Source organism: Poromitra crassiceps (genome assembly GCF_964638095.1).
Source record: "Poromitra crassiceps genome assembly, chromosome: 25".
In the NCBI taxonomy this organism is placed as follows: domain Eukaryota; kingdom Metazoa; phylum Chordata; class Actinopteri; order Beryciformes; family Melamphaidae; genus Poromitra; species Poromitra crassiceps.
Genome location: NC_139649.1, coordinates 5,116,830 through 5,188,918, shown reverse-complemented (window position 1 = coordinate 5,188,918; position 72,089 = coordinate 5,116,830). Strand labels below are relative to the sequence as shown.

General features: G+C 43.6%; 3 protein-coding genes and 1 pseudogene across 6 annotated transcripts in view; 2 read left to right on the top strand and 2 right to left on the bottom strand.

Annotated features, from left to right (window-relative positions):
* LOC310798070 (myosin heavy chain, fast skeletal muscle-like) overlaps positions 1 to 123 on the bottom strand; it is an 8,129-nt pseudogene extending 8,006 nt beyond the window's left edge. Inside the window, exon 1 of the transcript in view lies at positions 1 to 123. This exon is cut by the window's left edge and continues 84 nt beyond it. The product of the transcript in view is annotated as a myosin heavy chain, fast skeletal muscle-like (transcript).
* A 12,503-nt stretch (positions 124 to 12,626) lies between these two features.
* LOC310798068 (myosin heavy chain, fast skeletal muscle-like) lies at positions 12,627 to 22,872 on the top strand (the record flags this gene model as incomplete). Of its 3 annotated transcripts, none has more annotated exons than XM_083660555.1 (39): positions 12,627 to 12,833; positions 12,923 to 13,063; positions 13,156 to 13,312; positions 13,420 to 13,447; positions 13,540 to 13,636; positions 13,735 to 13,827; positions 13,919 to 13,982; positions 14,414 to 14,512; positions 14,605 to 14,708; positions 14,826 to 14,964; positions 15,050 to 15,168; positions 15,563 to 15,712; positions 15,798 to 15,968; positions 16,061 to 16,364; positions 16,499 to 16,563; positions 16,678 to 16,765; positions 16,882 to 16,999; positions 17,079 to 17,202; positions 17,285 to 17,421; positions 17,504 to 17,759; positions 17,856 to 18,098; positions 18,183 to 18,359; positions 18,438 to 18,583; positions 18,668 to 18,758; positions 18,867 to 19,256; positions 19,357 to 19,483; positions 19,642 to 19,760; positions 19,844 to 20,040; positions 20,136 to 20,319; positions 20,424 to 20,589; positions 20,711 to 20,835; positions 20,982 to 21,290; positions 21,423 to 21,626; positions 21,726 to 21,851; positions 21,956 to 22,126; positions 22,212 to 22,316; positions 22,421 to 22,516; positions 22,617 to 22,748; positions 22,852 to 22,872. In XM_083660555.1, the coding sequence occupies 39 exons, from the start codon at positions 12,627 to 12,629 to the stop codon at positions 22,870 to 22,872; spliced, it is 5,790 nt and encodes a 1,929-aa protein (XP_083516681.1). The 3 variants fall into 3 exon arrangements, with proteins under 3 accessions (XP_083516681.1, XP_083516680.1, XP_083516679.1); XM_083660554.1 differs by having other exon boundaries at positions 12,920 to 13,063; XM_083660553.1 differs by having other exon boundaries at positions 12,920 to 13,063; positions 16,061 to 16,369; positions 16,501 to 16,563.
* A 3,074-nt stretch (positions 22,873 to 25,946) lies between these two features.
* On the top strand, positions 25,947 to 62,905 carry ccdc66 (coiled-coil domain containing 66; the record flags this gene model as incomplete). The annotated part of the gene is made up of 19 exons (XM_083661005.1): positions 25,947 to 25,957; positions 27,034 to 27,092; positions 30,390 to 30,578; positions 34,040 to 34,225; positions 35,513 to 35,588; positions 36,973 to 37,118; positions 37,382 to 37,434; positions 39,042 to 39,158; positions 40,639 to 40,901; positions 41,835 to 41,919; positions 43,126 to 43,287; positions 44,158 to 44,308; positions 52,399 to 52,497; positions 52,677 to 52,926; positions 53,355 to 53,547; positions 54,447 to 54,493; positions 56,252 to 56,436; positions 58,168 to 58,262; positions 62,775 to 62,905. 19 exons carry the CDS (start codon positions 25,947 to 25,949, stop codon positions 62,835 to 62,837), a joined length of 2,430 nt encoding a protein of 809 aa, XP_083517131.1. The 3' UTR covers positions 62,838 to 62,905.
* A 7,361-nt stretch (positions 62,906 to 70,266) lies between these two features.
* The window catches only part of LOC310798460 (protein TASOR-like), a 57,666-nt gene continuing 55,843 nt past the window's right edge, over positions 70,267 to 72,089 (bottom strand). The window contains exon 28 of the mRNA XM_083661004.1: positions 70,267 to 71,821. Within this exon, the coding sequence (XP_083517130.1) occupies positions 71,155 to 71,821 (667 nt within the window). The 3' untranslated portion in view covers positions 70,267 to 71,154. The remainder of the gene's footprint in view (positions 71,822 to 72,089) is intronic.

Below are 72,089 nucleotides of genomic sequence, written 5' to 3'. Positions count from 1 at the left end.
AGCCACATAGCCAGCGGTTTTGGCATCAAACGGTGCAGCTTGAGCCTCAAGCCTCTCCCTCTCTGGCTTACGGAGATAAATGGAGGCCTTGCCATAAATGGCCATCTCCGCGTCTGTACTCATGTTGGCGGCTTTCTGTAGATTGACGGGGGGAAATCCTTATATCTGATGTGCATTGTTTGCTTTGGAGACTGGACACTGTATGATACGAGGATTCTTAATATTCTGCAGTTTAAATAGAGAAATGGTAACTCACCTTTTTCTACCACCCAATCGCAGTGGAACTTCTCACAACCCCTAAATGATGAGATTTTTTAAAAAACGTTTCTGAGTTATTCTTTTCAAGTTCAAGTTTCAAGTGATACAGGTAGTATAGAGATTACACATTAGTATACATGTATTATCACCAAATCCAGATTAGTATAATATTCCTCAATTACATTTGCTACATCTAAATTAGTCACACAACCAGATTCTTATCCTTGACTCATAGCTTACTTATATGGAATATTTTGTATTCATATTGAAGAGCTTTGCCCACCTCACATGATCATGCCACTAATAAATATTAAACTGGTTATTAATTGAACAAGTGTCAAGCACTAATCATCCCTAATACAACTTCTTTGCCAATAATGACAGCATTTGAAATATTTTGTATACTTATTAAAGAGCTTTCCCCATCTCACATGATCGTACCACTACTAAACATTGAACTGGTTATTAATTAATTAAACACGTGTCAAGCACCAAGCATGCCAAGAATCACAGCCAAGCGTGACAGCTGAAACTTCTCTCTCACTTACCAGCAGTATCTGAAATCCTCTGCAGCCTGTACATCTCATCTTGAGCCTCCTTATATTAATGCCATTCTGCAGGCCAAGCAGAAACTAAATATGGGGATGTCTTCTATAGGCTGTATTGCATATCATTTGCATGTGAGTCTTCATTGGCCCCCATGTTGAAGTGCAAATTGTCCATCTGTCTCATGTAATACAAGATGAGAAGTCAAATACCCCTACATGTATATTACATGTAATATAAGTTAACTCTTAACTGACGGTAATACAGTGTATGTGAATCAGTTATCATGCCTAAAATCTAACAGATTCAACATTTAAACAGTTACATCAAATCTGACCATACTACTTCATTTGTAATTTGTTTCCATACATACTGTGGTATTAATTTGTTGACAAATTAAAAAAACATATCTATAAATAAATCAGGTCTTAACACTTGTGCTCGCAACATTGCAACCATAACTGGCAAGCCTTTTCTGTCATGTGTTAGTGCTTGCAAACTTTAACGATGTTGCAGCAACTGTACAGTGGGTGTTGTATTGCATGTATTTATCATTTGTTTTGAATACTTTTCCCATGTTTGGATTTTACCTGCCTATTTTATGTTGTAATGAAACTCATTTTATTTTCACTCATCCTTAACAAGGGTAAGCTTTATTAAGTTTTGCAAAAAATTCACAACATATACAATAGACTATAATATAATTCAATACAATACAAGAATGATACATACTCACACCCACATACATACATACATACATACAGACAATACAATACATAATAATACACGCACTTGTGCCTACAACACACACACACACACACACACACACACACACTAGAAGTGGTATTTCATCAGATTCAATCCTGTTCATGTCATTGCAATTAAAATTCCTGCTCCAGGAAATGAACTGGAATTGACCGTGCATTCTGAATTCAATTCATGAATGCAGTGGCGCTGGAAGTACTTTTAGGTAGGGGGTGCTGCAAGGCCGTAGCCACCGATTCAACATTGGGGGGGACGGCTGCCGAAAATTTGGCATTAAGATTAAACTGTTGTGTCATTATTCAGTCACCTTTTCTCACTCCCCTCCATGTCACCACTTGCTCCCACTGCTGTGTTGGAATCCTCATTCTCTCTCCCACCCTTTTTGGACTTTTAGCCATATTTAGAGGAATATTTAATTTTAAATTAACATTAGGATTATACTGTTGTGATGTCATTATTCAGTGTCTTCTCCTCTTCTCTGCAGCATTACTCAATTTACCCTCAGGAATCAGGGACAGTGATAGCCTACCTGCTATTCCTCCCATATATCCAGGGCCAGATTAATAGTACCATGGGCCCCTGGGGCTATTCATTTTCTAAGCTATTCATTTAGCCTTTTGGTCATAAAGATTATATCTTCCAGACTGAAATGTTATAACAGAAGTGGAGTATTGGCCAGAATTACATGAACATTTGGACACTTATTCAGCGGGTATTTTGCATGTTGCGTTCAGGTGCACTGTAAAAATAAAAATAAAAAACTTTTTTTTTTTTTTACATCTCTTGCCACCAGGGGGTGCTGCAGCGCCCACCGCACCGTGCTTCCAGCGCCGTTGCACACACACACACACACACCCACACACACACACACACACACACACACCAATGTGATTGCAAGAGATCATATGTACAGAGGAAGGTGAAAAGCGAAAACAAGTATTTTTTTATAATAATTCCAGTGGTCGCAATAATCATAATAAAAATAATAATATAATTATTAGATAAATAATTATTTGTCAGTGTAATGAGGTACTGGGTCACGACCAGTCCAACCGGGCACAAGGCCCGCACACCCGGTGTGGCGGAGCAACAGGCACAGACGCACCCGTGGCCCACCCCACTACCCTTGACAGCAGAGCACAGCGTATTGATTATGTTGGGATACCTTGTGTGTGCACATATGCATATACAATTAAGCGGCACAAGAACATCCTAACATCCCCTCAGTCCTCCATGACCTTTTCGTCCCCCACACTATGCCACTATTGTATTATTTGTATTAAGGGGTCCAAGCACATAGCCACATGTTGTGCAGTGTTGCTTTACCGTAAGGACTGCTTTTTTTCTGATTTCCCCCCGATTTCCTCCCCAATTTTACTTGGCCAATTTCTCCTGTTGCCCCAGTCGCTGCTCCACCCCCTCTGCCGATCTGGGGAGAGCCGTAGACTAGCACCATGCTTCCTCCGACACATGCGCCAGCCACTTCTTTTCACCTGACAGTGGGGAGCTTCACTGGCAGGACGTAGCATGTGGGAGGATCACGCTATTCCCACCAGTTCCCTTCCACCCCAAACAGGCGCCCCGACTGACCAGAGGAGGCACTATTGCAGCGACCAGGACATATCATATCTCCTTAATCTGGCTTTCCACCTGCAGACATAGCCAATTCGCCAGTACGTGGTGCTGTGTCGAATTTCACAGAATTTGGCACTGCACTACGTCAGGTTCCCAGCAGCACACTCCCCAAGTTTGAAGTCGATCGGAAGAACGTTTCTTGAGATAAACCGCTTTTTGTTTTGCCAGTAGGTGGCGCTATAACTATGCAAGTGCCCGAATTGCATGAAATTCAGTACTGTACTCCGTCAGGTCCCCAGCCACACACTCCCCATAATAACCCGTTTTTTGTCTTGCCACTCGGTGGCGCTATGCTGAATTGCATGAAATTCGGCACTCTGCACTCTGCCGGGTCCCTCTAAGCGCACTTCCAAATTTTTAAGTCACATTCCCCAATTTTGAAGTCGATCAGACGAACGGTTCTCGAGATAAACTGCTGTTTGTGTTGCCAGTAGGTGGCGCTATGCACGAAATTTGGCACTCTGTCTGGTCCCCCTAAGCACACTCCCCGGGTTTGAAGTTGATTTGACCAACGGTTCTCGATACGCGAAGGACAGCCATCCAGACAGACAGACACTGCTGGCATGGCCGTATCTACCATTGAGCACACCGAGGTCATGGCCTCTGTATTTTCCCCAAGAAAACTGACTGGAACCCTCTCAAGGACGGCGACAACGACAACAACAACAAATTTTTATTTGAATTACTTTGGCAGGAGAGACAAGTAAGGAGTCACAGAGAAAGGGACAGGCAGTGAATATGGTGAGAAAGAACAAACAGAAGATGACAGAGAGAGAAATTAACAGACTGAATTTGAAGGCAGAGAAACAAGATATTAGAAAGAGGGAGCAGGTTATGGAAAGCAGAGAGACACAGAAAAGGATGCTGAGAGAAGGAGCACGTACAGGAGGAGACAAACATGGAAAAGATCATATGAATCTAATGTGAATCTAATGTGATGTGTGTCGTTATTTATAGATCTAGCCTCTTAATTGTGCTCTCAAAGTGCACCAGATTAAAGCATTTGACTTAAAATGTACACATTTTTCATCACCACTTCACTAAAATGACCTCGATATTTACAAAACCCTGCATATGGTATGAGTTGGTGGATAGCTTTTTGCTATCTTGGAGACATGCTGAATGTGGATGGAGGGGTGACCCTGGTGGTGACGGCAAGGGTGCGGAGTGGATGGAAGAAGTTTATGCAACTCATGCTTTTCCTAACATCCAAGGCCCCTTCCCTGAAGAAGCCTGTGTGAGAAGCTGTATGATCTAAGTGAGACGTGGGCCCTGAGGGTGGAGCATGGGGAGAAGCTGGACAGAGGGAGAGAAAGACAAGTGCAGAACTGAGAGAGGATGGGAGTGGAGGCGATAGCGGATGTGGTGATGGGAGGCAGACTATGAGATGGCATGGGCATGTTTGGAAGGGGGTCATCCCTATGTTCCCCGGGTCCTATGTTCCCCGCTTTTCCCAAATAGGGTCCTATGTTCCCCGCTATGTTGCCTGGGAGAGGTTAGGTTTTGGGTTAGGGTCTGGGGGAGGTTAGGTTTAGGCGTGGGGGGTGGGAAAGGTTAGGTTTTGGGTTAGGGTCTGGGGGAGGTTAGGTTTAGGGTTAGTGAAAAACGGGGAATATAGAACCCGGGGAACATAGAACCTGGGGAACATAGACATGATCCCTTTGGAAGGAAGCAAATGACTGGGTGAAGAAAGTAACGTCAGTGAACTTAGAGGGGAGAAGACCCATCGGCCAGCCAAACAAGAACCTGGCAGATGACCGTGTCGGCTGACATGAAAGCGCTCAGCATCAACCAAGAGGTGGCCATGGAGCGTCCCCCCGGTGGACGAAAGCCATAGCGAGGATTCAGTCCAACCCAGCGGAGCCTGGAAGGAGGACTCTAAACAGATGATGATGTAACACCCAAAATGTTGTGCATGATGATGGATGAACAGACAGGGACTGATGTACGTTTGGTCGTAGCTTCATCTGTATACATTTAAATGTGCAGTCTACATTAGAGGAAGACTGCACACAGGAATGAGGAAATGCCATTTCCTCATTTAACAGTGCTTGTCATCTAGCAAAGCCTTCTGCAGGCTCACCGAAATGAGTTTTGAAATGGACAATAAAATGTCCCCCCACCGACATGATTGCGAGTTCTTGGTAAACAACACGATAGCATCATATGTAATGGACATGAGTGTACCACACAAGCCACCTAGTGTTTCGGATGTGTGCCGCAGCCAACGCGCCGAGTTACGTTCGCGTATGCACAGTCTCGCTGTCGCCGCTAGTCGGCGGCAAGGCTCCAAGTCGAGGCTGCGCACAGTGGTACGCAACCTTGCCCTACTCAGGAGCCACATTGACAAAAACATCTTTGCAAGAGCCACAATCCAAAAAGTCCATTTCCTCCCTTTATCTTTTGAAAAATGAATGAATGAATTTATTTTAAGTGGGACTTAAAAGAGCCACAGACCACCCATAAAGGAGTCGCATGTGGCTCTAGAGCCTCGGGTTGAGTATCACTGCTCTATAATGACAATAAGTCGGACTCAATTAGCCCCTTTCCACCTTGTAAAACATGACTGCCATGTGAAACCTTCCTTTGTGAGTGACCCCTAAATTACATTGCATGCTAACAGCATGGGTGTAGCATCTCTCAGAGTGTTAGCCTAATTGCATTACATACTTTGCTGTGGTGTTTTTGGCTTGATGGAACTGTGCTTCTCTGGCGGTACGCCTGCATTTTTTTGATCAGTCTATAACGGACACTCCAGAGGAATGAAGAATGAAGGCGCACCGCCAATGAAACAAAGTCTCGTCAAGCCAGAGTAAATAGTCAAGTAGCGCATCCAACTCAGAAGCAATCCAGCCTGGATCAACACGTTCTTTTTGTGGTGGTGCCAACTGGGCCACCAGCTGGCACAAGGACGGACCACAACCATTGATAAAAAAGCAATGACGCACAAGGAGATGTGGAGGAGAAAAGGAAAGAGCACATGCAGTACAGCACTACACAGCACTTTACTTAAGTAGAAGTACAGTTACTTGTGTAAAGAAAAAAGACTGGTAGAAGTACTGATTCAACTTGTTTACTCAAGTAAAGGTAAAACAAGGCTAGGTGGAAACCTAGCATATGGCCAGCGTGGAAAAGCGTTGACGAGCCTGTTGGCTGTAGCAGGCAACGGCATTGTTAATGTGAAGGGCTCTCGGTGGCAAAAGCATGAAAGATATAATGGGAAATCAGTATGGTAAGAAAGCCCTAGAAAATAATGTAATTATGTACTTGAATTTAATACAACATTTTATTATAATTCATTCATACACAATAACTTTGTGAGGTGTGTGTGTGTGTGTGTGTGTGTGTGTGTGTGTGTGTGTGTGTGTGTGTGTGTGTGTGTGTGTGTGTGTGTTCTACAGCCTATGTGGCCTATGTTCATGATTTAAAGGGATAGTTCTTTTTTTTAAAGTCTAGCCCTATTTGCTACTTACCAATGATAATGTTGATTGATTGATTGATAGATAGAGTTGTTTCTCAGCACAATATATGCTGATCCTCATAGCTCTGGAAAGTTGGGCAAAAACAAATGTATGTATGTATGTATGTATGTATGTACAAGCTGACTGAAGCTCACTGAAATGTACTTTGTGTCACTGTGTGTGTGTGTGTGTGTGTGTGTGTGTGTGTGTGGATTCGAATTATCTGTGTATTTGTCACATTAAAAGGACCTCCCCCCCTTGGCCTATGGGCAGCAATCAGTTCAGATCCATGGTTAATGTGCATGTGTGCGCTCTTGCGTGCAATGGCATAGAGGAGAGGAAGACCTGCAACCCCGCACGGCTGGTCTTCGAGAAGAGAGAAAAGAGAACCCCCCCCCCTCCCCCGTTTGTATTTTTTGTGTGTCTTTCAGATCACGGTGAGCTAGATAATAAACATCAATGAGTTCAAGCAATCATGGTCAGAGTGAAGCCCCCCTCCTCCCCAGCTGTAGAGGAGTAGGCCTATACTGCATCTAACAATGTTGATGTCTGAAGATTGGAATGACATTTGTCAGTCAGTGAACCTAGCCTCTGACACATGCTTTGTTCTGCCCCATATCTAATGAGGTGGAGGGCTGTGTCGGCTGAGGAGGAAATAGCAACTGAGGACAAGCAGGTGGGCATAGCAGCTGCAACATGATCTTAACGTTTGTGGGTGTTAGCTAGGCCAAGGGGGGTGTTGCCTGTCTCTGTGTGCCTGTGAAGAGAACAGCGAATGAAAAAGCTACTTTCTCAAACGAATATGAGCCACAGGGGCTGGAATGACGTGGCCAGTGGGATTTGGATATGCTTCAAGCGGAGCAGTGGGGACAGCATACGTGGGAATCCAGTATCCTGCCAGACTGCTTCTTGCAGTGTTGGGCTGTGGAGCACTTTTTAATGGCAGGGGACACGCTGGGGTGTCATATAACCTTCCCCATGTTAAATTACGTGGGCCAATTAAGTAACCTGTGGTCGAGCCAATAGTAGCTATATTTAAAACCCAGTGACCTTTGTCAGAAAGAGCAGGAAGCAAATGTGTGTTTCACAATGAAACGATGCCAGACTTAAAGGGATAGCTCACTTTTTTTTCTTTTTTTTTAAAGTCTAGCCCTGTTTGTTACCAACAGTGTTGGGGGTAACTCATTACAAAAGTAACATATTACATGTAATATATTACTTTTAGCAGTAACTCAGTAATATAACTTATTACTAATAGGATTTCAGTAATATTATACCAGTTACTTTATCAAGTAACTCAAGTTACAAATGTAGTTACATTTTATTAAATCAAAGCACATATTTAAAAAAAGATACAATCATTTCCTAATCAAACTGTTTGTTTTTATGCAAATAACCACTATAGATGACAATAACAAAGGAAAAGAATAACATTTAGAATTTTGGATTGTTTACACTGACTTCAAGGTGGTTGAAATACTTTTTCGGGATGGTTCCGGCCGGGGCAGCGATGTCATTCTGCTGCTGCTGTTGTTTTGGTAAAAGTAATGCAAAAGTAGTGTAATAAGTAACGAGTTACTCTACACAGAAAGTAATATTGTAAAGTAACTTATTACTTTCAAATGAAAGTAACTAGTAATATGTAGTATATTACATTTTGAAAGTAACTTGCCCAACACTGCTTACCAATGGTGATGATTGGTAGAGTTCTTTCTCCGCAAAATCCATCCTGTTCCTCATGGTAGCTCTAGAAAGTTGGGAAAAAATGAATGCGAGGTCAATGGGGTCACGCTCCTGTATGTATAAGCTGACTGAGGCTCACTGAGTTGTCATCGACAGTGCACACACACACACACACACACACACACACACACGCACGCACGCACGCACGCACGCACACACACACACACACACACACACAGTGACACAAAGTACATTTCAGTGAGCTTCAGTCAGCTTGTACATACAGGAGCGTGACACCATTGACCTTGCACAACTGATTGCTGCTCATAGGCCAAGGGGGGGAGGTCCTTTTAATGTGACAAATACACAGATAATTCGAATCCACACACACACACACACACACACACACACACACACAGTGACACAAAGTACATTTCAGTCAGCTTGTACATACATACATACATTTGTTTTTGCCCAACTTTCCAGAGCTACTATGAGGACCAGCATAGATTGTGCTGAGAAAGAACTCTACCAATCAATCAATCAATCAATCAATCAATCAACATTATCATTGGTAAGTAGCAAATAGGGCTAGGATAGGAAGATTCAAGGGGTAGGTAGAGGGAGTGACTAGGGGGGTATGGGGTGGGGTGGGGTGTTACTGGGTAGGGTTAAAGTCTTTGCACACAGAGTAAATTTTTTGTCCGAAATTGACGCACGGGGGGGAAAAAAAGAATACAACCTCATTTGTGTCAATCATCATTGACACACCGAGTCCGACAATTGCGTCCGTCATTTAGGTTTTCGGACGAGGTTCGATTTTCTGCATTTTTCGCATCAGTCCAATAGCTTTTTGCGAGCTGGGACCCGTCTGTGTTTTCAGATGACGGATTAAGAAAATGCATACGAAGAACAAGCGAACTGTGTGCCAGAATAGGCCAGAATGGGCGTTTCGGCCTTAAATACCGGCCTAATGCTATCTCCCCCCCTGGTGTTAATTTAGCATTTAGCGCTTTTCAAAACCAGGCCTTATTCAGTGCGCCGAAGATATTACTGTGCGTAATTGCGCGCACCTCTCCTCTGCCATCTCACTCTCCCCCTCTCTCTCTCTCTCACTCCCTCTCTCTCGCATGTCAAACAGGCATAATGACGGATGAAAAAAAAGTTGTTATACCGTAGTTTTGAGCCCCTGTCATTCAGAGGCTGTTGCATCATCCTACCTGTGCAGTGGGAGAGAAGAAAAGGTAGTGAGAGAAAACGATATCATTCTGCCCAAACTTTCACTAATCTAATCTCATCATGACATCCAGGGATAGGCTATATTTTTTCTAGCCGATGCGTTTAGAACATTCTTTTCACTTTGATCTTGCTATTAGTGTAGCATATTTACATGCTTGCTGTATTTAAACTGCAGTGAGATTTGTTTGAGAAGCATAATAATGTGGAATAATATATATGAAGACAGACGGGGATGAAAGAGGGAGGGGGGGAGCTCAGAGCGCTTTGGTCTGGCTTTTCTCACCGGATTGGATCGCTCCGTGGAATGGAACATGAAAGGGACATTGTGATTTGTTTACTGCACTTATCCAATGAGCACGGTGTGAATAATTCTACGCTTAAAAGGCGTGGTTATAATGCTTAAGGCCGCATGTAGCGCCGACACGAGAATAGGCAGTGCCCCGGTCCATGCCCACTAAATATGCGCTGCAGAGCCCTTAGTGTCAGGGGATGTGGGCAAAATGGGGGGGGGGGGGGGGGTTGGGATGACTCTGTGAGGTGTGTGTATGCATGCCACACACACCTCTCTGCCATGCTGCTCTTCCAGTCCCATTTAAGCTCAGGGGCCAATTAACTCCAGGTGCCTGCATAGGTGATTTGCAAAAGGGAGGAGGTGAGAGGGAGAGGGGGAGAGAGATGGGGAAGGAAGGAACTAGGCTGGTCACATGACAGGAGCAAGGAGGAGGCACGTACACCACTGTGCTGTGGGCTCAAAGGTTTGTGCTTGTTTATGTGCCAAATAGCAAGCATTGCCTGGGTTACCATAAATAGGCATACCTTCCCTTGGGATGAATTCCTCCCCTATCGGGTGCCTTGCGAGGTGATGTGAAATGTGACCCTGTATTTCCCCGTTGTTTTTGGTGTATGTAATTACTTACTGCATTTAGACCTCACAGAGACAGCTCAGCATTTCGCGTCCACTCAGTTGGAAAGCATCATGGGGCTCATATAATTAATTAATGTATTAATTAATGTATTTATTTATTATTTACTTAATTATTTGCATTTTCCCACCCATTTTTTCCCTTCAAAATCCAAAACATTTAGTTGCCTAGATTGGACCAATATTTCTGCGATTCACATGAGTCGTCTTTCTGAGATAATATTAAAAAGATGGAAAAGTGTACTTTAAAAAACAGTGTTCAAACTGTGTCCAAAATGCACCAATTTTGAGGAATGACTCACAAGGATTTAAATTTTAAATGCTTGTGAGTCATTCCTCAAAATGATGACTTAAACTTTTTAAATCATGATGGTGTGTCTAAGTGAAGAAATCAGTTGAGACAATCTACAGATACACATGAAATACCTCATTATGCAGGCTCTTTTGTTTACAGCATTAACTTAAACTGCAGCACAACAGGTGGAACTTTATCTATTTTAAAACACGCTTGTTATGATGGGTGAAAATAAAATGAGTTTCATTAGAACATAAAAGAGGTTGATGAAATCAAAACATGTAGAAATGGAAAAGTATTCCAAACAAATTATAAATGCAAGCAACACAACACCCACTGTTGCTGCTACTGTACTGTGTACTCTATGGACTCATAAAAGATTTTAAACTTACACATGCCAAAAAAGGCTTGCCAGCTATGGTTGCAATGTTGGAAGCACAAGCTTGACCTGATTTATTTATAGACGTGTCTTTTTTTAATTGGTCAAATCAAATGAATACCACAGTATGTATGGAAACAACTATATAGTATTGTCAAATGTAACTGTTTAATGTTTAATCTGTTAGATAGACATGATAACCGATTCACATATAGCCTATTACAGTCAGTTAAGAGTTAACTTATATTACATGAAATCTACATGTATGGGGAGACATGACTTCTCATCTTGTATTACATGAGACAGATGGAAAGTTAATTTCCACTTAAAGACGGGGGGCAATAAAGAGTCAAATGCAAATGTATAGGGCCTTTTTAAGAGATCCCCATATTTAGTTTCTGCTTGGCCTGCAGAATGACATTAATATAAGGAGGCTCAAGATGAGATGGACAGGCTGCAGGGGATTTCAGATACTGTTGGTAAGTGAGAGAGATGTTTCAGCTGTCACGCTTGGCTGTGATTCTTGGAATGCTTGGTGCTTGACACGTGTTTAATTAATAACCAGTTGAATGTTTAGTAGTGGTATGATGATGTGAGATGGGGAAAGCTCTTTAATGAGTATACAAAATATTTCAAATGCTGTCATTATTGGCAAAGAAGTTGTATTAGGGATGATTAGTGCTTGACACTTGTTCAATTAATAACCAGTTTATTTATATTTATTAGTGGCATGATCATGTGAGGTGGGCAAAGCTCTTCAATATCAATACAAAATATTCCATATAAGTAAGCTATGAGTCAAGGATAAGAATCTGGTTGTGTGACTAATTTAGATGTAGCAAATGTAATTGAGTAAATCGAAAAATAGAAAAAATGAGCTTCTTGATGCTTATAGAAGAATTTAATAACAAAGTAATGTACAGGTATACTTATTCAGTTAATACACTGATAAGTTAATAACTGAATAAGTATTAACTGAATAAGTATACTTGTACATTACTTTTAAACTCTTACTTATAAATTCTTCTATAAGCATCAAGAAGCTCCTTTTTTCTATTTACTGTTTATATTGGCCTGCTGAGCTATCTTGTCGCCACTTTTTTTACTTTTCCTCACAAATGAAATTGAGGAATATTATACTAATCTGGATTTGGTGATAATACATGTATACTAATGTGTAATCTCTATACTACCTGTATCACTTGAAACTTGAACTTGAAAAGAATAAGTCAGAAACGTTTATTTTTATTTTTATCTCATCATTTAGGGGTTGTGAGAAGTTCCACTGGGATTGGGTGGTAGAAAAAGGTGAGTTACCATTTCTCTATTTAAACTGCAGAATATTAAGAATCCTCATATCATACAGTGTCCAGTCTCCAAAGCAAACAATGCACATCAGATATAAGGATTTCCCCCCCTGTCAATCTACAGAAAGCCGCCAACATGAGTACAGACGCGGAGATGGCCATTTATGGCAAGGCCTCCATTTATCTCCGTAAGCCAGAGAGGGAGAGGCTTGAGGCTCAAGCTGCACCGTTTGATGCCAAAACCGCTGGCTATGTGGCTGATGCTAAGGAGCTGTACCTTAAATGTACAATCCTGAAGAGGGACGGTGCCCAAGTCACTGTCAAAGTCCTTACCACCCAGGAGGTAGGTTGAAGCTTCATGAAACTCACAGCAGTATAACTTACCGTTGGAATTTCAACACAAGCTGAAAGTGTGTTTCAATATTTCAGGAGAGGACAGTTAAGGAGGATGATGTCTACCCTATGAACCCTCCCAAGTATGACAAAATTGAGGACATGGCCATGATGACCCATCTCAATGAAGCCTCTGTGCTGTATAACCTCGCAGAGCGTTATGCAGCATGGATGATCTACGTAAGCTCTTCTGCCTATGGAGTAAAGTGTAATATTGCACATGGACTCATACAACATACTGTGAGTGGTCACATCTCTCTCATCCCCTTCAGACCTACTCTGGGCTGTTCTGTGCAACTGTGAATCCCTACAAGTGGCTCCCAGTGTACGATATGGAGGTTGTAAATGCTTACAGAGGCAAAAAGCGTATGGAGGCTCCACCCCACATCTTCTCTGTCTCTGACAATGCCTTCCAGTTCATGCTTGTTGGTACGTTCTTGTAAATAAAATGTATAAACTATCAATAAACTACATAACTCATGTTACATATAAGAAATACAGATAAGAAATATATGAATTCATGTTTCCTTTTGCAGATAGGGAGAACCAGTCTGTCTTGATCACGTAAGTTTTACATCTATAGCACCTACCTCTGTAAGACCAATAGCATCAAATGAATTGAGTTAATTTCTCTGAATCTACATATCCATCCCCAGTGGAGAATCTGGTGCTGGAAAGACTGTGAACACCAAGCGTGTCATCCAGTACTTTGCAACAATCTCAGTGGGTGGGCCACAGCAGGATTCAAAGAAGGTATTTTTCAAAAAACATTGGAGTTGTTGTTGTTGTTTGTTTTTGTTTTTGTATACGACTGTACGACTGAAATTAATATATAAAAACACATATTATAGGGCTCACTGGAGGACCAGATTATTGCAGCCAATCCCTTGCTGGAAGCCTATGGTAATGCCAAGACTGTGAGGAATGACAACTCCTCTCGTTTTGTAAGTATGGAGAGAATTTCAACTGTGAGAAATATCTTCAATAATATATTGCATATGCAGAGGAATGTTGACCATGTACTATTCAAAACAGGGTAAATTCATCAGAATCCACTTTGGCGCAACTGGTAAACTGGCTAGTGCTGATGTTGAGACATGTAAGTATCACATTCACATATTAAATAGAATGACTAACATTATCAGTGGTGTAGATTTTGAGTTATGAACAATACGGGGGATCAGCCGAGCAGCATTTTGGTAAACAAACCGCATCACTGGGTGGCAACGGCAATGGAACCCTATAGAGCCCAAGTGGCGCGAGGCTTGTGTGTCTGAGTCTAGCCGGCTAACTCTATTTACATTATAAAAACTGCGACAGTTCACACAACTTTAACACGACATACATGTATTATACATCAAACTCTTGGGCTAATTCCGCTCTCACTCAGAATGTCAAAATATAAGCGATGTGATGTTTAGTTTTTGAGATATTAACGTTTGTCTGGCACAACTCATACTATTAACTGCCGCGGGGTTCCGCATTGCTGGGTGGCAAGTGCCGTCACGCTGATTCATTCTATACTTATAGATCTGCTGGAGAAGTCTAGAGTGACATATCAGCTTGAGCAGGAGAGAGGCTACCACATCTTCTTCCAGATGATGACCAACCACATACCTGAGATCATTGGTGAGCTAAACATTGTGATATAATGTTAAAACAACCCATGTTCTTCACATGGTCCATAACAGTCATTACTTTAAACCTTTTATGATCTCCAGAAATGTCGCTCATCAGCAGCAACCCCTATGACTTCCCCATGTGCAGCATGGGTCAGATCACTGTGGCCAGCATTGATGACAAAGAAGAGTTGATGGCCACTGATGTCAGTGATGTTTCATTTTTCTTAATCTATTATAGATTCAACATTCCATCACAATTACTCTGTAAAATGTAATTTCCATATTGACTCACACAGTGTCAATACCTCTATTGAATACAGAATGCTATTGATATTCTGGGCTTCACCGCTGAAGAGAAGATGGCCATCTGGAAGTTTACTGGTGCTGTGCTCCACCATGGTAACATGAAGTTCAAGCAGAAGCAGCGTGAAGAGCAGGCAGAGCCAGATGGCACAGAAAGTGAGGATTAACTTTGTGGATGAGTAAAAAAGAAAACTACAAATCAGTCATATATCTAGTAAATGTATTTTTGTGACATTTTCAGATGCTGACAAGGTTTCTTACTTGCTGGGCCTGAACTCGGCTGACTTGCTGAAGGCTCTGTGCTACCCCAGAGTGAAGGTCGGAAATGAGTTTGTCACCAAAGGACAGACTGTGCCACAGGTCAGCAGATCATTCTCTTGTTTATGTCATACAATCTCATGATTAAGTCAAGGGCCAGTGCATGAATATATAATATTCCTTACCTAACCATAAGAAATTATTTATTTTGTAATGGGGGAATGTCATGAGTTACATTTAGCTGGAATAGTTTGCAACTGAATGTCCTCTGTTATCTGTCACTGCATGTGTTGAAATTGCCGTATTGTTAGTTGTGTCTCAGTTAAAATGATACTGCCATAAATAGTATTTGTCCTGTAGGCAAAACAAAAATCAAGTACTGTAATCAAATGTGTAAATTTCAGTTGAAGGATCTGTAATTGATTAAATCTGTGAGAGGACCCTCTTTGTGACACTGGATTATAATGGTATTAATTCAAATTAAACCTTTCTTCAGGTCAATAACTCAGTGAGCGCCCTGTGTAAGTCTATTTATGAAAAAATGTTCTTGTGGATGGTCATCCGCATCAACCAGCAACTGGCCACCAAGGCGCCAAGGGTATACTACATTGGTGTGCTGGACATTGCTGGTTTTGAAATCTTTGATGTAAGTATGCATTCATGATAATGTATTGAGAAGATAACTTTGTAACATTTGTGATATATTAGCTTAATCCTATTTCCACCAACAGTTCAACACCTTGGAACAGTTGTGTATCAACTTCACCAATGAGAAACTGCAACAGTTCTTCAACCACACCATGTTTGTCCTGGAGCAAGAGGAGTACAAGAAGGAGGGTATCATCTGGGAGTTCATTGACTTTGGCATGGACTTGGCTGCCTGCATTGAGCTCATTGAAAAGGTACAGTACACAATAATGTGGTGACGTTATGTTAGAATTCACGATATGCAAGAACAGTGCCTCTTCATGATTTCTTTGCACTTTTTATACAGCCCTTGGGCATCTTCTCCATCCTTGAAGAGGAGTGCATGTTCCCCAAGGCCTCAGACACTACCTTCAAGAACAAGCTGTATGACCAGCACCTTGGTAAAAACAAAGCATTTGAGAAGCCCAAGCCAGCCAAAAAAGGCAAGATTGACGCCCATTTCTCTCTGGTGCACTATGCTGGAACTGTGGACTACAATATCACTGGCTGGCTGGACAAGAACAAGGATCCCCTGAACGAATCTGTGATTCAGCTGTACCAGAAGTCTAGTGTTAAGCTGCTGCCTGTCCTGTATCCCGTTGTTGTTGAAGGTACAGTGTCACTTTATAACACTTATTAGGATTATGTGAATTAATGTTTTTGTGTTTAAAGTAAACAATATGGCTACTCAGAAAAGTCAGATGAATGATAAAGTCTTGATATTAATAAATCAACAAATCAACAGAGAAGGGCGGCAAGGGAGGCAAGAAGAAGGGTGGTTCCATGATGACTGTGTCCGCAGCGTTCAGGGTAAATTTTAAGAACAGCCTTAAATACTACATTGTAATTAAACTCAAATGCAAGTTTTTTATTCTTATGTTATGCTTTTCACAAATAATGTTTGGTTTTATCTTGTATCTACAGGAGAACTTGGGCAAGCTTATGACCAACTTGAGGAGCACTCATCCTCACTTTGTACGTTGCCTGATTCCCAATGAGTCAAAGACTCCAGGTATACTGACAGCTAAAGAATGTTCTTAATATTTTCTGTAAATGTTGCAGTTATTAGCTTAGCAGGAGTGATTCTTTTACTTTGTCATTAAAAATTCTGAAATAACTTCTTTGCAGGGCTGATGGAAAACTTCCTGGTTATCCACCAGCTGAGGTGTAATGGTGTGCTGGAGGGTATCAGAATCTGCACGAAAGGTTTCCCCAGCAGAATCATCTATGCTGACTTCAAGCAGAGGTATTACCTAATTAAACACAGACTTTTCCTAACTTTGAAAAGAATGTCCTGAATGTGACCATTAACTGTTTTGTGATAGGTACAAAGTACTGAATGCCGCTGCGTGCCCTGAAGGAACATTCATGGACAACAAGAAGGCTTCTGAGAAGCTGCTTGGGTCTATTGATGTGCCTCATGATGAGTATAAATTTGGACACACCAAGGTAACTAATTGAGTAAGAACCAACTATAATCTGTTTCATTCATGAAAATAAATGGTCCATAAGAGTTTTATATTCTTGTCAGGTGTTCTTCAAAGCTGGTCTACTGGGTGTTCTTGAGGAGATGCGAGATGAGAAGCTTGCTTCTCTGGTCACCATGACTCAGGCTCTTGCCCGTGCCTACCTCATGAGGAGGGAGTATGTGAAGATGACGGCAAGGAGGCAAGTGGACATTCTAACCATATATTTAGTCTGAATGCAGTACCAAAATGACTGTGTACATAACAGTGATTTCCTTCCATAGGGAAGCCGTTTACACCGTCCAGTACAATATCCGCTCATTCATGAATGTGAAACACTGGCCATGGATGAAGGTGTACTACAAGATTAAGCCCCTTCTGCAGAGTGCTGAAACTGAGAAGGAGCTGGCAAACATGAAGGAAAACTATGAGAAGATGACAACAGACCTCGCTGCAGCCCTGGCTAAAAAGAAGGAACTGGAGGAGAAGATGGTGTCTATTGTGCAGGAGAAGAATGATCTGCAGGCTGCATCTTTATGTGTGAGTAAATGGCAACAGAAAGCTTTGTTGATTTCTCACAACTCTTCCAGAGTAAATGTTTAAATATTTCCCCCTTCTCACATTTATTCCAACTAGGAATCAGAGAATCTGTCAGATGCTGAGGAGAGATGTGAGGGACTTATCAAGAATAAGATCCAGATGGAGGCAAAACTCAAAGAGACAACTGAGAGACTGGAGGATGAGGAGGAAATGAATGCTGAGCTAACTGCTAAGAAGAGGAAACTGGAGGATGAATGCTCTGAGCTCAAGAAGGACATTGATGACCTGGAGCTTACCTTAGCCAAAGTGGAGAAGGAGAAGCATGCCACTGAGAACAAGGTTCATGAATATTCACTCTGTCTCAAATATCATCCAAAATTTGAATAATTGCCCAATTATGACAATATGTTTTTACATATTCAGGTGAAGAACCTGACAGAAGAGATGGCCTCTCAAGATGAGAGCATTGCTAAGCTCACAAAGGAGAAGAAAGCCCTCCAAGAGGCACACCAGCAGACTCTTGATGACCTGCAGGCAGAGGAAGACAAAGTCAACACTCTGACCAAAGCCAAGACCAAGCTTGAGCAGCAAGTGGATGATGTGAGTTCATGAACATGCTATTTTCTATTCAATGAGAATATATGTCTGCTGTAATTATAAACATGTGTTATTTTGCAGCTTGAAGGTTCTCTGGAGCAAGAGAAGAAGCTCCGCATGGACCTTGAGAGATCAAAGAGGAAGCTTGAGGGTGATCTGAAACTTGCCCAGGAATCCATAATGGATCTTGAGAATGACAAACAGCAGTCTGATGAGAAAATCAAGAAGTAATGTGGACAGAATTTGAAAACCGTATGCACAAAATATGTTATTGCAACCAATATCTTATGATGATGTCATTTATTCAACAGGAAGGACTTTGAGATAAGCCAATATCTCAGTAAGATTGAAGATGAACAATCCATGGGTGCTCAGCTACAGAAGAAGATTAAAGAGCTCCAGGTGTGGAATGTTTGATTTAAAATCTATGTCAAAATTATCAGTGAGTTGTTATGCAATGTGTCAGTTGCATACTGTACATTCATTTAACAATATTTCATAACTTTCAAGGCTCGTATTGAGGAACTGGAGGAAGAGATCGAGGCTGAGCGTGCTGCTCGCGCCAAGGTTGAGAAGCAGAGAGCTGACCTCTCCAGGGAACTTGAAGAGATCAGTGAGAGGCTTGAGGAGGCTGGTGGAGCCACTGCTTCTCAGATTGAGATGAACAAGAAGCGTGAAGCTGAGTTCCAGAAGCTGCGTCGTGACCTTGAGGAGTCCACCTTACAGCATGAAGCCACTGCTGCTGCTCTCCGCAAGAAGCAGGCTGACAGTGTTGCAGAGCTGGGAGAACAGATCGACAACCTGCAGCGTGTCAAGCAGAAGCTGGAGAAGGAGAAGAGTGAATACAAGATGGAGATTGATGACCTGTCTAGTAATATGGAAGCTGTGGCAAAAGCAAAGGTACGTTATTTTATATACATATGGAGATACACACTTGAGAAAAAAACATAATGTAGTATTAGTGGGAGAATTATTGAACCTGTCTAATGTTGATGAACAGGGAAATCTTGAGAAGATGTGCCGCACCCTTGAGGACCAGTTCAGTGAACTTAAGTCGAAGAGTGACGAGAATGTTCGCCAGCTAAATGACATCAGTGCTCAGAAGGCAAGACTGTTGACAGAGAATGGCAAGTCTTACTTTTATTGATTGTCCATAAAAATGTCCAAAATGTGTACTTTTGAAATCAACCCATAATTACACTCAATCTATATATATTTTTACTTTAATGCTGGGCCAGTAAGTGTATATATTTCAACTAAAAATAAATAAATAATTTCCCTCTAGGTGAGTTTGGTCGTCAGCTTGAGGAGAAAGAAGCCCTTGTCTCCCAGCTGACCAGAGGCAAGCAAGCCTTCACACAGCAGATTGAGGAGCTGAAGAGACAAATCGAGGAGGAAGTTAAGGTGAGGCAAATTCAGAGATTTCAAGGTTTTCTTTGAGGAATGTTCATGTATTCACTGGTTTTTATCTTAATTGTCTTTTGCAGGCCAAGAATGCCCTTGCCCATGGTGTGCAATCAGCCCGCCATGACTGTGATCTTCTGAGGGAGCAGTTTGAGGAGGAGCAGGAGGCCAAGGCAGAGCTGCAACGTGGAATGTCCAAGGCCAACAGCGAAGTGGCCCAATGGAGGAGCAAGTATGAAACTGATGCTATCCAGCGCACTGAGGAGCTTGAAGAGTCAAAGTGAGTCAATAAGAATCTTTTTTCTCCTAATGGTCGCTACAAAATACTTGTTAGAAACAAGACATGGATCCTTACATTTGGCAAATGCTTAACAGGAAAAAGCTTGCCCAGCGCCTGCAGGAAGCTGAGGAACAGATTGAGGCTGTGAACTCCAAGTCTGCGTCTCTGGAGAAAACCAAACAGAGGCTCCAGGGCGAGGTGGAGGACCTCATGATTGATGTGGAGAGAGCCAATGGTTTAGCTGCCAACCTTGACAAGAAGCAGAGGAACTTTGATAAGGTGTGTTGACATGGATTACCTTGTCACAGCCACTGGAAGTGTCAAAGTAATAATCATTCCTAAATTGGTTAGGCTAACATTGCTCATTTTAAATTACTATGCAGGTTCTGGCAGAATGGAAGCAGAAATTCGAGGAGGGTCAGGCAGAGGTTGAGGGAGCTCAGAAAGAGGCTCGTTCTCTCAGCACTGAGCTGTTCAAGATGAAAAACTCTTATGAGGAAGCTCTGGATCAGCTGGAGACCCTGAAGAGGGAGAACAAGAACCTGCAACGTGAGTTCTCATCTGATACTGTTAGCAATAACTTAAAATATGTTCATGATGTGTGTGAGTTAGAATGAGACACATAGCCTGCTTTCTTTGACTTTGCAATATTAAATATAACCTTCTGCAGAGGAAATCTCAGACCTGACTGAACAGATTGGTGAGACTGGAAAAAGCGTCCATGAGCTGGAGAAGGCCAAGAAGCTGGTGGAGACAGAGAAATCAGAGATCCAGACAGCTCTTGAGGAGGCTGAGGTGAAATTTCAACTCGAAGGCTTAACATTGGAATTGCGAACGTATATGTTGTCTTTTGTCCATGAAATTTACATATCTTATTGAACAATAGAGACGTGCCCAATATTACATTCAGAAGACAACACAGGTTATGTGTTACATTTTAGGGAACTCTGGAACATGAGGAGTCCAAGATTCTGCGTGTCCAGCTGGAGCTCAACCAGATCAAAGGTGAGGTTGACAGAAAGCTGGCAGAGAAAGATGAGGAGATGGAGCAGATCAAGAGGAACAGCCAGAGGGTGACTGACTCCATGCAGGGCACCCTTGACTCTGAGGTCAGGAGCAGGAACGATGCCATGAGAATCAAGAAGAAGATGGAGGGAGATCTGAATGAGATGGAGATTCAGCTGAGTCATGCTAACCGCCAGGCTGCTGAGGCCCAGAAGCAGCTGAGGAATGTCCAGGGACAACTCAAGGTACATCACATGACAACTGTACATGCTATTCTGCTGTATGTAAATCAACAACATGACAAATGTAGGCTACATGCTATTCTATGCAACATTCTGACAGTTTTTTCTGTTTCTACAACACAATTTTAACATTAGGACGCCCAGTTGCACCTTGATGATGCTCTCAGAGCGCAGGAAGACTTCAAGGAACAAGCTGCTATGGTTGACCGTAGGAATGGTCTCATGGTGGCTGAAATTGAAGAGCTGAGGGCTGGTCTGGAACAGACAGAGAGAGGCCGTAAAGTGGCTGAGACAGAGCTGGTGGATGCTAGTGAGCGTGTTGGACTGCTGCACTCTCAGGTACACAAAATAAAAAAGTCTTCACTAATTCTATAATCAATACACACTTCATGTGCACATCATTATAGGTATTGCTAAACTGTATTTCCTTCTTCCTAGAACACAAGCCTTTTGAACACAAAGAAGAAGCTGGAGACTGACCTGATCCAAGTCCAGGGTGAAGTAGATGACACCGTTCAGGAAGCAAGAAATGCAGAGGAGAAGGCCAAGAAAGCCATTACTGATGTGGGTTCACATTTTATTTCATAGCCACCCAGATGTCATCCATACATCTCGACTGACATGACATGTATTACATTTCTATTTGACACAAATTATTCTTTTTCTAGGCTGCTATGATGGCTGAAGAGCTGAAGAAAGAACAGGACACTAGCTCTCATCTGGAGAGGATGAAGAAGAACCTGGAGGTCACAGTCAAGGACCTGCAGCACCGCCTGGATGAGGCTGAGAACTTGGCCATGAAGGGTGGCAAGAAACAGCTCCAGAAACTGGAGTCCAGGGTAAGATAACTGTTACACAGATGACAGTAAATTACATTACAAAATACGCAGAATGAGTCTCATAGTTTATAATTCATTTCTGAAGGTACATGAGCTGGAGGCAGAGGTTGAAGCTGAACAGAGACGTGGAGTAGATGCTGTTAAAGGTGTCCGTAAATATGAGAGGAGAGTGAAGGAACTCACATACCAGGTATACCAAGCTTACTTTGTGACAGTATTCCTATTCACTAAATGACAAATTTAAAAGATAATATGTCAATTATTAATGGTCATCCGTGTTCATACTTACATTAGACTGAAGAGGACAAGAAGAATGGCGCCCGGCTGCAGGATCTGGTAGACAAGCTGCAACTGAAGGTGAAGACCTACAAGAGGCAGGCTGAGGAAGCGGTAAGTTCAAATCATGTAAAAATGCTCCATCTGTTTTCAGTTTTCACTACTTTTACTCTAGTCTTGGGATTTGCAATGAGAATGTATGATGGTTTAACAGGAGGAACAGGCCAACACTCACCTGGCAAAGTCCAGGAAGATTCAGAACGAGTTGGAGGAGGCTGAAGAAAGAGCTGATATTGCCGAGTCTCAGGTCAACAAGCTGAGAGCTAAGAGCCGTGACTCTGGCAAGGTAAACACATGTCCTTCATCATTGCATTAAATTCACTGAATATTAACTTTGAAATGAAACATTTTTTGGGGGGTTTGTCTGAAAATGTGTTTATTTTTCACAGGGAAAAGAGGCAGCTGAATAAGTTCTCTCATGTAAAGCCATAAAATATGACTGTAAGTGCCATTATTAATTATCATTAAGTCATAAAATATGACACAATTGTTTAATAATTTACAATAAATATCACCACAAATATTTGTCTTGTCTTTATTAATAGTTTAATTCATTTGAACAGGAAAGCAGTCAAAGCATCTGGTAGAAGTTATGTGCTTTTCTGTTAGGGATGATAGTCGGCGCCAAAAGGCCCAGACTGTCGTCTACTCAGTCACACCCATCAAAACATCTGAAGTGTCACATTAGATAGATAGATTTTTCAAGTGTCATTTTCTATGCTTTTGTTGACCCTTTTGTTTCATGATACAATGTTGAATCAATAATGTGTAAAGTGGGGGATTTCAAGTTTACTGATCAGCATCTAGTTTGTTTGTTTGGAAGGATTAAAATGAAAATGGCTTGGCTTTTCAGAAGTTATCCAGATATATTGCGGGGTTTTAATTTTTGCATCTCATATAGGCCTAGTGTACATTTTATCAAGCCACGTCCAAAGTGTGAGATCATAATAGTTTTGATTGACGTAGCATTCAAAATATGAAAGAAATTGAAATAGAAATCTGCACATTTGCACAAGTTTGTAAACTTTCAATACAAATGTGCAATCATTTTTTGCCTGTGTGATTGTTAAGCAGCAGTCCGGGCACAGCTTAACTAGGCTTGCCTAGTCTTGTTTAGTTTAGCTTATGTCCCTTCCGATAACATGGAGGGGGCGGGATTCAAGACCCATACGCAACCAGCCACCAGGGTGCGATCAAGATGTTTTGGCTTCACTTATGAAGATCCGCCATATTTTATACAGTCTATGATCAACAATGACAAGACATTATACAGGGGCAAGTGGACCCAGTTACATCCTCCCCGACTGAATCCACTTGCACACTAAATCGACAAAAATATAAAAGCTGTAGCCTAGCCAGAGAGAGAAGATTCATAGACAGAAATGAGTACAGGCCACCAATCAAAGACGACCATACAGCAAGCTCCACCAATCAAAGACATCGTCATTGATATTACATTGTCGAATTGTGGGTAGTGTAGTAGGCCTACTTCTCCATGACATCGAATAAAACATGTTTTAAAATAAACAAGGATGATATACAGATTTGTGATAAAAAGAAACTGAGCACACAACATAACCAGTACAAATATAAAGTATACATAAATGAAATAGAAAAGCTATATAGAATAAAATAGGCTACATGAAGAAAGTAAAATAGCTAGGGGTTTCCTCTATTAATTCAAAAGCATCAATAATGTTCAATAGTGTTGTTTCTGCTTTATTTTTCACAAGTTTGAGTGATTTGTGGTACAGTATAATTCTCTCATAAAAACCAACTATAGGACGAATCAGCGTGACGTCACTGCCACCCAAAAATGGCCCCCGCGGCAGTTAACTAGTATGAGTTGTGCCAAAAAAACGTTAATATCTCAAAAAGTATAGCTAGCCTACATCACGTCGCTTATATTTTGACATTCTGAGTTTTTAAATTGTAAACACGGTCAGCCGGCTAGAGTCAGATGCTCAAACTCATGGGTTCCATTGCCGTTGCCACCCAGTGACGCGGTTTGTTTACCAAAATGCGCTCGGCTGATCCCTCATATAGGGGGGGTCTCTTAATACATTTACATTTATGGACAAAGAACTTAGCATACCTAAAATAAATAAAGTATTAAACAAAAATTATGTTATTATGATTCCAAATGTAATATCATTTCTGGCAAATGGGGAGAGAGAAGGGATTTTGGATTCTAGCCAATCTCACACCATAAAAAGTATTGCTATAAATACCAAGGAAAAACAGGTAGTTTCCACTTCTTAATCACAGAATGCACAGCAGTTATGATCAACAGTGAACCTTTTTCTGGGGAGTTCTCATGAGGGATATAGGCTATCATTAAACACTTGAAGTGAAGCTGCTTTTGGGGGTAAAGGTAAGTTTAAGAAATTAATAGGACTACATTTTTTTAGAGTAGACTGGCAAAAGGTATGAGTTCCTGTCCTGCTGAACTATAAAACATTTGAATCGCTATAGCTCTTTCAAGTGGGCACTGTTTGTTTCCATTTTTCTCCCATGACATCATCAGTGACATCATTATTGACCAAAATCATGTCATAGACATGTGACATCGTTGTGATGTCATCAGTGAGTGATTGTGCGCCAATAGGGCAGTATGTGAACTGCAGGGCCAGCTCGGCGAGCTGCAGGGCGGGCGAGAACGGGCGAGCCTATCACCTACTATAATAAATGAAAGACAGACCAAATATTCTTCTCCAATGCAGTCATTGAAAAATAAAGACTTATTTCTAAAAAGAAGGAATCAACAATTTCAGATGGGAAAGTTGTGCGGTGTGAAATTGTATTTGTAAAGGTACAGTAGTTTTCCTAATAGGACGAATCAGCGTCACCTCACTTGACACGCAGAAATGTGCAACCCCGCGGCAGAGTACGAGTTGTGCCAAACAAACGTCAATATCTCAAAAACTAAACATCACATCGCTTATATTTTGACAGTCTGAGTGAGAGCAGAAGTAGCTCAAGAGTTTGATGTATAATATATACATTGTGTTAAGGTTGTGTGAACTGTCACAGTTTTTAAAATGTAAACAGAGTTACGGCTAGTCAGACACACAAGCCTCGCGCCACTTGGGCTCCATAGGGTTCCATTGCATTTGCCACCCAGTGACGCGGTTTGTTTACCAAAATGCTGCTCGGCTGATGATCCTTCGTATAGCCTCGTACAGTCTCGCTTGCCAGACTATCTCCGTTTCGCGCTGTACGTGCAGTATCAAGTTTGTCCAAGTGGGCTGCCGTAGCTAGCTTTTCCAAGATGGCGGACCGCTCGCGCATGCGCATAACCGACTTGTATAGGCGAAGTTCTCTTTTCATTTTAGGAAGGCGAATGAATTAGCCAATCGGAGAATCTGTTATTGGTCGTTGACAGCAACCAACGTATCCAGGAAGTGGCGAGATAGCCGACAAACAAGCTTCCGTTTCTGCACTCGTCAAGGTTTGCCGCGTTCAATGAGAATATTCCGTCGACATGAATCTTGGGTGAGTCTGTCTGTCTCTTTAGTTTTCAAAATTAAAGTCGCTCGCTAAACTGCGGACCGAGGCCGTCGCTGTGTCATTGTTGGATGGGGATTACAGCCAGCGACAAAACAGGGAGCAGCGTTTTGTCATAACTGGGAAAAACAACGTGCCGTACAAACAGTACTGTAGCCTACTGCTGTGTAACTGCAATGCATCCATGTTGCAATGGCAAGCTCCGCTTTTATTGTTATTTAGATTTGATAATGAATTGACGGCACAGTGGCTCAGTGGTTAGCACTTTTGCAATCACAGAAGGTTCCGGGTTCGAAACCCCGGCCCGTCCCAGGTCCTTTATGTGTGGAGTTTGCATGTTCTCCCCGCGTTCGTGTGAGTTACCTCCGGGGGGGTCCGGTTTCCTCCCACCACCAAAATAGGTGTTAATACTCCTGTCAGGCAGCTCAGCCATAGCGCCCGGGCGCTGCACTGCGGCTGCCCACTGCTCCTAGTTCTAGGAAGGTTCCTAGTAGAGGATGGGTCAAATGCAGTGCATGAATTTCCCCATGGGGATAAATAAAGGATAACTTAATTAAAGTTATTGAGATTTGGACACCTAAAGGACTGACTGACAACCACATAGATGTGATGTGATTCTGTGACAAAATGTGTCGACTGTCGAGGGAATCACACCTGTGACCCTCCAGTCACAGGACAGTCTCTAAAGTAGAGTAGTAGGTAGGTAGGTTAGGTAGGTAGGTAGGTAGGTAGGTTAGGTAGGTACTTGTATTCAAAGGCTGCACTTCACAGATAAATGAATTAACCCCGAAGCTTGCATTTCGGGTCGTTCCGTTTGATTGACCGGTCATAAAAGCATGGTTGGCAGCACAGGGAATTTACAACAATATCAAGATTATAGGCTATAACCTGCTGTCAACAGTTTTTAACCTCAATAAACACATCTAATATTTGACCGGAATTTATTCCAATTGTCCGGGAAACTGAAATCATGCCAGACACGTTGACCGCCTGAGCGGCACCGTATTTTTCTAGCGGCGAAACGCTGATGCCAGCTCTGATGTCTCCTCTCTTTGTGTGAACAGAGACGGCTTGCTGTTTGAACTTGACAATGGAAAACCCAGGCTGATTCTACTCAGTCATGGTAAGACGCTTCAGTTTTCTCATTTTTATTTCTCCAGGGAGCTCCATGCTCTTCCTCAGCCCCACCTTCACAATCACATTCATAGTTTTTCCACACAGTCACACAGTGAGCTGCCCAGTCTGTTGCTGAGGGGGCCAATGAGCAGGCAGCTCATTAGGTGTTAAGTGCCTTGCTCAAAGGTAACTCAGACCCCATTTACACCTGGTATCTATGACCCCATTACACCTGGCATTTAAAATGTGTTTTGGGTGATCAGATTGCAATGGGATAGTGCTTGACCACATGAAAGTACAGGTGTAAATGCACCCAAGCCGCATTGAAGACGGATATTGTGATCTGATCGGCCAAACCGATGGTGGTCAGGGACACATTGTGACCACATTGGACACAAATGTAAATGCAAACGCATTCTCAATCCACATACAGTCACCACTGTTTTTCTGCTGCTCTAATCTATGGCGTTTGCCTGATCCGATCGCAATCAGATCTCAATGTGGACACTGGAGACACATATTCCAGGTGTAAATCTAATCAGGTGTATGTGGTCAAGCACTATCCGATTGCAATCTGATCACCAAAAACACATTTTAATGCCCGGTGGTGTAAATGGGGTCTCAGAATGTATTGCTCTGATTTTTTCTGTTACTGGTCTCGAGATTCTAACTGGTGACCTGCTGCTACTGGATCCAAACCAGCTCCTCTATCCTGTGGGTTACTGCTGAACTTTTGCCTTGAAATGCAGAAGGTGATAGTGATAAAAAAATGCCAAGGAAAAAAAAGTGCAGCATAATTGATTGAGCAATATGAAAAGAATGCATATAAAATAATCTTGGGTGCAAATTTGCCAGGCTTGAGTCTTATTTGGCATGCATGTCTGATGCTAAAACAATTTTCTCATAAAATTGCAGCAGGTCTTGATGTTTTAGGCCAGAGAGAGAGATATACTTACTTTTGTACTTGGTTTCGCATGCATATCCTGCATCCATTTGGAGCGTGGGTCGGCATTGTTTGTTTTATGGTAATTGCAGCAACCCATGTTAAGGGCTTGCCCAGGGGTGGATTCGAACTGCCGACCTTTGGCTTGCGGGACGGACACGCTAACCACTGCACCAAGAGAGCTAGCTCCCTTGGCGGAGCTGATTAACGTGCCTTTATACTGGGGGAGTGAGTTTAACCAACCTACTCGCTACCACTCGGGACTCACGAGGACTCACATTCATTAGGTTACATATTTATGCTACAAACAGACGCATGATACAGTAATTAAAAGTAAGTAAATCTCTCCGCCCTTGCACCTATGGCAGTAATGGTAAATATAACCCACCGCTACGTGGGCTCAAAAGTCGCCCGTCCCGATCGCGACTCTTCTCGTCCCTGCCCCCTCAATGGTGGAATGAGCTCCCCCCTTCAGTCAGAATGGCCGAATCACTGCCAATCTCTCGGCGGAGACTAAAAACTCACCTTTTCAGGCTAAACCTGGGCCCTTCTTGAACTAACATCTTTTAACACCTTGATTGCCAGCGACGAGTGTAGTCGTCAAACACAATCCAGCTGTTCACTGCCAGCGACGAGTTGACTCGTCAAAAAAATCGTTTTTTTTTTTTTGACGGTGGGATGTGCATCGAACCCTTTTACATCTCTTATATAGGTATTGGACGTGTACAACGTGTACAACCCATTCCACCGACCCACTAAGTGGTGACAGTGCTTTCCTGACTAGAGGAAGGCAAGCAAAAAGCAGTGTGACTGAAGCCATTCTCATGAAGGTGGATTGGCGAAGGCGCTTTCATTTCGCGCTGATTGCTGGCGGTGCGGGATTGCAGATTTGCATAGTGGATTGCGGGTGGGACACACTTTGAAACACGCAGCATAAATATGACCAGAATCGCAAAAGCTTCATCAAAGCCCTCAACCAAAACTCCAAGAAGCGAGCGAGTCCATGCCGACTTCCTCAAACAGCGGCCGTGCAGACAGGCACAGGACAGCAGCAAAGCACTGAGACTGTGACGGCCGCTGCAGCCAAGAAGAGGGAGGAGTTGAAGCAACTCTCGCTCTCTCCCTCTCTCTCTCTCTCTCTCTCTCGCTCTCTCTCTCTCCCTCCCTCCCTCTCTCTCTCTCTCTCTCTCTCTCCCTCTCCCCCTCTCACTAGGATTAAACCTAGTGCGTCTCCCTCCCGAGAGGGAGGGAGAGAGAGAGAGAGGGAGGGAGAGCGAGAGGGAGGGAGAGAGAGAGAGAGAGAGAGAGGGAGGGAGAGCGAGGGGAAGGGAGAGAGAGAGAGAGAGCGAGAGAGCGAGAGGGGGAGGGAGAGAGAGAGAGAGAGAGAGCCAAAAATGAATGGTTAAAGTGACAGTTCTATCGAATTTCACAAAAAGCCGTTTATCTCTGAATATTTTTTCTGACGCTAAAACCATGCTGTATTCAACTGCTAATGCTTACATAACTACTAACTCTACAAACTAACTCTTTTATACAGAGAAAGTACACATTCTATTAGTACTTTTGAGATATTGTATGTTCACAAACTCCAAGCAGAAAATAATCCTCGGCTCTTGTAAAATGAGCCACAATCCTCAAAAAACGGCTTGGCAGAAGCTACCTACAGCAAGAAAAAAACGGCTGGCAGTCAATGTGTTAATAAATAAAAAAAAAACTACTAATGCTACATGTTACTTATTCCTTCTCAAACTACTTCCTACATGGTGCTAGTCTATCAAAATATCTTGGCTGTCATTGATTGTGTTGCATAGTGGTTTTCTGTACTGTTGACAAATTGTGATATTGTAAGTCGCTTTGGACAAAAGCGTCTGCTAAATGTAATGTAATGTAATGTAATATAAGCCAGTGAGTATGTGTTTGGAACCGCTGTTCACTATTAGGTCTTTCCTCCACTACAGGCGCTGAGAGGAATCCAATTAAGGTAGGAAACATCTGCCTGACAATTTGGATCAATTATCAAATCAGATCAATTCTACACTGATATATACAGTGACCAGATTAGCCACACCTTATGTGCTTTAAAGCCTAAATATGTACTGTATATGTTAGACTGGACTAATTGGGTAATTAGTAACAGCTGCATCAATTAACTCAGCCAATCACAAAGAACAGCAGAACACATAATGACAATGGATTTACTTTCAGCAAGTCAATGGCTAGTGGCGTTCACATATGGCAATCAAGTTGTATGCTCCAGTGTCTGTCCAGTGTCAGAAATAATAGCCATTGAAAAACAGAATTGCACTGGTATTCTCCTAGTAAAGTTTCATGTGATCTAAATATATTGTAATGTGATCCCAGCTGCCCTCCAGGCCCAGAGCGGAGAGCATCCTGAGCTGCAGACAGGAGGAGCAGCCAGTCAGGCGGCAGGCAGGCAGGCGCCGGGAGCCCAGGAGCAAGGCAGCTTCCTCCGCTCTGACCTCATCCACTGCCACCACAAAGTCACCGACCAATCCCACGGCAGAGAACAGCGCCAGAGCTGCGCACAAGGTAAGTCTCAAAGTGATTATCAAATCAAAGAATCACAATCACAATTACTTTTATTGCCACAAACAATACGCAAGATTACATACGAGGAATTTGTCTTAATGTCTGGATGCAGCGTAGCGGTCATGTCAGTATTCAGAGATAAAGAAATGGGAAAAACAACAAAAAGACAATCACAACGTTGCAAGTGCAGTCCAAATATACAGTATATACACAAGTGGAGGAGTGTTCAGTAGCCATAAAATATGAATTTACAATGAATTTACATGAATTTACAGTCCGAGTTAAATAGGCGTTAAATAGGCAGTGAATTTACAGTCCGAGTTAAATAGGCATTAAATTAAATATGCGTTACAGTCTAAGTGGTGCACAATGTAGTTAGCAAGAGTCATCTAAATGGTGTAAAGTTCTGGTAGAAGAAGCAGCTATAATACTTTAAGTAACGAGTGAAGTCCAACGGCAAACTGACGTTTGGGGGGCCGGGGCTCATGAGGGGGGGCTCATGTCACTGGAGGGGATTCAGCGGAGTTCAGGAGGAGGTAGTGGGGTTTTGTGGGGGGTGTTGGTGAGGTCCTTGTTGGAAGGGGCTTACGGGCCTTGTTGGTGAGGCCGATGGCGGTTGGGAAGAAGCTGTTCTTGTGGCGAGAGGGTCTGGTCTTCACAGACCTCAATCTCTTGCCGAGGAGGGAGTGTTTTGAAGAGCTCATGGTCAGGGTGGGATGGGTCGGCCATGATTTTACGAGACTGCTTCAGTAATCTGGCTGTGTGCAGAATGCAGAGCGTTGAAGTCAATACGAGACCGATCTTCCCAAGATGTCTTGGAGAGGAGGAACAGCTTTCCAGGTTGAGATGGAGTTGAAGAGCAGAGAACATGGAGTATTGTAGGGCTGCACCCAACGACAATTTTTCTAATGATGGATTATTTTTTCGATTTATTCAAATGATTTTTTAAATTACTCAATAACAATTCATTTACACAAAATCAATTTAAAAAATGTGTCTAATTAATATTTCAATATTATATTCAATCATCTTCTCTTAAAAAAGTTCAACATAAAATCTCTCCCAAATGAATGAAAGCAAGAGCTTGTTCAGTTCTGGGCTGTGCGTGAATTTTGGGTCCTTTTGTGGAAAAAGTCCTCCACACTAATTTGCCTCATCCTGAAAGAGACACATGGAGCACGTTAGAGTAATGATAATGGCACATTTTAAAATGATATTAATATGCAGAAAGGTACAAAAGGCACGCACATCCAACGATACAAAGTTAAAACCAGGTGCAGGACCCAAGTGCAAGTAGAGATTTAAAAAAGTAATAGAATCTGCACACTGGCCAGTGGCCAACGCTGCTCCCAACTGTTTATTCAGTTGTTACCACAAGCCTTGTGACATTTCGGGGCAAAGCCCTTCCTCCATCTGAGGAAACGTCACACGCTTGTGGTAACAACTGGATAAACCTTTGGGAACAGCATTTGCCTGTGTGCGGATTTTCCTACTTTTTTTTTTAAATCTCATGATATTAATATGCCCCATTTGTCAGATGCCTGATCAGAAATATAGTGGACCTCAAACTCAAAAGGAGTGCTGACAGATTCATGTAATTATCACTGTATGAACCCTTTCCTAAACTGGATAATCAGTATTTTTTCCTGAGTACTTGACTTAAAACATAAGTAGATTTGTTTGATCACACTGGAGTAATATGCAGTTAAGATAATCACTGGTAACTGAATGTTCTCATTAGTATGGGGGCAAGGAAAGCTGATCATCAATTTAAGTGACTTAACGTTATTACTAACAAACACGCTCCACGTGTTGATAATCCTAATAGTGTCATATCATGCTTGGACAAATAGTATGTTAAACGGGACTTACCGGTAAATGTACATAAGGTTTATTTAACATTTGAACATAGCATTTCCCATAGGCTATTTATTTTTGACGTCTGCTTTGGACAGGATTGAACACATCTCTTAGCCTATTCATGTTGACTGGAGTGACACCTCTTCCCTCCCTTTAATCATCTTTGTAGTGCATGGATCAGGCAGTGGCAGGAGTTGCATGTGTGCAGTCTATATGGATTTGTTGAGGTTTCTGTTATGCCATGTCGACACTTCCTACAGATTTGCTGCCTCCTCAAATTACTCAGATGCAGGTTTTGCTTGGCAGGACAGATCTGATCTCAATGAGGACCACGAGAATGCATTAACAATACCAGGTGTAAAAGCCAAGATAGTTTATTATCCAGATAATGTGTCTGGCTAGAGATCGCATTTTAATACCAGGTGTAAATGGGGTGTCAGTTACCTAGCAGTTAATTTCCCTTCTAGTACTAATATTTGGGCAGCCTGCCCAGATAAATTAACTGCCTTCCGGTACATTATTAAAGGTAATCACAACTGCCATGGAAACTGTGGTATGATTGCTTTAAAATCATTGAAGGGGACAAGAACTTCATTGAAGGGGACAAGAACTTCTAGTTACTTGGCAAGGCTGGTGACACCAGCCTTGCCAAGTCTATTTAAAACTAACCAGTGCTGAGCCTGTGATACGATACTTTATTTACTTGATTTAAAAATAAGCAGAGATGAGAGAGGTACAAGGGGAGCTTCAGAAGCACAGCCTTCATCAAGACAAGTTCAACCAGTTCATTTTTTATTGTGTCATTCGATCAAATGCCGTCGCTTGTGGGTGAGGGAAATGCACGGCGGTTGCAGCTTGAGAGCCAATCACAGAAGAGCAGCCTCGTTACAGTGGTGAGTGTGATGATACTTATAGCATAATGAAACTAGAAGACCGCTCAGGCATCCATTCCCACCAACCACGTCAAGCTAGCTTGTCGTGGCTTGAAGCGGGCTAATAAAGGCTGTTTTATGGTTATGAGACAAGTGTCTGTCAACAGTGTCTTAAGACACATACTTAACTTATGTCTTTTTTACAGCATTTTTCTCTTAAGACACTGTCGACAGACACTTGTCTCACAACCATAAAACAGCCTTAAAGTCGAGATGAAATGAAAAATGACTTTTTATCTATTTTAGATCACATTTCCCAAGTGGTTCAGCCCCAATACATGTAGTTAAATTGCCAGGAGTCCCTTGTCGCCAAAACATTAGAGCTCTTACATTGGCAGCCCAGTAGTAGTGCCTAAACACTGGTAAGGCCAGCCGTAAATCGGCATTTTAACGGTGAATGGGGAATGACTTGCTTTTGCAGCCAGCCTCAAGTGGCCATTCAAGGAACTGCAGTTTTTGCTACTCCCGCATTGGCTTCAGCTGTCCAAACCTAAACTCCACCCTCGGCGGAAACGCAGTGAACCGGGTGATCATGCTAACCTGTGTGTGTGTGTGTGTGTGTGTGTGTGTGTGTGTGTGTGTGTGTGTGTGTGTGTGTGTTGAAGGTGAATTCAGACAGACTCAAACACACTACCTCCGTCCAGTCCTCCAGAACCAATGGAAAAGCAGGACAGCTTCAGAACACTGTGACTCGAGCCAATGGCAAGGCTGGGCTAAAGGATACGCTGGCCAATGGGGAGGCAGAGTTGAAGGAGAGCGTGGTATGTCTGACTAATGAGCAGCTACAGCAGATCCTCAACACTGTCCAGACCTCCGACAGCAGCTGGCACCCCCTCGAGGACCAGAAGACCCAGGGTAACAATACTACTACTACTACTACTATTATTACTACTACTACTACTACTACTACTACCACTATCACTGCTACTACTACTAATAATATTAATAGTGGTCGACCGATATGAGTTTTTCAATGGCCGATGCAGATATATTTAGAGAGCAGGGCGGCCACTGACCGATATAATATATAATGCGGATAGCTGTTATCTGCATTGTCTCTGTTTGCTTAAAGGGGGACGGACCCCCCCCAGATTTCTTGCAAAACGGTATTCTACTTGATTTGAAAACTCTGCAGGCAAGATGGCCGCCTATACTCCCTTCTGTACCCTGACAGAATAAACTATCATAACTTGGCCAATAAGTATGTAAGATACAAAATAAAACAAATTGTAATGTCTTTATTTGTTGTAGAATGCAGAGGACATGTAACTGTTTAGTTAAACTCGCATTCCAGGAATATTGTATTTACTGCGCTGCTCTAAAGATAACGTAGTTGGCTCGAGCCTGTTTCGTCCTGGAACCCACTCGCTTTGCACCAGAACACAATCGATTTGGGGGTGGAACACGCCAGGATTGGCCAACGCCAACGCCAGTGCCCAGAACTGTCAAATCAAATCATCGACAGAGACGCTATGGCCCGCCTCCCAGTATTTTCAGTGTATGAGAGATAGAGAACGATAAATGATAAATATAGCCACGTTATAAACAACAAACTAAAGCTGGTGATCCGTATGGAAACAGTGTTACTCGAAATGGTTAAAAGTTATATCAATTTGGTCATTCAGTGGCGTTTTACTGCCATGTAACATAACTAGCTAGCCACTAACATTAGCCACAGTAGGTGATTACCATGATGCATTGCTCTTGGGCTCGTGCCGCGTGAACTACAGTAATAATCACATGAAAAAAAAAAAATCACATGAGTGGGGCACGCGCAAATACCACCATGACATAACGATGTACCAAATCGCCCATTCATTTGAGGGCACAAAAAAAGCAGGGTTGAACCCATAGATGGCTCTTATGCTGCTGAAATGATAGGGGTTTGTAAAATTGTAACAGATTGGTCTCAAATGTGGAGATTTTGACCAGAATCCTTCACATACCACCCCAAAAGCCATATATATTGGTTAAAAGCTGAAAAAAAGTGTTTTGGGGGTAAGTTACACTTTAAAGGTCCTATTTTATTTTATGTTTTATGGCTCCTGCGTCTTTAAAACATGGTTATGAATTTTGTTGCAAAAAGAAAACTCAAATCCAGCCTCTGTGGGAGTAAATTCAGCACATTCCTCTGTCTGCTAGGAGACCACAGAGACGCTAACCCTGGCTCCTCAGTGAGCGAGGCAGGAGGAGGAACCTCACAGGATAAAGACAACAGGTGAGGACTCGGAGCTCACCTGAGGATGGATTTCTACAACAATTTTGTGCTGCATGCAAAAAAAAGTTTGGTGAATCCCATGTAGAATACTTTTTTATTTTATTCTTATTTTTTAGAATCACATTCAAATTGTTTTCCAACATTTCAGTTGGAGCAAAAATTTAAAAAATAACATAGGGAGGGGGTAAATGATTTTTGATCCCCCCCCCCCTCCATCTTTATTTTTTGTTTTTGCTCCAAGTGAAATGTTTTATGGTCACTCACGATTCAGTAGGACACGGGTTGGCTTGGTTCCAGCCTTAAAACTTTTTATATAAGGATTTTGTCGAAATGTCGACACGACAGTGGAGAAGTGTCTGTGCGCGGCTTCAATCTCCAGCTATAGGCAACCATACCTTCATCTCTCTCCCACACCTGGCACCTGCGTCTCTGCCAGGCTCCTGCACTCACTCCTCCAAGAGCGTTAAGGCTCCTATTTGGCTTTATTTGTGCTAAGCATTTTGATTCAATTCCTCATATAGCAATTTAGAGCACTTTATACCTCCTCTAAATTGACTCTACGTAGTAAGAGTCAAAGCTCTTGTCGGGTGGTTCTTCACCTCCACATTGTGCCTTAAAACCATTGAACGCACACCTACTCGATCATCCCGTTTATACCGTGGTCATTTGCAAACAATATAAACTATAATTATTTGCAAATTCTTGTTGAAAGTTTTGCACTCAAAATCAAAAGTTAGTGAAGCAAGAGCTTACCATTATGACAAGGAATGATTATAGTCCCTTTTCCAACCAACAGTATGTCCCCAAAATTAGTGTTATTTTGTTTTTGGCAGAGAGTCTCTTACTATATGAACTGACCATTCATCTCATCCTTCCAAATTCCAATCATGGAAACCCTCATTAGTGTTTTGCTTGCACCTTGCGTTTACCCTGCCTTTTCCACACACAATGGCCCCTGTGAAAAGGGTCTATTTAGAACGGCGATTAAACTCGAGCCGAACTACGTGTGCAACAGACGACTTTAACGCACACCTGCCAGCCAATCAGAAAAGAGTATTCACCCAGACCACATGGTATAATATATTTCATTGGCAAGCGTGATGACTGTAAAAAAAGATGCCTCCCAGAAATGTTTGACTGTACCCCCTTCCCCCAGTTTGGCCCTGCTAACATGGTATAAGTACATGATGGAGTACATGATACAGACCTGTCACTGGGACTGCCAGGGTGTATTAACAGTGTGTGGTACATGATGGAGTACATGATACGGACCTGTCACTGGGACTGCCAGGGTGTATTAACAGTGTGCGGGCTAAAGCTTTTCTTGGAGTTTATAGTTGTGAAGTGTGAGTTTACATTGGAGTGTCTTATCTGGCCTGAGCAGGTCGCCTGGGTGTCTGTCCAGCTGGCTGGAGGAGCCACACACAGACAGCAGGTCACCTGGGTGTCTGTCCAGCTGGCTGGAGGAGCCACACACAGACAGCAGGGCTGCCCTGGACGCCAAGAAGGCTCAGTGGAGGAGAGAGCTAGGTACACGCACGCAGACACGCACACACACACACACACACACACACACACACACGCGCGCATTTGTATAACTATATTTGTGAGGACTTTCATTAGGCATTTTCAGACAGTTCTGGGGACTCCCTGAGAGGAACTGCCCACTGGGGAACTCCCCTGAGAACGACATACCTTAATATTCATACCCATAAATGCTATTAAATGATATACAGTCCATTTTTGTGTACAAGTGATCCCAACAAGAGTGTGTGTGTGCGTGTGTGTTTCAGATGAGCAGGTAACCTTGGAGCAGCAGCAGAATTTGGCACCTGGCAGGCTCCAGGTATGGTGGATATTTGACCTTTGACCTGGGCATTTTTGCCTTTATTTAGATAGGACAGGAGGCACTAGGCTGACAGAAAAGGTGTGGAGAGAGAGGGGATGGCATGCGGCAAAGGACCTTGGGTCGGATTAGAACCCGCGTCGACCGCGCGAAGGACGGAGCCTCTGTGGTACGCGTGCTACCAGGTGAGCCACCAGGATGCACCGCCCAGTCTATTTTTGACGGAAGCTGCTTCAAGTCGCGTCAAGCAGCACAGAGCAGATCAAGCTGGCAGGAAGTCAGTCACAGGAAAGGCATAGAGAATCTGGTGAATTTTCAAAATAATAAAGCTCCTGCTACCTGGCACTGTATGTAACTAAAATACAGCCACAAATCAATTATTTTAACAATGTCATTCATACCTGGTCTTAAGTGTGCCTGTAGGCTACAGCACAACATTGTCTTCAATACATAAACTGTGGCAGTGCCACGATATGGTCACGGCCGGAAAAACAGTTAATCAATATAATCAATGTATAGAAATTTAAACTATACCTTTCTGAAACACACAACAGTAATATTTGGGCTGTGTCAATACGGCGACAATTAGCAAGACGAGCAACGGAAATACCGCGATTTACTTTCAGAATAAAGGCATTTATTTATTTTGAAAGCCATGAATCAGAAGACCTACTTTTACATTCTGGCTGACTTGACGCTTGTGCACTAAGTGTTTCTTTTTTCTTTTTTTTCTGTTTGCATATTCCGTCATTTGGCTTCCATTGGGCACAATGTAAAGACAATTTAAAGAATTTAAGGTCAGATTTCAGCCTGTGGGAACTGAAGCACTGACATCCGTTATCAAGGGTCGAAAAATAGAGTTTCCAGCAGGTGTGCTATTTATACTGTATCGCTTGCCATTCACAGCTGATCCGATAAAAAGCCATGGCGGTTGGATGGTTGTTCTATCGGCTTTTAGACCAAAATAAAAGCCGGTAGGTTGTGGATATTAGTGGTTTTTTGTGCCTATCTTAAAGGGGCTTTACTGTATGGAGTTAGTGCACCTGGCTATGCAGTATTTTCTCCTCCCTCCTGCGTCGACTCGTCTCCTCCCTCTGTCGGTCCAGCTGTAGTTGTCATAGACTGTGCTCCATAGTTGATTGCTCTATTGCTGACAAAAATGTGTTATTGTGACGGCTCGTGAAAGCCTCTTTGACGCTGCATCTTGATAGGCTGTCTTGCTCTATTTCCGCGTCTGATTGGTCCATTTCAACCTCGCACCCCCTGCCGCTGGAACCGCCCAGCGTTTCGCTGTCGCAGACTAGAGGCGGCTTGTCTCCGAGCGGCTTCACGCTCGCGGGGCGGGACTAGGGCGGGACCTTTCGTTAAAGCTACCCAATGACAGCTCTTCCTACACATTTCGTCCCCCCACCCTCCTGTGTACCTCGACCTGAAAACGTTTCTACAGGCTACAGCTCCAAGCTGGAAGCTGGTTTCCACGCCCACAAAATGCTGCGACAAGGCGGAAAAGCGATTTTGCCATTGTAGATCGCTTTGGATAAAAGCGTCTGCCAAATGATGTAATGTAATGTAACGTAACGTAATGTAGTGAATGGTGTTGTGTGCAGGAGGTGCTGAGCGTGGAGAGGAGGGAGGAGCAGAGGAGACGCTGGCTGGACGAGCTGCACCGACAGAGGGAGGAGACGGGTCGACGCAGGAGGGAGGAGAAAATACTGCATAGCCAGGTGCAGTACACACAGGAGGGAGGAGAAAATACTGCATAGCCAGGTGCAGTACACACAGGAGGGAGGAGAAAATACTGCATAGCCAGGTGCAGTACACACAGGAGGGAGGAGAAAATACTGCATAGCCAGGTGCAGTACACACAGGAGGGAGGAGAAAATACTGCATAGCCAGGTGCAGTAGACACAGGAGGGAGGAGAAAATACTGCATAGCCAGGTGCAGTACACACAGGAGAAACTAACTAAGAAACTAAGTAGCTAGCATGTCTATGTTGACATCAGTGTCTTTGCTGGCTAGTTAGCCTTCTAAAAAGGCTCAATTATGCTCAATGATAAATACGGATACGGACGGGGCCTTCTGTCTGCGTATATTCTGTGCATAATTCTGCATGTTTTCTGAAAGCTTACTGTATACGGATGAAATGGAGCAGTACCACACAGACACACACACACTCACTCACTCACTCACTCACTCACTCACTCACTCGCACTCGCACTCTCAAACACTCACACTCTCTCTCTCTCTCACACACACACACACACACACACACACACACACACACACACACACACACACACACACACACACACACACACACACACTTGACTCTACTGCCCACTAGTGGGTGCATTGCTTAACTAACATGATACCAACGTGAAAGATGCATGGAAGTATGTGGGCAGTGCCGGTTACATCGCTTGAAACGGACGTGTTCATTTTCGTATGAAAATGGAGCATAAATGAGCCATAAGGCTGCATGTCTGTACAGTGCCTTATCCTCAGTCAGTGCCAGCATGTCCTCGCTAAAAGCAACCAGATGCGTCCTCAAGGAACACAAAAGGCAGCCGCACCAGACAAGCGCTGGAGCTGGCGTTTTTTTCCCTCAGAGCGCAGAAATAGGATGTTGTATAGATAATCATTGAATTTCCGTTACTGTAACAGCGATCATAAAGGCAGTATGGATAATACCGGACATGTATTGGAAATATCTACCATCTGTTAAGCCTTGCTTGTTCTACAACACTGTATTGTTAGTGCTGCTAGAAGTGCTAACGTAAGCTAGCAGCATGCCCGGGCGTAATCACATTGTGATTTCCATCTCTTTCTCAAGTGGGCCACACACACACACACACACACACACACACACACACACACACACACACACACACACATTCACACCTTTCCATCCATCTCAACAGAATTGAGCAAACTGTTAATTTCCTTTTACGTTTTTTATTTATTTATTATTTTTTCACGGGGAACTGATCCATCCACCAGGTTTGTTCAGGTGAACTGAGCTGATTCTTCTCAAGCTATAAACCAGAGTGTTTTGGAGTAGAGAGAGACTAGGGCTAAAGACAGACACTTTTCCAGTATAGATTTGTAACATGACTGTAAAGCATACTGTGTAGGAAAGGCTTGGTGTTACAGACCAGCACTGATGTTTGTAATGAACAATCTCCCTCTCTCTCTCTCTCCAGACAGAGGACCATGAGCGCTGGGCCATGCACTTTGACTCGCTGCAAATTAAGCCTTTTGTCCAGGCTTCAACCCTGTCTGTCCTACCCCCGGCGGCTCTGTCCACCCTACCTCCAGCCCCAGCCCCAGCCCCAGCCCCAGCCGGGGGTCTGGACAGAGGGGGGGAGTGGGAGGTGGGGTCCCTGGTCTGGGAGGCCATGAGCAGCTGTGGAGGAGAGAGTGTAGGCCGAGCCAGCGTGGATACGACCACCGGATATCCAGCCAGGTAGGATGGAGCGAGGGAGGGAGGAGTGGATGAAAGGAGAGAACTTCAACTTTATCATGTCCCTGAAGGGAAATTGGTTTTGCAGCAAGAAGTACAATACATAAAAGACATAAACATACACAACAATAAGGGGGGGGGTCCTAAATACAGTGGACTAGAAGGCCAACCACTAGTCATTGGTGTCCAACCTTCACAGTGTGCAAAGTCACAACAGCAATAACAACTACACATTTACAAGACAGGTGAAATAAACAGCAGCAGAATATGACCATGTAGAATACAAGGGTAAAGTGCATGGAGACCAGACCAGAAGGAGGGGGATATGAGTGCATGGATGGAGGAATGGATAGTTGAAAGGATGCATTGGATGATCTGTTTGCTTATCTCATGATATGACTCCATACCATAGAGCAGTCATTCCCAAACACTGGGTCGGGCCCCACTGGTGGGTCGCAGGATATTTTATTTGGGTCACCCAAATAAATGAGCAAAATTTATTCCAGAGTCCATTTAAAATGAGTACCGTATATTGTTTTACTGATGAGAGAAAATAAAAACAATGAGATCACCTGTTATAAAGTACAGTATATCTAAAGGAAGGCTTTGCGGATTTTCAACCCACTTTGTATCATTACAATGTCGGTAATATATGCAAAAGGCTCTGCAGTTTACTCCAGGCACTTCTGTCTCAGAATGAGGCGAAAAGCAAATTTGTATATATTCTGCACATCCCTACTTAAGATTTTTTGATTGAACCCTATCATCCTAGTATCAATCACTTTGAATCATGTCCAACACCAAAACATGGCAAGTTTCAGTCCTTGAATTTCACCCAAACAAGTCCTTGAATGTCATTGAAAAGTCCTTTAATTTCATGTCCAAGACAGTACGTGTGGAATGTACATGAATAGATTTGTGTTTTTGTTTGTGCAGCCACCTGAGAACCATGACAGCCCTGCTGGACCCCACTCAGATAGAGGAGAGAGAGAGGAGGAGGCTCAAACAGCTGGAGCACCAGGTAAGAGGAGAGAGGAGCCGTGAAGAGGGGAGTCTGGACAGAGGGCTAAAGATGCAGTGGAACAATGCAATATGTAATAACACTGCATTATGTGTGGTGGTTATTACAAAATGTGGGAGTTGCACTTTTTTTATGATGGTTATTTTGTAATAACCACCGCAATATGCAATGATTTATTAGAAAGTGTGGGGAAATGTTGCATTCAGACTGTAGATTACAAAATGTGGGTGTTATTACATCAATCAAGTGATAATTTATGATATTTTGCTGTGTTATTACATAATGCATTGTTACATGAGGCCATATTAGCACAAACCTATGCAGAATTGATTTCACTTCAGTTCCCACAGCAGCAGTATGTTAAGCATGTTACATAAAGGATGAATAAAAACAATTGCTTCTGCTTGCGAAATGATTTCCCAGTTCACCTTCGCATGAGTGTTCATTATTGACTGATAGCTTTCTGTCCGTTGCGTTGTTTTGGATGTTCAACATGGTGGAGAGGCAGAAATACAGCAGCAGCTTCGCTCGTAACGGAGCTACTTCATTGAAACAAGTTAAATTAGCAAAATTCACTCCCAGAACAGTGTTCTGACCCAATGAAGTAGCCTAGATTTGTTTCCTCTGTCAAGAGACTTGGGGTTAGTCAAACAAACATTCCCCGCTAAAGCCCTGGAAGCCTGATGCTGATGACCGGAGCAATGCTCGACTAGCGTGGCAATGCTCGACTAGCGTGGCACGTTTATTGGTTAATGATCTATTCCACCTACGTCACATAACACAGGTAACAACGTGACCTACTGTTAAGGTCTGCAGGACAGAAGAAGATGCGGATGTCTGTAAATTGACTCTGAAAAGTGTGGCTCTGACGTGAGATCCAGTATGGCATTATCAGTGTATGAGACTGAATGTGGTATTTAACCTATAGGCAAGAAGCCATCCGTTAGTCAAAGACGCCCTCTAGAGGCCATTTAATAAAGGGACATCTCACTAAGCATTCGCTGAGTGATTGACTGAGTGCCTGATCTGAATTTGCCATGTGACAGCCTCAGCGCCCTCTCATCTCCTCTCCTCTCCTTTCTCCTCCTTGCTTCTCTTCTCTCTCTTCTCCTCTTTTTTTCCTCCCCTCCCCTCCCCTCCCCTCCCCTCCCCTCTCCCCTCCACTCCCCTCCCCTCCCCTCTCCTCCCTCCTCCCTGGGTGGGCAGCGAGCAGTAGCAGCGCAGGTGGAGGAGCGTCGTGCGCATCGGGAGCGAGCCGAGGCGAGCAGGAGAGAGGAGGAGCAGCAGGAGGAGAGGAGGCTGCAGCTGGAGAGAGAGGAGCTGCACAGACAGCACCAGCTGGAGACACTGAGGGAGACACAGAAGAAGGTCAGAACACACACACACACACACACACTTTTCAGTATTATGATGCGAGTCAAGCTGCACTTGTAGTATGCCAGGCGGTGTGTGGATGTTGACAGTGGCCAGGCGCCACATGAGGCTAGATTTTCTGTTTGGCGAGTAAATCTTGGAAGGCGATCCGCCACATGGCGGGTAAATAGTTGTACCAAAATAGTCATGTGATAAAAAAGTATGCCGAGAGTCTCTGCTGAGAGTTTCGGTGTTACGGGCAGTGCCAGGCACGCCAATCTGACGTCGGTTTAAAAAAAGTTATCTCTGGAGGCAAGCTCGTTTCAATACCTGAATAACTGGAACTCAATGCTGAGGGTCTCAGCCTCGCCCCTTTATGCTAATTCCACTGACCGAAGAACAAAACCGTTACAGATGAACAAAGTTCATCAATTGGCAAACATTTAGTCTCAGTCAAAAAACAGTGTTGCTCTGTGGACTTTCTCTAACCTGATCACCTGAACTCACGTTCTGTTTCCTGAGTTCACGTCATCAGTCTGGTTTACCAGCTTAGACTTTCTCACTCCAACTGAGTCTAATGATGGTGAGGGTTAGTCAATGTCAAGGAGCATTACAACTACTTGAACTCTGTTAGGCGATAGGCCTACATAAGAAACGATAGGAAATCGAATGTTCTATAATAATCAAACTCACCGATATCGAGCACACTCAATCCAAACGATCAACTTAGGTGCAAAAAGTAGAAAAGAGAAAACAGGCCAGCACACTAAATCTCCTTTCAAAGTTTAATGGGCATCTGGGACAGACGGCAGCAACAGACGCGTTTAAGCAAAAAGCGTTCCTCACCGTTCAAACGTGTGTATGTGTGTGTGTGCGTGTCTCTAGGAGCAACAGGCTCAGCAGATGGAGCAGCTGGTGCAGAGCGTGCAGACAGCCCAGCAGGAGGCGCTGAGGAGCAGACAGCAGCAGCGAATCACACGGCTGCTCAGCAAAGGCCATGATGTCAGCAGACTGCTGCACGTTGTGGAGCCCAGTGGTAAGCAGCAGTACTGCATGTAGCTGCAGGGGTTAATCCATACATGGGCAACATACGATGTGGCCCGCGATGGAATTGCAATTTTCTTTTTTTTTCTTTTTTTTTTTTTACAGTGCACTTGAACGCAACATGCAATATACCCGCTGAATAAGTGTCCAAATGTTCATGTCATTCTGGGCAATACTCTTCTGTTATAGCATTTCAGTCTGAAATATGGAATATCTTTCAATAATATTTATGACTAAAAGGCTAAAAGTAATCTCATGTGTAAGAAATGACTGTTCTACATTGAAGTAGAAATTTAAATAATTAACTTGTTGGTTTTGGATTTATTTAGCTTCAAGAGTGCATTTTTGTTCTTGTGTGACCCTCAACACAGGCTTTGAGAATCCCGGGCCACTTACTGATACTTATGCTTAAATTAACCCACTCATATTCTGGTTTATTTCAAGAAAAACATTTCGGCTAGTGGAAATTCTAATTGGCTGGTAACTTTAAAATCTAGTAGCCATATTGGCAGGTGGTGAAAAAAGTTAATTTCAAGCCCTGCAGGGAGAGTGTGGTGACATAGGAGTGAGTGAGGAAAAGGATCAAATATTGGTGGTTAAGACTGAATAATGACATCACAATTGTTAATTTAAAATGAGTTATTCCTCTAAACCTGGCTTCAAAGGCCCCAAATTTTTCGTGCTAGCGCCGTTCAGCCCTCAGCAAAATCTGGTAGCGAGGACATTTTTTTGTGGCCCTCTCTATCATCAAAGTTGCCCATCCATGGGTTACGGCATGACAATATTTGTTCGGCCCCCGGCAACAATCTGGGTTTCTCATGTGGCCCCCCATGAAAAATAGTTGCCCACCCCTGCCTTAGATGGTAAATCATCTCTTAGTCCTCTGTGACAGTATTTTCCTGTGTGTACCCTCTAACACATACCCGCCACACAGGGGGGGGGCGTATGTTGCCCATGTGTGCTTTATAGTAACGTTCAGTCATAACTCATTTATAATTAAGCCCATAGTTAATGAACTAATCACGTACAAAACACACACAGTCACATATTTTATATACTGTATATGTTGTAAGCCTAATTTTTGCCATCACAGCTGCTTTTTACATGTATGGGATAATACAGGCTAATATACAAGGTGTCCCAAGCTCTGAGTCATTATAAACTCAATTAGCTACAGAAGCTAATGTTCACATTCAGTCCTTGTATATTTCTCTCATGTGTTCATCATTCCTTTCCTCTGTGTGTGTGTGTGTGTGTGTGTGTGATTGAGAAATGAGATGCAGGTGGTGTTCATCCTAATTGGCCTGGTCAGGTGTCAGATTGCTGCTGGCTGATTGGCTGGTGGAGAGCATTTAAGCCAAATGATGCCATCCTGTCGCCCCTTGCTCTCCTCATTCCCAACGATGATGGCTGCTGTGCTGACTGCTGTGTTCTGTCAGGTAGGAACTGTGTGTAGACCTACTTTAGTAGTTCTGCAGAACTTTATTAAGATGTGTCTTTATCTTGGTAGACCTGTGCAGTCTAAACTGTAAATAGTTACCTTCCAGATCTACACTTTTGTACACTGTAAATAACACTTACCCAAGTAGCAGAAAGTAGGGGGAGAAGCCCTTTAGTTTTTTGTAACATTTTCTCATGTTTATTTTGTAGGAGCTTATCGGTAAGAGCTGTGTCTCTTATTTAATCCATCATTTTCTTTTCTTAGGTAAATTTAAGGTTGGGGATTAGTTTGATTGGTTAGTTGTGTTGGGCCATGCTGTGCTCTGAAACTAAACCTGCTACTTGTGAACTTGTGATGGTGGTTTGGCTGATCATCCTTGGGAGTGGGAAGAGTGGGGGCACTTTTGTGTTGTGGTCCGGTTCCCCGAGGCCGGTTCCTACATAATTGGGTGCTCGTCTGCTTTTCTCATTCGTCAGCACGTCGTCTGTGAGTGTGTGTATATATATATTATGTTTGTCTGGTGGGCAGTCTTTGTGCAGGTGGTAAATGGTGTTAGTCAAGGTGGCTTTGCATGGAGCTGAGGAAGCTCATGGTGGTAAAGCTGGTGGAGATGTTTGTTGGAGGAGGAGCCGGTCAGAGGGGACCAGTAAGACTGAAGAGGGGCGTGACAAGGTAGCACCGTTTCTCCTCTTTCTGTGTAGACTGCTACCCTACAAGAGTCCCGTCTCCGTACATAGACTTGCCTGTCACTCTGACTCCCAAGCCATCTAAATCAGCGATACAGACGTATTTACAAGTGTCACAGAAACATTTCAAAGCCACATATTGAGAAGAAGAGTTCATAGCTTCTCGACGTCGGGGTTAGAAAGCTCGACGCTGCTCATAAATGCCTCTTTTCATCTGAAGTCTGTGCTGGTGATATTTTTTACCGAGCCTTTGGCCAGAGTGGCGCTGTGACGGCTGAGAGCTCTAACCTGGAAAAAATATCACCAGCACAGACTTCAGATGAAAAGAGGCATTTATGAGCAGCGTCGAGCTTTCTAACTCCGACGTCGAAGCGATGAACCCTTCTTCTCAATATGTGGCTTTGAAATGTTTCTGTGACACTTGTAAATACGTCTGTATCACTGATTTAGACGGCTTGGGAGTCAGAGTCACAGGCAAGTCTATGTACGGAGACGGGACTCTTGTAGGGTAGCATAGTCTACACAGAAAGAGGAGAAACGGTGCTACTGACGGCCCTGACTTGTCACGCCCCCCCTCAGTCTTACTGGTCCCCTCTGACCGGCTCCTCCTCCAACAAACATCTCCACCAGCTTTACCACCATGAGCTTCCTCAGCTCCATGCACACCATTTACCACCTGCACAAAGACTGCCCACCAGACAAACATATAAAATATATATATACACTCAGACGACGTGCTGACGGAACGAGAAAAGCGGGCGACCCCGTAATTATGTTAGGAACCGGCCTCGGGGAAGGGGACGGCAACACAAAAGTGCCCCCACTCTTACCACTCCGAAAGATGATCAGCCAAACCACCATCACAAGTTCACAAGTAGCAGGTTTAGTTTCAGAGCACAGCATGGCCCCAACATCAACAAATCAAACTAATCGCCAACCTTAAACTTACCTAAGAAAAGGATGGATTAAAAAAAAAAATAGACACAGCTCACCTATAAGCTCCTACAAAATAAACATGAGAATGTTACAAAACTAAAGGGCTTCTCCCTCCTACTACTTGGGTAAGAGTTATTTAGTGTAAAAAAGTATAGATTTGGAAGGTAGCTATTTACAGTTTGGACTGCACAAGTCTACCTAGACAAGGACAGATCCAAGTTCTAAAGAACTACTAAAGTAGGCCTACACACAGTGCCTACCTGACAGAATAAAGAGTCAGCAGAGCAGCCCTCATCGGTGGCAATGACTGCAAGGGATCCCCAAACCATTTAACAGTGCAGACACAGGAAGTTGGTGATACAAGTTTTGGGCTATCATTCAAAACTTTATTAGCTATAGCATTTCAACGTTTGAGTCTGTGTCATGTGTTCACATCATTCCTTTCCTCAGTGTGTAATTGAAGAAAGAGTCCACTCATTGTACTCCCAACTATGATGGCTCTCTGTTGACTCTTTGCTGTGTTCTGTCAGGTAGGAACTGTGTAGGCCTACTTAATTCTTCAGAACTTTAAGATGTGTTATCTTGGTGGACATGTGCAGTCTAAACTGTAAATAGCTACTGCCAGCTCTACACTTTTGTACACTAACATCTTACCCAAGTAAAGTAGGAGGGAGAAGCCCTTTAGTTTTTTGTAACATTTTCTCATGTTTATTTTGTAGGATCTTATAGGTGAGAGCTGTCTTTTATTTAATCCATCCTTTTCTTAAGTTTAAGGTTTGGGATTAGTTTGTTGTTGGGGCCATGCTGTGCTCTGAAACTAAACCTGCGACTTGTGAACTTGTGATGGTGGTTTGGCTGATCATCCTTGGGAGTGGGAAGAGTGGGGGCACTTTTGTGTTGCGGTCCCGTTCCGAGGCCGGTTTCTTAACATAATTGGGGGCTCGTCCGCTTTTCTCCTTCGTCAGCACGTCGTCTGAGTATATATATATATTTTATATGTTTGTCTGGTGGGCAGTCTTTGTGCAGGTGGTAAATGGTGTGCATGGAGCTGAGGAAGCTCATGGTGGTAAAGCTGGTGGAGATGTTTGTTGGAGGAGGAGCCGGTCAGAGGGGACCAGTAAGACTGAGGAGGGGCGTGACAAGGCAGGGCCGTCAGTAGCACCGTTTCTCCTCTTTCTGTGTAGACTATGCTACCCTACAAGAGTCCCGTCTCCGTACATATACTTGCCTGTGACTCTGACTCCCAAGCCGTCTAAATCAGTGATACAGACGTATTTACAAGTGTCACAGAAACATTTCAAAGCCACATATTGAGAAGGATTCATCGCTTCTCGACATCGGGGTTAGAAAGCTCGACGCTGCTCATAAATGCCTCTTTTCATCTGAAGTCTGTGCTGGTGATATTTTTTCCAGGTTAGAGCTCCCAGCCGTCAGAGCGCTCAACAGCGCCACTCTGGCCGAAAGCTCGGTAAAAAATATCACCAGCACAGACTTCAGATGAAAAGAGGCATTTATGAGCAGCGTCGAGCTTTCTAACCCCGATGTCGAGAAGCTATGAACTCTTCTTCTCAATATGTGGCTTTGAAATGTTTCTGTGACACTTGTAAATACGTCTGTATCGCTGATTTAGACGGCTTGGGAGTCAGAGTGACAGGCAAGCCTATGTACGGAGACTCTTGTAGGGTAGCATAGTCTACACAGAAAGGAGAAACGGTGCTACTGATGGCCCTGCCTTGTCACGCCCCTCCTCAGTCTTACTGGTCCCCTCTGACCGGCTCCTCCTCCAACAAACATCTCCACCGGCTTTACCACCATGAGCTTCCTCAGCTCCATGCAAAGGCACCATGACTAACACCATTTACCACCTGCACAAAGACTGCCCACCAGACAAACATAATATATATATATACACACACACACTGACGACGTGCTGACGAATGAGAAAAGCAGACGAGCACCCAATTATGTTAGGAACCGGCCTCGGGGAACCGGACCGCAACACAAAAGTGCCCCCAACTCTTCCCACTCCCAAGGATGATCAGCCAAACCACCATCACAAGTTCACAAGTAGCAGGTTTAGTTTCAGAGCACAGCATGGCCCCAACACAACTAACCAACCAAACTAATCCCCAACCTTAAATTTACCTAAGAAAAGAAAATGATGGATTAAATAAGAGACACAGCTCTTACCTATAAGCTCCTACAAAATAAACATCAGAAAATGTTACAAAAAACTAAAGGGCTTCTCCCCCTACTTTCTGCTACTTGGGTAAGTGTTATTTACAGTGTACAAAAGTGTAGATCTGGAAGGTAACTATTTACAGTTTAGACTGCACAGGTCTACCAAGATAAAGACACATCTTAATAAAGTTCTGCAGAACTACTAAAGTAGGTCTACACACAGTTCCTACCTGACAGAACACAGCAGTCAGCACAGCAGCCATCATCGTTGGGAATGAGGAGAGCAAGGGGCGACAGGATGGCATCAGCTGGCTTAAATGCTCTCCACCAGCCAATCAGCCAGCAGCAATCTGACACCTGACCAGGCCAATTAGGATGAACACCACCTGCATCTCATTTCTCAATCACACACACACACACAGAGGAGGAAAGGAATGATGAACATATGAGAGAAATATACAAGGACTGAATGTGAACATTAGCTTCTGTAGCTAATTGAGTTTATAATGACTCAGAGCTTGGGACACCTTGTATATTAGCCTGTATTATCCCATACATGTAAAAAGCAGCTGTGATGGCAAAAATTAGGCTTACAACATATACAGTATATAAAATATGTGACTGTGTGTGTGTTTTGTACATGATTAGTTCATTAACTATGGGCTTAATTATAAATGAGTTATGACTGAACGTTACTATAAAGCACACATGGGCAACATACGGCCCCCTGTGTGACCCGCGATGGAATTGCAAAAAAAGCTTTTTTTTTTCTTTTTTTTTACCACGCACCTGAACGCAACATGCAAGATACCTGCTGAATAAGTGTCTAAATGTTCATGTCATTCTCGCCAATATTCTTCTGTTATAGCATTTCAGTCTGGAATATGGAATATCTTTCAATAATCTTTATGACTAAAGGCCAAAAGTAATCTCATGTGTAAGAAATGGCTGTTCTACATTGAAGTAGAAATTTAAATAATTAACTTGTTGGTTTTGGATTTATTTAGCTTCAAGAGTGCATGTTCGTGTGACCCTCAACACAGGCTTTGAGAATCCCGGCCACTTACTGATACTTATGCTTAAATTAACCCACTCATATTCTGGTTTATTTCAAGAAAAACATTTCGGATAGTGGAAATTCTAATTGGCTGGTAACTTTAAAATCTAGCAGCCATATTGGCAGGTGGTGAAAAAAGTTAATTTCAAGCCCTGCATGGAGAGTGTGGTGACATAGGAGTGAGTGAGAAAAGGATCAAATATTGGTGGTTAAGACTGAATAATGACATCACAACTGTTAATTTAAAATGAGTTATTCCTCTAAACCTGGCTTCAAATGCCCCAATTTTTTCGCGCTGGTGCCGTTCAGCCCTCAGCAAAATCTGGTAGCGAGGACTCTTTTTGTGGCCCTCTCTATCATCAAAGTTGCCCATCCATTACGGCATGACAATATTTGTTCGGCCCCCGGCAACAATCTGGATTTCTCATGTGGCCCCCCATGAAAAATAGTTGCCCACCCCTGGGTTAATCTACCCAGCGCTCCTTCCTCCCAACATCTATAGCCTTATTAAATAAACTGCCTGTCCTCCCACTAGGGGGTAGAGCTCTGTCCTCTGAGAGACAGAGCTCGGCCACTCAGGAACCCTCCATTAAGAGCCTGACGACCCAGGAAACCTCTGAAGTAACGTTTCCTGGTCGTGAGAGGACAGAGCTCGGTGATTCTGGAACCCTCCTCTAAAGAGCCGGATGATCCGAGAAATCTCTGATGGTGTTTGGTGTGGCATACATGGTAGCTCATTTGAGCTCGGCTGTCCCTGGTCATGTGATATTTATCTTGCCTAGTTAGTTTTATATTCATTTTTATCTTTTTATTTTTTTATCCTTTATAGTCAGTGGTTTTAATGTTTTTTTTTTTTTTTGGTTTAAGGAACCATGGTTTTATGATGGTATTGGTTTGAAATGCGGTCTTGGGATTGTGTAATACTTGAAGTGCAATATTAAGTGCAATACGTGGTTAGGTAGAGTTGTTAACTCGTAGCCCTGGCTGCATCATGTCTGACTATGTTGTCCTTTTGTCTACGCGCTGTTTGTCTTTCAGCTGTACTGTACTGTCTGTTACGTCTGTCACGTTCTATTGCTGCTGTACAATTGCCTAAGACAAATTTCCCTATGGGACAATAAAGTTAAACTCAAAACTCAAACTCAATCCATTAGTCAGCTATTAAAACCCTATTCAAGTTTTGCTATTGGAGAAACTGCGCCCTCTGGGTGCAATAGCATCGGTATCCATATCACCGTTTAAAAGTTAAAAAAAACACAGCGCCAGAAAGCTCTATGTACATGTTGTGACATCGGGTACTCACCACGTGATGAAATAATAATCCATAGTTAAGTGAAACGTCATTTTCGTAGCAAATCCGCACCGAGTTACTTCCTTGTTTTCCTGAAGACAGCGCTTCCGCTGTTCAGCGCATGCGTGCATGCTGCCTCCGGGACGCCGGGACAAAAGTGCTTAGTCCCAGGAGAGGCCTTTGGAGGGCGCTGTGGGACCAATAGAGGTGACATTCTCCCTGTTACAAGTCACTCTACCTTCTTCAATGACTAAAAAGCTGTTATATTAAGGTGAAAAAGTTACTGATTGGGGCTTTAAATTAAAGCAGCTATGCGGAACTTTCATTTTCTGTTGATTGTAGCGGCACCTCTGGACAAAAGCGGTACGCTTAACACAGAGGCTCGATGTGTGTGTGTGTGTGTGTGTGTGTGTGTGTGTGTGTGTGTGTGTGTGTGTGTGTGTGTGTGTGTGTGTGTGTGTGTGTGTGTGTGTCTGTGTCTCTCCAGTAGTTAAAGGAGCAGACCAGTGTTTGGAGGAGGTGGGAGGAGCAGAGGAAGAGGAGGTCAGAACTTCAGTCCCCCTACACAGACACACTGCTGTACAGACTGGTAACCACACACGCACACACTTGATGTATGCCTTCTGCCCCCTGGTGGTTAGGGTTAGGCACTATGTGTTTGATTGTATACATATCTATTTTTTTCTTTCTTTCTTTTTTAAATCTCACTGATAATGTAGCGGTCTCTGTCTATGTAATGTGACCACGATCTGATGTGTGTTTGTGCAGAAACAGCTGCCCCTCCCCTGGACACAGCAGACAGCATCCACGGTCCTGCAGTCTCTGCAGCAGAACACCAGCCTCCACTTCTTCCTCCTCCTCCTCCCGCTCCTCCCAGCGGCATGCAGAGGAGAGCACTGAGAGCGGGCAAGGAGAACGTGTACGTGTCTGAACCAGGAGCAGCAGATCCATACCAGGCGTTTGCACGGACAGAGAGGAGCAGCAGAGACAAGAGGAGGCCAGAGTGGAACACACAGAGGTGAACTCGGCCACCTCCGTCAAGTTCAGATAAATAAGCATAAACAACACACACACACACACACACACACACACACACACACACGTATATTAAATTATTTTTTCTTATACAGTATTATAACAGACACTTTACATCACACGTATTATTGTAAATACTAGCTAATTTGATTAAATGTACCTCTGTCAACTCACTGTCCTTGTTTAGCTTGTATGCATACTATACCTTTTTTCTGTGCTGTTTTTCTGTGCGAGTACATTGAGAGCAACGTAAACCAAAGTCAAATTCCTTGTATGTCTGCATACTTGGCCAATAAAGCATCTTCTGATTCTGACATCCTCTTCTGTCCTCTCCTCTCCTTCTCTCCTCTTCTGCCCTCTCCACCCCTCCTTCTCTCCACTCCTCTCATTCTCTTCTCCTCTCCTCTCCAGGCCCTGCCATCGGTTTGTTCCGTCCTCGGAGCGCTACCCACTGGTTCTCCAGAGGAGCAGGCAGGAGAGTCGACTGAGGCGTCAGGCAGAGCTCCTCGCCCTGCAGGAGAGGAACTGTCTGTCCAGGAACGACCCCCCGCCACACCTCAGCCCCTCTGCCCTGACCAGGAGCAGAGCTACTCCCGTCGGGAAGGTACGGCACTAAGCCCACGTTCACACCATACGCCGAAGCAATGCTCAACCCACAAGTTTCATTTCGGCGCTACGCACGCTCGATTCCTAGGCTCGCCCGCTTTGCAGCCTCGCCCGCCCTGCAGCTCCCCCCTGCAAGTTGCATACGGATGCTCTATGACATCACTGATGACATCACCATGGATGACATCACTGATGACATCATCACTGATGACATCATCACTGAACTTAACCTCAGCCAGGAATGATGACATCACTGATGACATCACATCATTAGGTAATTAGGGCAATTACCTAATTAAAAAAATCTGGCTCTGTCAGGTCACCCACACGGGTGCTCTTTACAACCCCTGAAAGTTTCAGCCCGGTCGCACGTAAAACGGCATAGCTGTGGCCGGCCAAAATTCTGCACACACACACACACGCACACACACACACACACACACATGCACACACACACACACACACACACACAGTCACACACACACACACGCACACACACGGACACTTCTCATTCTTATTATCAGAATCAGAAAGACTTTAATGATCCCCGGGGGGGAAATTGGGACACTATATATAGGTTATATATATATATATATATAGGAAGCTTCTGGTTCCTAAAAAAACAATGGTCAAAATGTGAAAATAGAGGCTTCAAAATGGGAGTCCACAAACTAACGGGTGACGTCACGGCGGCTACGTCCATATTTTTATACAGTCTTGGATTAGACCACAGCTGAAATCGCTTTTTTTTCCCTTCTCTCTCAAATGTGAAATTTTCATTGCGAAATTTAGTGTCGTGAGTTTTGGTTACATCCTTACTGTAGAGAGGATAACATGTATTGGCATTGATCTGCTGGTTGTGGCTGTCTGTCTTACTGACTGTATGTGTTGCCCCAGGTGGAGAGTGTCACCAGAGGTGTCTCTACAGCCGTCAGCACTGAGCGGTGAGCAGCATTCACTCCTAAACAGAGCATGTGAGCAGACCGCTCATCATCGCTCACGGAGCGTTCCGTTCCATCCGCTCCGTATCGCTCCGCTCCGTATCGCTCTGCGCTCAACACAGGTTTCACACCGCTTTGCCGGCTGCCCCCAGGCAGGCAGGCACCAGCGAGCGACGGAGGAGGAAAAGGCGAGCGGGCAAACAAAGTTGGCGATTGCAGAAGGTTTAAAAGTTGTTTTCCGATAGTTTGACAGTGGTTACTTATGTTCGAGAAGCACAAATACGCTGTGAGAAGGTGGTGCTTCCAGGTTTTCAGCATGTGTGTGTCATTATCAAACAGAGACACAGCAGCCTGTGTCTGCAAATCGCGTAAACGGAATGGAACATTCTGGGTCGGACTTGGGCATGCTTCGACATGTTGTGAGCGGACGGAGCGGGTGATCTGGCGCCGCTCCAACTTGCGCTCCGGTATCCCTCTGATACCGCTCACCAGAATCCCCCCACTCGCTCCACTCACATGCTCTGCTCCTAAACCCTAAAAAATACTTTTAAAACGGACTCAAACACAAAGACAGACCAAGAGTTTCATTGTCAAATGCCCAGCAAACATTTGGCAGGTCACCGTCAAACACAATGAGCACGACATGTTCACAATGGGACTCCCTAAAAACACTGAGTGATGGGCGTGGTTTACACTGCACTTCACCCGGATGGGCGTGGTTTACACTGCACTTCACCCGGATGGGCGTGGTTTACACTGCACTTCACCCAGATGGGCGTGGTTTACACTGCACTTCACCCAGATGGGCGTGGTTTACACTGCACTTCACCCAGATGGGCGTGGTTTACACTGCACTTCACCCGGATGGGCGTGGTTTACACTGCACTTCACCCGGATGGGCGTGGTTTACACTGCACTTCACCCGGATGGGCGTGGTTTACACTGCACTTCACCCAGATGGGCGTGGTTTACACTGCACTTCACCCAGATGGGCGTGGTTTACACTGCACTTCACCCAGATGGGCGTGGTTTACACTGCACTTCACCCAGATGGGCGTGGTTTTACAGGACGTAGCTCTGTGCCCGTCTCAGGCCGTGCTCTGGTTTTAAGGCAGAGGAGGTGGGTGGGCTGAGGCGTGAGGTCACTGAGGTTATGGCCAGAGCTAGCTTACTGTTCAGCCATATTTGTTGCTGTAGGATGGTAGTGGACTGACCCGCCCTACTCTGCCTCTGATTGGATTACCCTGATACTTTACCCTAAACGCAGCCCATCCTTCATCATCAGGGATTCTGCTACCATCTTAGGATTTTAAGATGGCAATGTAAAAGTAATGTTGGTCTATGTCAGTGGTTCTCAACCTTTTTGAGCTGCGACCCCCCAAAACACGCATTCATTCACACACTGATTTCACTCAGGCACTGAAATCCTTTTTATACAGTTGATAGTTTATATAGCTTTATATACAATACATTAAATCGTTGGTATGGGAGATTCAATTATCATGGGAGAAAAAACATTTTCCATTTTTCTTTTTTGACAATCATCCCGCAACCCCCCAAAATTAATCTTGCGACCACCCGGGGGGTCCCGACCCCTGGGTTGAGAACCACTGATCTATGTCACACCGAACAAAAAATGTAAATGTTTTGTCAGTCGTCCATCAGCAGGCTCGATAGTTTTGGTGGAGAACGGTGTTGGATGCAGGGGCTTTAGCGAATTGACTCCCCGGTTGTGATGCAGTGTGACGCTCTTTCCTCCAGGGGGCGCTCTCTTCCCCTCCCTGCTGTCACACACACACTGCAGGGCCGGCAGCACCTCCCCTCCGCCAGCCTTCCTCCTCTTCCTCCTCCCGGCCTGGAGTTTGTTCCTTACGTCCGCTCTGACGAGGTGTTCACCCTGGACCCACTGGAGCCCCTCACCACCCCCCCACCACACACACACACAGGTTGGAGACACACACACACACACACACACACACACACACACACACACACACACACACACACACACACACACACACACACACACACACACACACACACACACACACACACACACACACACACACCAGGGTTGCTTGGAAGAGGACATGATGCATTTGATCATATGGCTCTAGTTCATTTCACCTCAGACAAGGAGACAGGACACTACTTTCAAGTCTGGAATTTGCATAGATTTGCTAGAAAGATGAACATTTCAACATTTCACCCAACTAGGACACTAGGTTGACTGTACAGTACAGTAGTAAGAGACTATAGTAAACCGTACAAGTACTGATGTAAAGTTGTTAGGGATCACTATTGACAGTAAACTATCTTGGAACAGTCAGATTGACCAATTAGTAGTAAAAATTGGAAGAGGTATGGCTGCAATAAAACGCTGTCGAAAATTCATGCCTAGCCATTTAATAAAACAATCAATGCAAGCGTTGGTGTTATCACAGCTAGATTATTGTTCGGTTATTTGGTCAAATACAACAGAAAATAATTTAAACAGGTTATAGGTAGCTCAAAACAGAGCAGCACGTATTGTTCTGCACTGTCCATATAGAACGAGTGTAGATAGATAGATAGATAGATAGTTTTTATTTCTGTGTCATGCCATTTCTGGCCCATCCCACATGGGATTACAAGACACCAAATTATATATAAACATAATCATAACATAACATAACATAACATAGTGTAAGTATAATGAATAATAATTTAGCTTGGTTAAGTGTAAAGAGTAGGTTGCATTATTCTCTCGTGTGCTATGTGAAAAATATCATCATAACTAAAACCCCAAAAATACTTTATAGTAAATTGTCATTTTTTGCAGATAGTCATAATTATTCTACTCGCCAGTCGTCAGAAGGTCGGTTTTTGTTGCCTCCATGCAGAACTAGTCTATTTCAGAGAACAGTTTATTACAGAGCAATGGTGGCATGGAATTCTTTACCACATTTTTTGATTTCACAAAGTAATAAAACATGCTTTAACAAAAAACTAAAATTATATCTGTTTACACAAGAACTGTAAAAAAAAAAAAGTAAAAAATAAATAAATAAATAAATAAATATATATATATATATATATATATATATATATATATATATATATATATATATATATATATATATATATATATATATATAACATGACCTTTGTTTTTGAGCTTTTCATTCATTGTTATAAAGGAATTTATTTTCTCACTTATTCAATTAATTACATATTCAATTATTATATAGAGCAATTGTATGTATTACATAAGTTTTGAGCTAGTGTTTGTGGTTATGTGTTTTGTTGGTTTTTGCCTTGTGTGTCTAAGTGGTTGTAGTAGCATGTATGAGTAAGAATGATACAGATATGTATATTTGTAAATAATGTTTGTATGTGAATATAATGTACTTTCATAATTGAAGTATTGTAAAATATTAATGTGGACCCCAGGAAGAGTAGCTACTGTTTTTTTACAGTAGCTAATGGGGATCTAAATAAACAAACAAACAAACAATGAGTATAGTAATCAGTATAACAATGAGTATAGTAATCAATATAAGTACAGCGAGTATAGTAATCACTCAGTATAGGTACAGCGAGTATAGTAAGCAGTATAAATACAGTGAGTATAGTAAGCAGTATAAGTACAGTGGGTATAGTAAAGGTGTGTGTCTGTATGGTTCTCCTCTCCTCAGAAGCTCCTCCCCCCTCCTCCCAGCAGGACCCGCTCCTCCATCCACACACACACCGCCAGCAGGAGATCCTGAGAGGCCTGGCCCAGCTACACCAGGTAACTCACACACACACACACACACACATACATACACACACACGCACGCACGCACACACACACACACACACACACACACACACACACACACACACATAAAGGAAAACTCTAGTAACGTTTAGCGCTCTCAGCTGTAGCGATGACGCTGTGTAGCGGCTCGAATAGCAGACAACAGCAGCTCTGTGACTGACACACAGCAGGCAACACACTACAGCCAAACAGAGGAACAAACAGTAACAAACATGTAACGTTGCTCACATTGGGTTGAAAATAGGAAAGATTGTGTAGTTTCTTCTTTGTCAACATTTTGCACAACACACGCGGCTCATAGTAAACTTGTTTGCCACGGTGCGGAAATTTCCCCACCGGTAACACTGTCCTGATGGTTACTTCCTTAACGTTGGGCATCTTCGACAGCAACCTCTCATTCGATCACCACGTCAAACACATCACCACAACTGCCTTTTTCCATCTAAAAAAACAGCTCGTCTCCGCCCATCACTCTCCTTCCCTGCTGCCAAAACTCTAATCCATGCTCTCATCACTTCCAGAATTGACTCCTGCAATAGCATTCTCCACGGTTCATCTTCCAAAGTCCTCAACAAATTACAGTACATCCAGAATTCTGCTGCACGCCTCCTCACCGACACCCGCGATCACATCACCCCCATCCTTCAGAACCTCCACTGGCTCCCTGTCCCACAACGAATCCAGTTCAAAGTCCTTCTCCTCACTCATAAAGCCCTCCACAACCAGGCCCCCTCCTACCTCACCGACCTGCTCCATCATCACACCCCTTTCCCGCAGCCTCCGTTCCTCTGATGCTAACCTTTTATCCCCACCACTCAGGACCATAGAAGCCCCGGACCTGGGGTGACAGAGCCTTCTCCATAGCTGCCCCCTCCCTCTGGGACTCACTCCCAAAACACATCCGTGACTGCACCAATCTGCCCCAGTTCAAATCCTCAATTTATGCTATGTAATTCTTGTTTTTAATGTGTTGTTCTCTCTGTTTTTTTTTAGCCCATGTAATTTAAAGCGTCTTTGAGTTTTTAGAAAAGCGCTTAATAAATTAAATGTATTATTAGGGGTTCTCTAACCATCAATATCACTGAGCCAATATCTGGCCCATTGTGACATCATCACCATAACCATCAATATCATTGGGCCAAAAAAGTGTTCTCTCCCCAGATCGACAGAGGGGGTGGAGCAATGACAGCCATGTATTGCACATGTAGTTCAGCTCAAGTTGAATCAACGTTGTAAATGAATCCACGGCTACATCAGCATCCTTCCAGCATCATGATAAGGAGCGTTCTCTCAAACCACCCAGCCAGGCTTTATTCCAACAAACGGACTTGAAAACCGATTCAAAGCCGACGTTCATCCAAACACAACTACTGGAAAAGCAGGTGAAGGTGAACTGAGCCAACATCAGTAGGCTGGGAGAGTGGAAACGTCACGTCCGGCTAAAAGCTGACTTACGTTAGTGCTGCGGCTGGTGCTTTTCAATGGACACATGAATTAGCATCCAGCTGTATCAAGGCAGGTGCAACAGCACCCTGTGCAGGTAGATGTTTTACATGCCAGTCAGGTAAAACATAAAACCAAAAAGATCAATGTCCACAAGTCAAATGTGTCGAAAAGTCGAAACAAAGTTGGGCAGGAGGACAGAACTTCCTGGCTACAAAGTGGAAGTCAGCAGTAGGACTTCAGAAAGTAGAAACCGTAACATTAGGACTTCAGAAAGTAGAAACCGTAACATTAGGACTTCAGACAATAGAGACAGTAACATTAGGACTTCAGACAATAGAGACAGTAACATTAGGACTTCAGACAATAGAGACAGTAACATTAGGACTTCAGACAATAGAGACAGTAACATTAGGACTTCAGACAATAGAGACAGTAACATTAGGACTTCAGACAATAGAGACAGTAACATTAGGACTTCAGACAATAGAGACAGTAACATTAGGACTTCAGACAATAGAGACAGTAACATTAGGACTTCAGACAATAGAGACAGTAACATTAGGACTTCAGACAATAGAGACAGTAACATTAGGACTTCAGACAATATAGACAGTAACAGTAGGACTTCAGACAATAGAGAGACAGTAACATTAGGACTTCAGACAATAGAGACAGTAACATTAGGACTTCAGACAATAGAGACAGTAACATTAGGACTTCAGACAATAGAGACAGTAACATTAGGACTTCAGACAATAGAGACAGTAACATTAGGACTTCAGACAATAGAGACAGTAACATTAGGACTTCAGACAATAGAGACAGTAACAGTAGGACTTCAGACAATAGAGAGACAGTAACAGTAGGACTTCAGTTCAGACAATAGAGACACTAATGGTAAGACTTCAGACAATAGAGACAGTAACAGAGTAGGACTGTATGAATCATTAAATCACCATCACTGTAATATAGTATTGTCCAAATACAACCTTTTGAAAATCTAATGCTGTTTTCAAAAGTTCGACTGGCATGCTGCACAACTAGTCATATCAACATTAAATTAACCAATTATTATTGTATTGAATTGTAACTTCATTTTGTTTGAATGTGCTGTGCATTTATGTTGTATTTTTAGATTTGTTAGTATATTAGTTAGTGTGATAGAGAGATAGTGTGATATGTTATGGTGTTGCATGTAAATTCATATTTTTTAGTTTGTTCTGTGTGCACCTGCCCAGGGACTGCAGATGGAAATGAGCTAATAGCTAAATCTGACACAAATCATCTTGTCTCTTTCTGAGATTGATAATAATAAAATAATGAATTCAATAATGATGAATACTAAGCAAGGATCAAGCACCGATGAAGTGAAACAAACACAAGAATTACTTACCTTATCAGGAGACTTGACACAAATCTTCTACTAGCTTCACCTGCTGGAGCACACGTGACATAAGGGTTTAGTCCTTCCCGGGGCCAGCCCAGGTTCGGGTCCGGCCCTTTGCTGCCTGCCATCCCCTCTCTCTCCCTAGCTTTCCTGACTGCTGACTGTCTAATAAAGGCATAATGCACCCAAAAATAATCTTAAAAGAAGAAAACAATCGTCTACTAGCCAAATACTTCCAAAAACAGTTTGGATTGTGGAGAAACGAGCATGGGTAGTTTCCTCAGGCCGCGGGTGTAAACCCTGCCGCCTCTGAGACACAGCACCGCCTACTAAAAATAACCCATCTGCAGCACTGCAAGTAATGCTCAGCAGTCACTTTATATGACACACTGGATTATCATCAGAACATGATACATCATCTTACACTTGCCATGTGAAAGTTCTGGAGAGCTTAAAGGAACACTCCGCCCATTTTCAACCAGCTTTGTATCATTAGAACGTCAGTAGTATATCAGAAAACTGTAAACGGTTTTGAAGTCTGTCATTTAATTTGACAGTTATTGAGTGTTAAAGTGTGGACCAGTGACATCACTGGTCCACACTAACTCAAATGAATAACTCATTAACTCAAATCAACTCTCAATAACTGTCAAACTATTCATCGTTCATCTAGTTTGACAGTTATTGAGAGTTGATTTGAGTTAATGAGTTATTCATTTGAGTTAGTGTGGACCAGTGATGTCACTGGTCCACACTTTAACACTCAATAACTGTCAAATTAATTGACAGACTTCAAAACCGTTTACAGTTTTCTGATATACTACTGATGTTCTAATAATACAAAGCTGGTTGAAAATGGGCGGAGTGTTCCTTTAAGTCTCTGGCCCAATCTCAAGCCAGCCCCTACCCACCATCACTCCACACACTACCAAGTGTCTCTCCACATCAAGTTACCCTCTCGGCTGTGTAGGTGCCATTGGGTGAAGGGGGGGGTGGGATGAATAGACAAACCCTCTCCGCTCTACCGGGACATTTGTAAGATTGGAATCACCATGGCAACCGGTAGCATCGCTCGCGCTGCTGTTTAGCAATGTCATATTTTACGAGAGGCAACGATAACAGATTACTGTCACTGTAAATACAGAACATCTAAAACCATGAGAGTGACTTGACTACAATAAACATGACATTGTTATTCAAGTCAGATGTCCAGTTTGGTGCCTGGATATAAAAATGGCGTGGTGGTCAATCGATTTTATCCTTTTTATTTATGTTTCAAAAGTTGGCGTACAATTTTCAATAATCAAAAACAAAGCTGTTATTTCAGCCATTTTTAACTTATTAATTTTTATTATTTAATTATTATTAAAATAACCAGAATTAAATTCTAATGCAATTAAATTTTAGGCTAGATATCTGTCAGATCTTAACAATGGAGCACCGATTTGCGAACCCCGAGCCAATGTGATTTGCCTCTGATCGGGGGGTGGCATGTCGCGGAGTTCTAAAAACAGCTCACCCAGGGCTTGGAGTGCTTAGTTTGAACTAGGCATTAGAAATGCTGTCAGTCTGATCCAGATGCTGTGAGATCTGTTGTCTCTACCTTTAATTACACTGATGGGTCACGTGTCTGTGTTGTGTGTGTGCAGCTTTTGCTCCAGAAGCAGAGGGAGCTGGAGACGGGTATGGACCCTCGACTGAAGCGGCACTGAGGAAACGCTGGAGCGACCAGACCGCTCCAATCTGCTGCTTGCTGGTGTTAATTTATGCCCATAGTCAATATCATCACATCTGAGCATGTGCACACTATAAAAAGGAGTGTGTGTTTGTGTGTGTTATGTCATCGTATTTGATTGTAATATATAACTGATATTTTATGATTTGTATTATCTGGGACTGCTGTAATCTGTGGACTTGCTGCAGTGTGTCAGCAGTTCAGAAACACTGGTTCACTTTAAACTGCTGATTTCAATGTTCAGATTTGTGTGAATGTGAAACAAAGGTGTTTTTAATATATAAAAATTTATTTTCCCCACCCTAATCTGGATCATGACTCTGAATTTAGGCAAGACTAGAAGGAACTGATTACATTTACTTCAGTCCATTCTAAATCCATCCATCACAGAACAGGGAGTACAGTTACACTGTGGGATGAAACATAGGTTGTCACAGTTGAAGTGCACTGCAGCCACCATGTGGTCAGAAAACATATAGCAGCGACTACATAAATTCATCATTTGGTGGTCATCAGGTGAGCCACCAGGGCGCCCCAAAAGCAAAACTTTATCACAGGTATAGAATGTTGGGAACGCTCAAATCTCCATATGTTGCAGTATGGTCCCCCCACACATCATGCAGCACTAGAACAATTCCACTGACACAATTTTCAAGTAAAGAAAAGTCGGAGGAGTCGACACTGGTTTAGGCAGGCAAGTTTTAATACAAAAAAAGTCGTAAAAAAATAAAAAGATTTAAGTTAAAACCAGTTGGTTTCCAACGCCCACTGGCAACAGTACGATTCCTACATCACATATACAACATTAACACAAACAGCTCCCAAACTGGATTTTTAATACAAAAATGTTTTTTTAACAAGACAGACATGTAGTGTCTGTTGATGTGTAAGGCAGTCCGTCTTATACCTATACATTTTTTTCTCTCCTTACAAATCTACTCTAAGAACTGGGGTTCCAACTCTTCAGATCCAATGGGAGGCAATAAGCACCACAGGATTACCACCTTAGACATTTAGTTAATCTCCTGAAGTTCCCCTACAGGGGTGATCTGAAGAACCCCACTGAATCCCTTCTACTTTGGTCGGAGGTGGTGGTCAAATACAAGTTTGGGGGGGGGGGGGGGAGTTTGTTACCAGGCAGCTCTCCACCTCTCAAAAGTTCCCCCGACTCAAACCATCAACCACTTTCTGGACCTGGATGGGCTTGATGCAGACATGGAGCCCACTGCCCTCCACAAGCCCAAAACCAAGGCCAGAGGAGAGTCGCCCCTTGGGTGTCCGCTGGATCCTTCTTCCCACCCTGGTCCATCATCTGATCTGATCTCTACTCGTCAGCTCCTGTCCCCACCAGCCACCGACTGCACCGCCTCTGCTACCACTTTCAGAACAATGAGCAGTCAGGCCAGGGTACTTGACCCATGTTCAACCCTTCTTTTGTCAATTCAGATAGGACCCAGGTCAACCCGGGAGAGATGCATAACTCAGGATGGAAATGGGCGGGGCATACAACATGTCATGTTCAGAGCAAACATGGCCATAGCCAGCTATAAGGTCACAGAGGTCAAGACCTGGGTTCATTATATCCTAAAACAAGATGGCACAGTCTGTTTGACAAGCCGTCGCGAGCTCAGTTTTTAGGCTAGAGCGGAGCGTCTATTAGGTGAAACTAGACATTCAAATAGGTAGGTACCAGCCATGTTGTGCTAGGTGGGAAGCGAGCATAACGTCGCTCCAAAATTGGCGAAGAACAAAGGTAAATGGGTAGGCTATGACTATTTCCAAACGGGCCCCATGACCTCTCACATCAAGATATCTGAATGAAATTGGGCTCATTAGAACTTTTAAGAGCTCCAGGGTCCCCCATTCGTAACCAATGAGATTCGTTTGTCCTGCCCCGGTTGCTAGCAACCCATGCGGTGCCATTCACTCTGAAATCAACCCTTGTCTGACCCACCTCTCGAGGTGGGTTACCAAGCAGAGTCGGGCAACGTGGGTTAACCCTTTCAAACACAAAATTCAACCCGGGTATAACCCTGGTTGGACCTTGGTGTGAAAGAGGTATACGTTCATTGCCATCCCCTGGACACGGCTCTGAAAGTAATACAAAAATTGAGGGGTGGGGGGCTGGTCTGGTCTCCACCGACCTCCAGAGATATGAGCATTTTAAGAATGCAGATTATGAGTAAACCACAGATTGCTGAACTTTTACCTACATTGAAAGTAAATGCATCTTATTGGCCCAGTGACGATGCGGCCAGCAGGCGTAAAGTGACACATTTAGACTGTCTGCTTTGGCATCTGATTTGAAAGCGTAAAGAGTGAGACAGGTGGGATTTGAACCAGTAGGCTACACACCAAGCAGTTTATCTCACTGAGCTAGAGCCAGGGGCTGTCCAGGCTCCTTCATCAGCTTATTTCTATCAGTGTTTAAACTACTGATGATAAAGAAGCATCACTGCTGATGCAATGACTGAACCAACAACCTTCTGCACCACATCCATGTGTTTATCTGGGTGAGCTACAACCCACTTATGGATGACAATATTGTGGACGAATAATATCTTGGTATTTTTAGGCTGAACAGTGACACGATACTGTATATACAGTTATGTTTAGGCAACAAAGCAACTTGGTTGGGGTTAGGGTTATGGTTTGGGTTAGGATTCGAAACGGGCCTGACACTCCTCCTCCTTAGTGCAACTTTGACCTACTTAAACCTCAGACTGTTATGTAAGACCACTGCGAGGCGACCTCCAGATGGTCCTTTGGCATATTACCTTTCACGCCTGCAATAATGACGCCGAGGTGGCATGACAAATCAGTGTATTTTGACTCCCCGGGAGAGACTGGGTTGGGAATACAGCGGTTTATTATGTTACTAATTTAAATGGTTTTAAAATCCAGCTGTTAACAGGTATGTTACATTCTGATGCTGATAAAACACTTGCTTGTATTATCAATTTATTTGGTCTAAATGCAGAATTTTTTTCTATACGAGGAAACAGCTGATCCGCATTTTTGTAAACAAACGGCGTCACTGGGTGGAAACGGCAATAGGACCCTATGGAGCATGAGCGTCACACTCTACCCGGCTGTGCGGTTTACATTTTAAAAACCGACAGTTCACACAACTTTAACACAACATGCATACATCAAACTCTTGAGCTACTTCTGCTCTCACTCAGAATGTCAAAATATAAGTGATGTATGCATACTTTTTGAGATATTAATGTTTGTTTGGCACAACTCATACTAGTGAACTGCTGCGGGTTTCAGATTTCTGGGGGATTTGCGGGGATTGTGATGTCACGCTGATTCATTATATACTCTTCCTTTTTCCATACTTTTCCAGACCTGGAAAATACTAAAATCAAATTCCATACTTACTTTCCTTTACTTTACCTGTGTAGGAATGGTGGTCTTTCTTGTCTAAGGTGTTGAGGAAAGTATTCTCTCAAGTGATTGCTTTTTTGCAAATATTAATGGTATGTTTGAGTATCAGGTTTTTGAGCCCTTCACAGTACAGATGAAGGTCAGAAATGAGCTACTCCTTGTGTCATAGGCCAGAAATGTGATGTTTTTAATTGTGGTTTGATGCATGTGCTTTTTCTTCATTAGATCTGTTATTTTGCATGCATATTTATTATTGTATTTTAATTATTTTGCAGTTTTCAATTAGTTTTGAACTGTCGTTTAGATTTGTGTAGTTGTGTTTTTTAGTTTCTACCTAGTGTACAGCCTGCAGGCAATTAACCTGATTAGGCGCAATTGGCTTGTGAGATGAACAGCCAATCTGGAACTGGGGGCAGGACGATGGGAGCCAATCATAATGGAGCTACAGGTGCTTTTAAGGCTGTGTGGACAAGAGTTGACAGGACTGCCATGGGAGAGAGAGGGAGAAAGCCAAGAGCCATGTCAGCTGTTTTGACTGCTTGTAGCCTTTTTCACAGGTGCCCTGCTGATGCAGGTGGGTGAAGGACCACGCTGCCAATGCTACACCTCCACAGTTGATTGCCTGAAGACCCAAATGGACACCGGTCGAGGAGGGGCCGGACCGATTTGCAAGTATCTACGGTACCGAGTGCAGCCGCTGGGTCGAGGCTAAGCTTGGGGGGTCCGGGGAGGAACTGCAGCGGCGATTGGGTGTCAGCCTGTGTTTTTACTGATTTTATCATGTAAAATAAATAGTTTTAACTTTGCCTCAGCCTTATGGGTTACTGAACACCACTCCTCTGCCTTGTAGAAGGAACCTTGTGGAAACCAACTGTATTTTTGTGAGTTAAAAGCTTTAAAAAAAAAAAAGAGTATAAGCTCTTAAAAAAACGCAGGTGGCGTTGTCGGGCAACTTTACCTTTAACCAGTAACTTGGGCCATGTTACATTTGGCGTTGTTAGCAGGACACAAGCTCAGAGCAGTGTTCAGTACCCAGTAGGATTTTAAGGTGTCAGGGACTGCCACCATTTTAAGTAGGGGAGGATGTTTTTAAATTGTGGTTTGATGCATGTGCTTTTTCTTCATTAGATCTGTTATTTTGCATGCATTTATTATTGTATTTTAATTATTTTGCATTGTTTTCAAATTAGTTTTGAACTGTCGTCTAGATTTGTGTTGTGTTCTACCTAGTGTACAGCCTGCAGGCAATTAACCTGATTAGGCGCAATTGGCTTGTGAGATGAACAGCCAATCTGGAACTGGGGGCAGGACGATGGGAGCCAATCGTAATGGAGCTACAGGTGCTTTTAAGGCTGTGTGGACAAGAGATGACAGGACTGCTATGAGAGAGAGAGAGAGGCAGAAAGCCAAGAGCCATGTCAGCTGTTTTGACTGCTTGTAGCCTTTTTCACAGGTGCCCTGCTGATACAGGCGGGTGAAGGACCACGCTGCCAATGCTACACCTCCACAGTTGATTGCCTGAAGACCCAAATGGACACCGGTCGAGGAGGGGCCGGACCGATTTGCAAGTATCTACGGTACCGAGTGCAGCCGCCGGGTCGAGGCTAAGCTTGGGGGCTCCGGGGAGTGCAGCGGGTATCGGCCTGGCTGGCAATGGAGGCAGTGGCAGGGTTGCAGAGGGAGCACACGGCGACGTGGGACTTCATTAACTCTAACGAGACTTGTGGGGTATCTGGTCTTATCTCATAACATCTCTCCTTTTAAAGAATTTTAACATTTTAATTTACCTTTAGTGTTTTTACGGATTTATCATGTAAAATAAAGTTTTTAACTTTGCCTCAGTCTGTCCTTAAGTTACTGAACAACACTGCTCTGATTTGTAGAAAGACCCTTGTGGAAACCTAGAACTTTATTTTTGTGAGTTAAAAGCTTTAAAAAGAGTTCCTAGGCTCTTAAAAACCTAGGTGGCGTTGTCGGGCAACTTTACCTTTAACCATTAACTTGGGTCCAACATGTCCTTTAACTCATACGCTCCATGAGGTCTTAATGCAGCAACACCTGGAATAGGACCGTCTGCTAGACTAGCGCCCCTCAGTGGCAGAAAAAGTACTGCAACATATCCAGCAACTCATACGACCAATGGCGTATCACTCCAATACGACCATAGCACGTCTGCTAGACTAGCGCCCCTCAGAAAGTGGCACAGAAAAAGTACTACGCGACTTCCGTCCAAGCAAGATGAAAAAGCGACTTTGCTTTCAAAAAACGTTATGTTAGGGGTATGGAGGACAGCAACAAACCAGTAGCTGAGTGGTTATGACAGGTGGCTGTCAAGCCAGTGGCCCCAGGTTGAAATCCCGCACGCCTCAAGGTTATATTTTCACCCAACTGAGACTGGTCACATGACCACTAGAGGACACTTAACGTTGAAACGTGATGTCAGGTCGTATTCGGCTGCTTATACGTCGTGGGTCGTATCCAGTTGGAGGTGAGGCTGCTTGGGCCACGTTACCCTTGTACCAGATAGAGGTATGGTCCCGTTACACTTGAGTGCTGCTTTGATATTGTTGACCAGACCATTCTAGTAAATCGTCTTGAAACTCGGGTTGCCCTTAAAGCCTTCCAATGTATTTTGTCATTTTTTAAGATATTTCATAAAGGAACGATGACTTATAACTCAATGAAACGGTCATGTCAATTTGATTCTGAGTGAGGGTGCGCTAGCATGTTAACTAGCTAGCTAACAAACTATTACAGTAGCTAAGCCCACTTCCTGCAGCTGTAACGTTCTGTTACAGAAGCTAAGCCCACCACCTGCTGCTGTAACAACTTTCGCCAGGGTCAAAATGCCACTGAATGACAAAAAGATTACCGGTAGCTTGAAATCCGTTGGCCGGTTGTTAATTAAGCGGTAATGCGGCTTGCAGCTAAGCTAACGTGATGGTGTTTCCGGCGTAACTTTCAACGGTAGCACAGACAAGAGTATTGAACGCAAGAGACAACAGCGCTGCCGCCATCATTGATTTGAAATAGAACACCAATCGTTATAAAAGTAGAAACATTGCTTGGAGGGGGGCCTTAAGGGCTCTGCTCTTGATCCATCATGTTGCCATCTTAATCTTAACTAATATAATTGGGAGGCCGATTCCGGCGCACAATTTCTCAACTGCGCATGCATGCCAGTTGAACGGGCGAGGCCGCGCGGCGGGCGAGCTGCGTCTGCGAGCCCGCCAAGCGGCCGAGACGTCAAGGGCAAACCACCTTGAAACCGGGGGCCAACTCTGAATGCTGCGTTTCCAAAGAGCAACCGTCAATTCCTGCAGAATCTGCCTGCAGAGGTTGTTCACTTTTTTTCATCCAAATCAATAAGTTCTTAATCTTTTGATGACTTAAACAGCTGTACATGTTTTTAGTTTCGCTCACATGGACTACAATGCACTTTACTCTGGTATTAGTTAGGGCTCTAAACCATCTCCAGCTGGCTCAAAGTTATACTGCTAGGCTTGTTCGTGGTTCCAAGAGATGTAATAATCACCCCTGCGTTAGCCTTCCTGCATTGGCTCCCAGTTAGTTACTGTGTTGATTTCAAAATATGAATAACTTAAAATGCCCTATCTGGTTTGGCCCCAAGATACATTATTGATTTTCTGCGGATGGGGCCTTGCTGGTGATTTCCTAGATCTTGGTTGGTGACTAAGGACGATCAGGCTTTTTCTGTCAGGGCGCCCAAGCTCTGGACTGACCTGCCAGATGAGCTGAGACAAGCGAATTCTGTGACGTCTCTAAAAACCTTCTTTTACTAGCGCTTTTGCGTTCTTTAATTTTTTCTTACTGCAGTATTTTGTACTTGCTTTGTTATGCACTTTCTAACAGTGGTAAGAAAACGTACTATACAAATAAAACTTTATTATTACTTTTTAAAGTGGAGGAAAAAGCGGTCAGTCAAACGTTTTGTTTTCCCAAAGCCGTCAAGGTGCTGATGGTGCATTCAGGACAGATGAGAGCTGGGACATTTCTGACTTCCAAGCTAGGAAGAGGAAAGGATGGTGTCATCACCGGACCCTGAACTGGGGTGTTGACATTTTGTATTTTAGGCAAGTATTTTAAAATTTGAGTCAATATGAGGCAGACAGGACTTGCTCAAGAAAAGGGATCAAACCTGTGCCTATTGGACGGCTATGGACTGGCCTCTCTAAATTATTAGCCTGTCTGAACAGACGCCATGACAATTCCCAGTGTCCATGAACTGCACACCCCAGTTCAGTGCTCGCAGTTCCTAGCGGTCCTGAACGCTCCTGAAGGTTTGTTGCTCCGCTGTGTAAATCAACCGGATGAAGAAGATATGAACATTGACATCTTGAAAACAGTAGAAGCGGCTTTGGGAGACCGACCTAAAAGGGTATTCAGGAAGTAAACTATGTACATATGAGGTATCCTCTCTCACTGTCACCTTAAAAAAATGAGAAATAAAAAATATTCAAAAGACGTGGTGACAGAAACATGGCATTTTCTCCAAGTTTTTTTTTCTTTCGGTCCATAAATGTGTCCGAGGTGGTTCTGTCTCGCTGACAGAGATATGGCCTTTTCCTTCAGTGTCTTTTGAATTGATGAGAACCAGCAGCCCAACAGTCGTCTAACCCATATTGCTCAAGAGTTTCCCAAACAGTCAAGATGTTTTGGCGTCCAGGTTGGAAACAAGACCGACGACTTTCCTCTGAAGCTTCCGGAAGTTCTCAGTGCTGGTAGCAGGTCGACCCAGTTAGCTGTCCCATTGCACCGGTGGTTGTCACATTATGGTCCTCAGGTCCAAGAGTCTGCAGGTTTTTTCACGCCAATCAAACACGGCAGCTGATCTGCCCTCCTCTGTTTGTAAATCAGCTGGTGGTGGTGGCATGTACCCTCTACATCCCATTGAAGCCTCCTCTTTGCCTCCCTCTGTACCTGTTCCCTGTCTGACCTCCGGGGGGGTGGTATCCCCCTAGCAGACCGGATGCTGATAGTTCCCTGCCGGCCTGCTGTAAGCCAAAGACCAGGGCCGCCGGCCCCAGACCCCCTGGCCAGACGGCCCCGGGCCACATCCCCCCAAAGGGGGCCATAGGCCCCAACATGTTGGGGTCGGGGGAGAAGAGATTCATGTTGCCGGGACGCGGGAGCAGACCGTCTCCCGGCTGCGGATGAGAACGACTCTGCGGTTGCTGTCGTTGATGTTGCTGAGTCTGGTTTAGTTGCTGCTGTTGCTGAGTCTGCTGTAATAGTCGCTGTTGCTGTAGTTGCTGCAGTTGCTGCTGTTGCTGTGTCGGCTGTGGTTGTTGCGGTGTCTGCTGCCTTTGTTGAGTTCGTTGCTGTTGGTTCTGTTGCTGCAGCTGAAGCTGGTGTTGTTGGATCTGTCGTTGGAGTTGTTGTAGCCGGGGCAGAGGAGGACGGCGAGCGTCCTTCTGGTCCGTCACCGTGGTGATGGCACTACCGGTTACCACGGTGCTAATGGGAGTTACCATGAGACTGCTTGTGTTGCCAGGCGATGATGATGCCTCTCCTCCCGTTTGCTGCTCCTGGCCTGGCTGTCTGTCTCTGAGAGCAGGAAACAAGGAGAAACCTTTTTGAATATTTGAAGCGTTTTCAAGATACACTTTTTCAACTCTGCTGAACCATGTTGGTGCCAATGGGTGCTGATCAGTAATAATAATAATTTATGTGTGTGTGTGTGTGTGTGTGGGGGGGGGGGGGGGGGGGGGGGGGGGACTCAAATAATCCACCGCCATTGTGTCGCACCCACCTGGGTGATGCATGGCAGCCAGTTTGCGGCAGAACACTCACCGCACATTGTGATCCACTGCTG